Source organism: Papaver somniferum, chromosome 5 (assembly GCF_003573695.1).
Source record: "Papaver somniferum cultivar HN1 chromosome 5, ASM357369v1, whole genome shotgun sequence".
In the NCBI taxonomy this organism is placed as follows: Eukaryota; Viridiplantae; Streptophyta; class Magnoliopsida; order Ranunculales; family Papaveraceae; genus Papaver; species Papaver somniferum.
Genome location: NC_039362.1, coordinates 147,322,398 through 147,382,071, shown reverse-complemented (window position 1 = coordinate 147,382,071; position 59,674 = coordinate 147,322,398). Strand labels below are relative to the sequence as shown.

The window sequence follows — 59,674 nt, the reverse complement described above, 5'->3', positions numbered from 1 at the left end:
GGAGAAACCATCCTAATATTTCTTGGTCTAAGGGTCAGAATCAAGGACAGTCTAGTAATTCTCAGCCTCCCCCAGGTTTTGGTTATGCTAAGAACTCTTCAGGTCAACCCAGTTTCAGAATGAGAAAAAGATCTCCACCTTAGAAGAAACCCTTACTATGTTAGCAAAGAACCATGAGATGTTATCAAAGAACCACTGTGGTTTTCAAGAAGAAACCAGGCAGAATTTTAAGAATAATTCCCAGTATCTTGCTAACTTAGAACTTCAAGTCGGCCAAATAGCTAAGTTTCTTAGTGAAAGAGAAGATAGAAGATACCCTAGTCAAATTGATCCTAACCCTAAAGGAGAGAAATCGTACAATCATGCGAATTCTATAACAACCCTTAGGAGTGGAAAGAAAGTTGACAATAAGGTTGCCATGCCTGATAGTGAACATGTTGTAGTTCACCCTTCTGAAACAGAAATTGAGGAGACTGATATAGTCTCCAAAGAGACCAATGAGGGTCATGCTGATCCCGGATTTGTTCCCAGAGCCCCGTTCCCTCAGCTACTAGTTCCAACTAAGAGGGAGTCCAACTTTAATGATATATTGGAGGTTTTTAAGCAGGTTACTATCAACCTCCCCTTGTTAGATGCGATTAAGCAGATTCCCGCTTATGCCAAGTTTCTTAAGGATATGTGTACGCGAAAGCGAAAACTTAGTGTCCAGAGGAAAGCCTTCCTAGCTAGTCATGTGAGTTCTATTATTCAGAATACCACTACTCCAAAGTATAAAAACCCAGGGTCCCATACTATTTCTTGCATAATAGGTAAACACCGTGTCGAGAAAGCTTTGCTTGACTTAGGAGCCAGTGTGAACTTACTGCCATACCATGTGTACCTTAAGCTAGAACTTGGTGAGATGAAACCTGCCCAGATGACACTTCAGTTAGATGATAGGTCTGTTAAAATTCCTCGTGGTGTGATCGAGGACGTTCTTATTGAGGTCGACAAGTTTATGTATCCAGTGGATTTTGTTATCCTAGATATCCAACCTGTCCCTGACCCAGAGAACCAAATACCAGTGATTTTAGGTCGCCCGTTTTTATCTACATCCAATGCGATCATTAAATGTCGAAATGGTATTATGAATTTGTCTTTTGGTAATATGACTATTGAGCTGAACATTTTTAATATTAGTAAACTACCCTCTGAACTAGATGACTCGAACATAGAAGAGGTGAACATGATATGAACATTAGTCGAGGAGTCATTACCAAACACTTTGTTAGAAGATCCATTAGAGAAATCCCTAGCCCACTTTGGGATTGATTTTGATGATGAAGATGTGATTAATGTGGTGAATGCTTTGTTAGATTCAACCCCTTTGATAGACACTAGTAATGGCTGGAAACCTAAGTTCGAACCTCTACCCGTTTCTGAGTCTACCCTAGTTCCTTCGTTAGAAAAGCCTCCTAAGTTGGACCTTAAATCATTACCAGATTCCCCGAAGTATGTGTTTTTAGGCCCATCTGAAACTTTACCTACGATTATAGCATACGAATTGTATACTAATCAGGAAAGTAGGCTAGTGAGTGTCCTTCAGAATAACAAGGAAGCTTTAGGGTGGACCATAGCAGACATTAAGGGTATAAGTCCTACTGATTGTATGCATCATATCTATTTAGAGAGTGACACCAAACCTTCTAGGGAGATGCAACATCGACTGAACCCTAATATGAAAGAAGTAGTTCAAACCGAGGTCCTTAAGTTGTTAGATGCAGGCATTATCTACCCCATTTCAGATAGTAAGTGGGTCAGCCCCGTTCAGGTTGTTCCCAAGAAATCCGGTATTACTGTAGTCCAGAATGATAACAATGAGTTAATCCCAACCCGGGTGACCACGGGTTGGCGTGTCTGTATTGACTATAGGAAATTGAACAAGGTCACTAGGAACGACCACTTTCCCCTTCCCTTCATCGACCAAATGCTACAGAGATTAGCTGGACGTAGCCATTATTGCTTTTTAGATGGATACCGCGGTTATAATATTGCCCCAGAAGACCAAGAGAAAACCACTTTCACCTATCCCTTTGATACCTTTGCGTATAGACGCATGTCATTCGGTCTATGTAATGCCCCTGCGACCTTTCGGCGTTGTATGTTGAGCATATTTCCTGACATGGTAGAACGGTTCTTAGAGGTCTTTATGGATGATTTTTCAGTGTTTGGTTCGTCTTTCGATGAGTGCTTGCATCATTTGTCATTAGTTTTCACTAGGTGTAAGGAAAAGAATTTAGTGCTTAATTGGGAGAAATGTCACTTCATGGTTCGTTCAGGAATTGTTCTAGGGCATATCGTATCTTCGAAGGGTATAGAGGTAGATAGAGCCAAAGTTGACCCTATTAAAACTTTACAGGTCCCAAAAACCATAAGAGATATTAGGTCATTCTTAGGGCATGCAGGTTTTTATCGTCGATTCATTAAGGATTTTAGCTTAATTTCTAGACCTCTTTGCAATTTGCTTGCAAAATACGTTAAGTTTGTCTTTGATGATGCTTGTTTAGAGGCTTTTGAGAAGCTTAAGAATGTACTCACTACCGCCCCCATAGTCCATGCACCCAACTGGAACCTACCCTTTGAGATCATGTGTGATGCTTCAGATTATGCTATTGGTGTTGTGCTAAGTCAGCGAGAAAATAAGTTACTTCATATGATTTACTATGCTAGCAAAACTCTGAATGATGCCTAGTTGAACTATACCACTACGGAGAAGGAACTAATAGCTATTGTGTTTGCCTTAGGCAAGTTTAGATCCTACCTCTTAGGTTCTAAGGTCATAATCTTTACTGATCATGCTACTTTGAAGTATCTTCTTTCTAATAAGGATACTAAACCTAGAATGATTAGATGGATCCTATTGTTGCAGGAATTTTCCTTAGACATTAGAGATAAAAAAGGTGCAGAAAATGTAGTAGCAGACCACTTGTCTAGGCTTGTTGTGGATACCCTTAATGATTCTCCTCCTGTTAGGGATAGTTTTCCTGATGAACAACTGTTCTTTGTTACCCAAGCACCTTGGTATGAGAATATAATGAATTATCTTGTTACTGGTCGAATGCCCCAACATTGGGGTAAACAAGATCGTTCTAGGTTTTTAGCCGAGGTGAAGCACTTCTTTTAGGATGATCCTTATTTGTTTAAGTATTGTCCAGATCAGATTATTAGGAGATGTATACCTGAGAGTGAGCAGTCCAGTATTATTTCCTTTTGTCATGATCATGCTTGTGGGGGTCACTTTAGTGCTAAGAAGACTGTTGCTAAGATATTGCAGTATGGATTCTATTGGCCTTCGTTGTTTAAAGACTCCGACAGTTACTGTGTTACTTGTGAACGTTGCCAGAAATTAGGAACCATTTCCCGTAGGAACATGATGCCCTTGAACCCTATTTTAGTTTTTGAGGTCTTTGATGTGTGGGATATTGACTTTATGGGTCCGTTTCCTAATTCTTTTGGTAACCTTTACATCCTTGTCGCTGTAGACTATGTCTCTAAGTGGATTAAGTCGGTTGCGTGTAAAACTAATGACCAGAGGGTTGTGATTGAGTTCTTGAAAAATAATATACTTACACGTTTCGGTACACCGCGAGCTATAATTAATGATGGAGGGTCGCACTTTTGTAATGGACCTTTTAGGCTTTTGATGAAGAAATATGGTATTACACATAAGATAGCTACCCCATATTATCCACAAACTAGTGGTCATGTAGAGGTTTCCAATAGGGAGATAAAGCGCATATTAGAGAAAACAGTTAATCCTAATCGGAAAGACTGGTCGTCTAGGCTTACTGATGCCTTATGGGCTTACCGTACTGCGTTTAAACCCCCAATGGAATGTCTCCTTATCGGCTTGTGTATGGAAAGGCATGTCATTTACCTGTTGAGTTAGAACATAGAGCTTATTGGGCTGTTAAGCAGCTAAATTTTTCACTTGACAAGGCAGGAGCCCATAGGAAACTCCATCTCAATGAGTTGGAAGAAATTCGTATAGATGCTTACGATAGTGCGAAGGAGTATAAGAACAAAATGAAACTTGTGCATGATAGAAATATTTTAAGGAAGTCATTTTCTCCAAGTCAAAAAGTTCTTCTCTATGATACCCGCTTGCATCTTTTCCCTGAGAAGTTACGTTCTTGGTGGACGGGTCCTTTTATTGTTCGCATTGTCTTTCCTCATGGAGCTGTTGAGATTGAGACACCGGATGGTAGTAGTTCTTCGAAGGTTAACAATCAGAGATTGAAACCCTTTTTAGAGCCCTTTCCTACAGGTGATATTGAGGAGGTCTCTATGGAGGACCCTGTTTACCCTTGATTGACCATCAAGGCGATTTTATGTTGTATATTAGTTTTTGATTTCTCTCTTCACCCAGGTACTATCTTTCCGACTTCTCTCTTTACTGATTCCTCATGTTACTTTGCTTTTTGGTATTGCTCTTTCATTAGAAACATTTAGGACAATGTTAGATTTAAGTTTGGGGGTGGGGAAGAAACTTTTTGTTAGTTTTTAGTTGCAATAAATAAACTCCAGAGCCTAGAAATTTATGCTTATTAAGGTTGTCACTAACCAATCTAAGTGGATGGGAACATGTTGGTTGTAGGAGTTGAGGAACTAATCTGATTAGATGGAACATCTAAAGAGTCTATTCATAAAAGCACAGAGCTCAGGTGTTAAAATTAAAAAAAAAAAACATGGTAGTTTCGCCATAACTCGTTGAATCCTAATCCCTTCTGTTTTTATTTTCTTAAGTGATTTGGTGGGGCACACGACTCAAGTTGTTACCATTGCTGGGTGAAATAGAGTGATTGAGATACCAAAAAATAAAAAAAAATAAAAAGAAGAAGAAAAGTTTGAGACCAGACCATCAGACCAACCAGAATAAAATCAATAAAGTCGACCACTGGTGCACTTGTATATGCCAGTTGTGTTGACCTAGAGTTAGGTTTATCGACCAGTAGTCCCCTTGTATATGCCAGTTGTGTTGATATTAGTCAGACCGGTATCTCAGTCCATTAGGATAGGTTCATCTTGGCAGAGGCCTTCAGACAGATATGGGAAACACCGTTCACTTTGAACCATCTATTTTTCTCTTTATCCATCTTCTTAATCTTTCCATGTGATTGGTTGACTCTGGTTATGATGTCTAGAAACTATCTGAGTAGAGCTCTGTCACTTATATATGAATTATGCTGAGTGCAAACTCGTGTACATCAATTGGAATTTCGCATCAGGGTACTTCCTCCTATAGTCAATGATTGTATGCCAACCAAGGAGATTCTTTAGTGCCTTCCAAGGTTCTGCGTAGATAGTTAGGGTCTGGAGTAAAGGTTTTGTGGGTACACCTATGGTAAACCCTCCGGAGACAACACTCCGCTGCTAGGGCCACCTAGCGGTTTAACGGCTTGCTGCACATGCTAAGTGTAGTCATTTTATATTAGATTTGCTCGAGGACTGGCAAATAATAAGTTTGGGGGTATTTGATAGACACATTTTTGTGTCTGAATTGTCCTCAGTGTCTCTATTGCTAGTGCTTGATTTTGTACTTATTATGGTGTTTTTATGTTTGTGTAGGTGTTTTTGGAGAAATACACTTGTGTGGAAAAAGTGGCTCAAAAAGTGCTATTTGGACCCCTGAAGGACATTTGCTATATGGACCCCATATTTGGCTAAGGGGCACCCAAGGTTATGCGTAGACCAAATTCATCCTCAGCACCCAAATTTGTCCTCAGCACCCATCGCGCTAAAGGCACCCCGGGAAGTTATAAGGGCACCCCTATCTTCCTCGTTTAAACATTTGATTTGGCGGGAAAATTATACTCCACCTGCATATTCTGCTGGATTGGTTTTGAAAGAGACTTAGGCGGATTTCTCTCATGGTTTGGATAGATACAAACCTGTTTCACCTAAACACGGAAGGTATGCAAGTCGGATTCGATAAAATAGGAAGGTTACATGGAACAGACGGAAGTGAATATTTCCGGCAGGTGATGCTTTATGTGGAAGTTACGTGAGTTTAACTCTGTTTTGCTCGTGTCTGCACGAGTTTGACTTTCCTGGATCGTGTAAGCAACGCATTTGGAGTATATCACCACCAGAAGACGCACAGGAAGAGAAAAGGGGAATAATACCTCCGAAAAATGGCAGGATATTATTCTCGGGTAAAGAGGAGAATTATTTGCATTTATTCGAGATAATTTGGAGGAGACGTGGGTATATAAACAAGTCTTGGGAGTCACAGAGGAGGGGGGAGTGATCGGGGGAGAGACCAGAGCAAAGAAACGCGAGTTTGAGAGAATTGTTGTTGCTGCCATTGAAGAAGATACGAATAACATAAGACCACAAGGAGCAGTCGTAATTGCTACAGTGATTACGACACATATTTGACAGTCGTATAAGCTACAGTGACAACGATAATTTCCTTTTATCGTTCTCTGTAACAGTGTTTTGCAACAATTAAAAACGTTGCAAACACCCGATTTTCATTATTTTCTCTCCATTTCATCTTTGTAAACAATTTTTGAAGAAATGAACAAATATTTTGAGCGTGTTTACACAATGATGAGCTAAACCCATCCTCTGTGGCAAAGGAGGAAGCTATTTCACCAATGAAAAGTGGTAATCTCTAATTTATGCAATTATTATATGATTATTTGCCTAGATAAATAAATTGATAAAATGGTTTTTGTTAAAAAATTGTCATTTCAATTGATGGAGCATGCTAGCCTAGGGTTTTGATGTCCCATACTTTCGATCTACAATTGTTATTTCTAAAAAATCAACTATTGCAATATTAAGAATCAATTTGAATGCATGATTTGCATGATTATAATTAGAGAATATAAATCACTTTGATATTGGTAAACAATGGATTCCATAGCCCCTGTCTTCTCCATATTTTTCATATCACTTTTATTTAAGTTTGCTATATTTTTAGTCTTAAAAATTAAATCTAAAATCTATTGCTTTCACAAGTCTCAACGAACTTCTTACTACAACAACAACTTGAAATCAGATCATATTCCGCAGTTGATCATCCCTGATCCATATTTTTATGTATTACTATGAGGCTTCGTAATGCATCTTATGCTGAGCACTAAACAACCAAGTTGATTTATCAGTTTAGTTGGTGTTCCGTGAGATATGTTATGTCGAGCATATTGAACTAGATTAATCATCTTGTTTGGTTATTTAGTTATTTCTCCGTAAGTTTTCGTATGTCGAGCAAAACAAATGACAATTAAATTGATTACTTTTGTGATTAGTTTGGTTGTGTATTCCAATTAGATTAATTATGGGTTCTCTTGTAATTAATCTAGTTGAGTATTTTCATTTCTCCATAAGTTCTCTTATGTTGAGCATAATCAATTGAATTGATCACCTCTTGTGTTTAATTTGATTGCGTATTCCGATTAAATTAATCGTAGGTTTACTTGTGATTAATTTGATTGAGTTTTTTGGATATAGAAAATCATTCTCATGGTTTTTGGTGTCCAATAAAATCATTCTTTTCTTTTGAAATTAGCTATTGTTGTCCTTTCGGGAATGACATCAAATGGGGGATAATTCTTTTGAACTTGTGCTTAATGGTAATATCTTGAGGGGAGTGCGGCTCTGGAATATTAGAGGGGTTATCTTGTATCTTTAAACTCCTTGATGAATGCTATTAGCTTCGGCTATATGATTGCATCTAAATTAGATGGTATGTATTTTCTTTTAGTCATGAAATGTCTCTTACGGAAATTTCATTATGATCCCGTTCTTGTACCTTTGACAATTTTACTGACATAAGGGGGGAAATTAATATGTAGTTCACACTACAAATACATATGGTTTTCGGATCATTGTGTAAGGAGGAGTGGTTTCCATGTGAGATGGAGTATTGACTAAGAGGGAGTGATACATATCACCACAGTATTATTGTTGAAATTGTGATACAATTGAACTTTGACACTGTGTAATAATACTATGACACTGTATAACAATGATCGAGACCGATGCTTTCTCATTGTTATAGCTACGGATCTTCAACAACGGTGATACTAAACTTACAACCTTTGGGATCATTGGAGTACTTGGAAGTGACGAAGATTTCGAGGAATGTTGAAGATTAGACATGTGGAATAGGAGCTACTAAAGTTTCTTTATCTTTTTTGTATTCCATATGTATGATAGTTTTGTCACTAAAATTGACAAAGGGGGAGATTGTTAGAGCATTGCTCGGTCGAACTCGCATGCGTTGCTATCTCAAGCATGTTTGTCAATGTTAGTGATCAAAACTATAATCTTGATTTCTAGTCTATTATAGCTAAGTCTCGGACTAGAATAGAAAGCGTAGTTGAGCTCAAGGACTTCATGGCGATTCATCATACAAGAAGAAGAACACTCAAGGAACCGGTGGAACTTCTCGATAAAAAGGTATGTGAAGACTTGAACTTATCTGTCACTCAAAAGTCTATCTACTTTATCTCCTACTCTTTGAGACAAGAAGTCGTATGCTATATATATAGACTTGGATAATACAAATTTGGTATTTCGAGCCGAGTATACCCCGCCTATCTATATCTCGAAATATGTGTTTGTAATCTTTTCGCTTCGATCAAGTTTATCTTTACCTAGTGACGAAAGTCATGATATGTTTCAATCACTTTGAAAATTGTTGCACTTGTTCCACTTCTCTTGGACTTGGGCACTTGGATTCTTGGAGTACTACTATTCTAAGCTCATTTGTAGCTTTTACAAGAATGTTGTTGGTAAATCAGAAAGAAGAAATTTAAAGAATGGGCAGTAGCACGCATTACTATGAGATTCTTGAATGTTTACAATCTTTTTTTTGTGACTATGGTGCATGGTCGTTAATGACTTTTTATGTTCTTCTTTGTTAAGAAAATATTTTTATACGCCTTTGGTAGCTATTCTTGGTGTAAATCCGGGAGAAAAAGATTGATTCTACCTCTAAGGACAAATCATCTTATATGTGCATTACGAGTTTGTCTTGGTTCCTAGGAAACTTCTTATGAGAATTTATTCTTGTTTTTGAGAAGGATTACTAAAGTTTGGAATATTAATCTTCCTGTTATTGTGTTCACACATAACTATGTCCAACGTTTTCATCTTCCTGTTTTAGATTTATTTGTTTAAATTCTAAAAAATTGTTTGAAGATGATTTTTGCAATATTAATCTTTATGGTTTTAGATATTGCAATTTTTTTATGGGATATTTGTGTTTACGTCCGTGAATTATGTTTATCCAATACTCTGTCAAAAGTAAAGTCATTTGTGAACGGTATTCACGTACTGGTAAAAGAATGAATAGACTTTTGACAAATACAAAAGTTAAGCCTATATTGTCAAACATTTGATGGAAGATAGGTTAAAATCTTTTGTATTCAAGGATTATGTCTATTAATTGTCGTTATGCAAATAGTGATTGAAGATAGAATGAATCCTTGTGTATTCCGCAGTTGATCATCCCCGATCCATATTTTTATGTATTACTGTGGGGCTCCGTAATGCATCTTATGTTGAGAACTAAACAACCAAGTTGATTTATTAGCTTAGTTGGTGTTCCGTGAGATATGTTATGTCGAGCATATTGAACTAAATTAATCATCTTGTTTGGTTATTTAGTTATTGCTCCGTAAGTTTTCGTATGTCGAGCAAAACAAATGACAATTAAATTGATTACTTTTGTGATTAGTTTGGTTGTGTATTCCAATTAGATTAATTATGGGTTCTCTTGTAATTAATCTGGTTGAGTATTTTCATTTCTCCATAAGTTCTCTTATGTTGAGCATAATCAATTGAATTGATCACCTCTTGTGTTTAATTCGATTGCGTATTCTGATTAAATTAATCGTAGGTTTATTGTGATTAATTTGGTTGAGTTTTTTGGATATAGAAAATCATTCTCATGGTTTTTGATGTCCAATAAAATCCTTCTTTTCTTTTGAAATTCGCTCTTGTTGTCCTTTTGGGAATGACATCAAATGGGGGAGAATTCTTTTGAACTTGTGCTTAATGGTAATATCTTGAGAGGAGTGCGGTTGTGGAATATTAGAGGGGTTATCTTGTATCTTTAAACTCCTTGATGAATGTTATTAGCTTCGGCTATATGATTGCATCTAAATTAGATGGTATGTATTTTCTTTAATCATGAAATGTCTCTTACGGAAATTTCATTATGATCCCGTTCTTGTACCTTTGACGATTTTATTGACAAAAAGGGGGAGAATTAATATGTCGTTCACACTACAAATACATATGGTTTTCGGATCATTGTGTAAGGGGGAGTGGTTTCCATGTGAGATGGAGTATTGACTAAGGGGGAGTGATACATATCACCATAGTATTATTGTTGAAGTTGTGATACAATTGAACTTTGACACTGTGTAATAATACTATGACACTGTATAACAATGATCGAGACCGATGCTTTCTCATTGTTATAGCTACGGATCTTCAACAATGGTGATACTAAACTTACAACCTTTGGGATCATTGGAGTACTTGGAAGTGACGAAGATTTCGAGGAATGTTGAAGATTAGACATGTGGAATAGGAGCTACTAAAGTTTCTTTATCTTTTTTGTATTCCATATGTATTGATAGTTTTGTCACTAAAATTGACAAAGGGGGAGATTGTTAGAGAATTGCTCGGTCGAACTCGCATGCGTTGCTATCTCAAGCATGTTTGTCAATGTTAGTGATCAAAACTATAATCTTGATTTCTAGTCTATTATAGCTAAGTCTCGGACTAGAATAGAAAGCATAGTTGAGCTCAAGGACTTCATGGCGATTCATCATATAAGAAGAAGAACTACTCAAGGAACCGGTGGAACTTCTCGACAAAAAGGTATGTGAAGACTTGAACTTATCTGTCACTCAAAAGTCTATCTACTTTATCTCCTACTCTTTGAGACAAGAAGTCGTATGCTATATATATAGACTTGGATTATACAAATTTGGTATTTCGAGCAGAGTATACCTCGCCTATCTATATCTCGATATATGTGTTTGTAAGATTTTCGCTTCGATCAAGTTTATCTTTACCTAGTGACGAAAGTCATGATATGTTTCAATCACTTAGAAAATTGCTTTGACGAGAAATGGTGTAACAACTATATAACGTCCTCTAAGAATGTTTCAATGATTGAAATGAGAGTTTAGATTACATAACCAATGATGGACATAAACATTGTTGTGGAAACACATTTATGTATAAGTCTTATTCCTTGAACCAAAGTTTAAGAACTTTATTGATCAAGAAAAACCGGAAGAACGGCTATGCCAAGTCCGCGAACTCAGTCCCCGAACTTCCGAACTTCTCATCCTGAGAAATTCTGCTGGAGTTGACGAACTAGCTGCGTCCGCGAACCCATTCCGCGAACCGGCGGAAGGTCTTTGCCGAGATTTTTTGTTGGAGTTTGTAAACTCTACCGATTGCTTAAGTCCGCGAACCTAGTCTGCGAACTTGAGAAGCTTATATATCTGAAGATGATTTTTGAACTTAAACTTAAAAATACTAGGGAATGCAGTTTGCAAACCGTGGCTATAAAAGTTCATGAATCGATTCAAGTGAATCAAATCATCTTTGCTTCAATTGTGTCTTGTGTAGTACATAAGATTTCCTTGCAATTGAACAACTCTACAACTAGTTCATTTGAAGTCATTTGAACTAGTTATGGTGAAGAAGAACACGGTTGATATGAAATGCTCATATGGCTAACCTTTTGGTTAACTATTGTTGAACCAACAAGTGCATACGTTTGGGTACGGTAAAAAAAACCTAGAAGCGTGCATTGTCAAGTGTGTGTAACAAGCTAAGTTTTCGATCTAACGGTTGAGAAATATTAACTTGAATTTAAATCAGGTTTTCATCTAACGGTGAATATTGAATGCTTTGTTACTAAGCTAACATTGATTACAAATACTGATTTGAAAGACTATATAAAGGAGACATATAGTATTGTGCAAAAATAATCCCCACACCTTACGTGTGATACTAGTTTGCGTGCTAGAGTCGATTCTCTTTTAACCTTTGGTTTTCTTCTTCTAAAACCAGGTTAACGACTTAAAGACTTCATTGGGATTGTGAAGCCAGACCGATACTACTTTTATCGTAGTTGTGTGATATGATCTTGCATCTTCTATCGTACGAGTACAATCAGATTGATTGGCTTGAGATTGATATCTCCGATAGGAAAGATATAAAAAGTAATCACAAACATCTTCGTCTCATTGTTTGTGATTCCGCAACATCTTGTTTCGCTACCATACGATTAAGATTGTTGTGAGGTGATTGATAACTCTAGGCCGTTCTTCGGGAATATAAGACCGGATTATCAATTGGTTCCTATTCACCTTGATTATTATCAAAACACAGAACAAAACCTTTAGAGTTTATCTGTGGGAGATAGATTGATCCTTTGATATACTTGTCTATGTGAGACAGATTTGTTTATTGTCAAAGCCTGCGATTTTGGGTCGTAGCAACTCTTAGTTGTGGGTGAGATATGCTAAGGTAATCAAGTGCGCAGTATCTTGCTGGGATCAGATGCGTAGGAGCATAATTGTACGTTGGATCAGTGGGAGATTGATTGGGGTTCAACTACAATCCAGTCCGAAGTTATCTTGGAGTAGGCTAGTATCTGAGCGGCTTTATACAGCGTGTGTTCAATCTGGACTAGGTCCCGGGGTTTTTATGCATTTGTGGTTTCCTTGTTAACAAAATCCTGGTGTCTGTGTTATTTCTATTCCGCATTATATTTTGTTATGTAATTGAAATATCACAGGTTGTGCATTGTTCAATCAATTAGAATATCCGACCTTTTGAGTTGTTGATTTAAATTGATTGACACTTGGATATTGGTCTTTGGTACCATCCAAGTTATCTCTGTTTGATAAAGACTCCCAGATTTCTATTTGCTCGAGTATAGATCAAATCGAGAGATTGAGATATAAACTCTTTGATATACTTTTATCTAGATTGAGTCTGACTGTCTAGTTGATTTTCTAGAAAGTATATTGGAGTTTGTCCATACAGATTGCTAAGCAAAATATTGGGTGTGGTTGTTAGACCCCCGTTTTTTCAAGACCAATATCCAAGTGTCAATCAATGTAAATCAACAACCAAAGGTTGGATATTCTAATTGATTGATCTAACGCACAACCTGTGATATTTCAATTATATAACAAAATATAATGAGGAAAAGAAATAACACAGACACCAGAATTTTGTTAACGAGGAAACCGCAAATGCAGAAAAATCGTGGGACCTAGTCCAGTTTGAACACCACACTGTATTAAGCCGCTACAGACACTATCCTACTACCAATTAACTTCGGACTGGACTGTAGTTGAACCCTAATCAATCTCACACTGATTCAAGGTAAAGTTGCGCTCCTTACGTCTCTGATCCCAGCAGGATACTGCGCACTTGATTCCCTTAGCTGATCTCACCCACAACTAAGAGTTGCTACGACCCAAAGTCGAAGATTTGATAAACAAATCTGTCTCACACAGAAAATTCTATAGGAATGAATAAATCTTTCTCCCACAGAAATACCCAAGAGTTTTTGTTCCGTCTTTTGATAAATCAAGGTGAACATGAACCAATGGATAAACCAGACTTATATTCCCGAAGAACAGCCTAGTGTTATCAATCACCTCACAATAATCTAAATCGTATGATGACGAAACTAGATATTGTGGAATCACAAACGATGAGACGAAGTTTGTTTGTGACTACTTTTCTATCTTTCCTATCGGAGAAATAAATCTCAAGCCAATTTTACAATTGTACTCGTACGATATAAACGGCAAGATCAGATCACACAACTACAAGAGAAGTAGTATCGGTCTGGCTTCACAATCCCAATGAAGTCTTCAAGTCGTTAACCTACGGGGTCTCGAGAAGAAACCTAAGGTTAAAGGAGAATCAACTCTAGCTATACAACCAGTATCACATAGGAGGTGCGGGGGTTAGGTTTCCCAGTTGTTAGAGTTCTCCTTTATATAGTTTCCAAATCAGGGTTTGAAATCCAAGTTACCTCGGTAACATAGCATTCAATAATCACTGTTAGATGAAAAACCTTATTCAACCAAGCTAATATCTTTCAACCTTTAGATCGAACTTAGATTGTTACACACAAATGAAATGTACCCTCATTTAGATTTATGAACCGTACCCGAACGTGTACACTCATGTTGGCTCATCAAATAGTTAACCGAGGTTAGCCACATGGTTACTCTCTTATTAACCTTATTCATCTTATCCATAACTAGTTCAAATGACTCAAATGAAACTAGTTAAAGAGTTGGTCAATTTCATAGAAGATACAATCGAAATCAAATCGGTTTGATTCACTTGAATCAATCATGAACTTTGGTTTGTAAAGATTGCATTTCTTTAAGATTGAAATGTTTAAGTTCATGAACTGACCGATTTAACAAATAACCAGCTTAAGTATGCGTACGGGTATACGTACTTAAGCAACCGGATTTGAGTTTGTTAAGTTTTCAAACTCAGCAAAAATTTTCGGTTGGAAAATTTCCGCTTGTATGCGTATGGGTATGCACACTTAAGGTGACCAGTTTAGGAGTTTGTAATTCCCAAACTCAGCAGATATTTTGGGTTCAAAAACTCCCTCTAGTATCCATACGGGTATGCATACTTAAGGTGACTAGTTTAGGAGTTTGTAATTCCTAAACCCAACAGTTATTTTCGGTTCGAAAAATTTTACCGTACGCGTACTTATCTTGTACCCTTCGCCAATTTTGTATACACACATATGCATACATTTGGTTCCCGATTTATGGATTTATACACTAATGTGCGAACACACTATATATGCTTATGTCCAAGGATGGTTATCTCATCAACTCTTAGTTTCAATCATTGTAACTTTATTATAGGACGTTATATAGTTGTTGTTCACAAACTATTTTTCGTCAAAGCGATTTTCAAGTTATTGAAATTATCATAATGAAACATTCCAAGGCAACATCAAATGATTGTATCACACAAACCATGTTAGATGTAACTCGGCAATTTTCATCTGATCTTATTCGGACTTTCGTCACAAATGTAAGATGAACATGGCTAAAGTGAAAGCTTTACAATACATATTCGAGAAATATATAAGCGAGATAAACTCAGCTCGAAATATCAAATGTGTATGATAGAAAACTATATCGTAACACGACTTATGTCTCAGTATAGGAGATAGAGAAGAAATAGACTTTCCAAGTGATAGATGAGTTTAAGTCTCCACATACCTTGTTGATGAAGTTCTACAAGATCCCCTTAGTAGTTCTTCGTCTTCAAATGATGAACGCCGAGAGATCTAAGCTCAACTACACTATCTATGTCCTAGTCCGAGACATCTATAAATAGGCTAGAAATCAAGACTTATAGTTTTGATCACTAACATTGACAAACATTATTGAGATAGCAACGCACACGAGTTCGACCGAGCAATGCTCTAACACTTTTTTCCTTGGAAATTAGGTTAGAGGTCTTCCGACATGATTTCCTATTTTTGGTTCATTCAAGTCACGTGTCCATGAGTGAGTAATTAATCTTAGTTGGCTCAACAAAATATGTCGGGTTGCCGAGTTTCCACGTGAGTAAGAGTTGAAAAATTCTATTTCTTCATTTTTTCCCCATGGAGATTTCCATTGATTCATTTGTTTCCCATGGCGATTCTCCGGCAACTTTCATAAGAGGAGGTGTAAAAGATAGTTGTTTCCAAAACGGATCGATATCCTCGAGAGTTATCATATCTTTATACTTTATAAGCATATGCCGGCACGGAAGTCCCAAAGACATCATCGAAGGACATATGCACACATCACCCGGACGACCTTTTTCAATCTTATAATATAGTTCTTTCATCATATGTTCTATTGCCCAATGTGACACATTATATTCTATTCCCGGAGCAACTTTTCACGTCTCAAATATGACATTATCCTCTGCATTGATATTTTCTGAAAGGCTTTGTTAATTTTATCAATATCACTAAAATATTGCATTATTGCTTCTGTCACCGTAACAATATTTCCTTGATTAGAATCAAGAAGTCTCTTCAAGCGAAAGCGAACAGTCTCCGCAATACTAGTGGACTCATTACCATATATAGTGTCTATATTGGTTCGTCCATGCTCGCAAAAATTTGTGTTTGTACTGATCCAAACAATTTTTCCTACAATAAGAGACCACGCTTTGGTACCTTTCATTCCACCGATCAATAAACTTTTTCAAATTTTCTTCATATCTAGTCTCGGTGATGGACCAAACCAAGGAATTTTTCGTGATTAGATTTGTGTTCTTCATCCACTTTCTCTTGAATTTTCTCCCTCTCCTCTTATTGTTCTTCCGGTGATAGTTTGGTTAATGCGAACTTCTTCCTCAAGTGATTTTTTTTTGACTTCTTAATATCCAGTTTTGGTGGTTCAATAACCGCATGACAATTTTTCTTCACGTTGTCTACAATGTGGAATGTGCAAAGAAAATTTTGAGCATGCGGGAAAACTTCGGAAATCGGGGACATTAATCCATTATCATTATTGGATATTATGACCCTTGGAAGATCATTTCCTCGGAAGAATAACTTCAATTGGTTTAATTCCCAAATGTAATTATAATCCTTCTCGCTTTTCATAAAACACCAAGCTAACGTGAATATTACCATATCCAATGTATGACCCACAATGTTGAACGGCGACATATGGTATTTGTTTGTCTTGTAGGTACAATCCATCATAAGAACCGGGAAGAATGACTGAGCCAATTGCGCCATCAACGGATGAGCAAGGAATATTTGAAGAACCTCCTTACCGTCCAGACCAATTTTTCCTTGTGTGCATAGTTACGACGGTTGCTAACTTTAGAAATTCTTGCATAACCTTCCTACCTTGCCAACGTTCCCTTCTTATAGTGGCTTGCCCACTATTAAATGTACTTAAGGAAGACAAGTTTGTTGGACCCTTGGCCTTGGTGCCGATGAGCATTTGACTTGGTGTGATGTCTGTTTTATACAATCTCTATACTTTATCGAACTCGTGACGTTTAAGCTTTGCAACTAAGGAGTGCCCAATAAAAGAGTTCGGTCCGGATGGTTATAGAGATCGTTCCACACTTTACTTTTCCGTACATTTCTCTTGAAACTGAACACAAGCTTGAAGGGGCATCCACACCTTATTAGTCTTATTTTCATATACATAATCCTTTTTCTCGTGGTTGTTCTTAGTGTACGCCCCATTATCTCGCAAGTCATCTCAAACCGAATATATTTACCTTGAGTCTTTCTTACTAACACACACTTATTCTTGAGAGCCGTTGCTTTAGCCCAATTAATTGCCTCTTCTTTACTCGCAAATTCCAAATCAGTCGCATACTTATCGGAAGTATCTGGACCCAACTGTCCCACAGGCCAAGGGTATGATACCATCTAACCAAAAAAAAAGAGGCCACTATATGATTAGAATCGGTATTGGAAAGTCAAATATATGCAATACCGACACAACTGTCGGTATTGTCGAAAAAAGAATATCTTTGCCGACTGAACAATCGACATATCGGGTGAACAAAAAGGAGTTTTTGCCGAATTAACAATGACGACGAGAAGTTTAACAAAAAAGAGTTTTTGTCCAGTATCCTACATCAGTCGGCATTGTTATTGTAGATTCAAACAATGTCGATTATAGAGTTGTCGGTCGACATTGGATTTCACATCCTCGACAATGCCGACTTTCGATGATTAGTGTGAATAAAACTAACTGTCGGCATTGAATCCAATGCCGATTCAAATACACAAAAATCACATCAATCATCTCAAATACACAAATACTTGATTATTTGGAGAACTTGTTTCATTAGTTTCTTCGTTTATCTTGCATGACTCTACACTTGTTCCCTCATTTGAAATTTGACTTAGAGTTTGATTTAGGGTTCGATTTAGGAGTTTTTCATGGATGAAAGTTTCACTCTCTACAAAAGGTTGCAATTAAGAGTCATCAAAATCAATGTAAGCACCTTCTTGTTGGTGACATGAGGATTCCCCTACATCAAAATCCTCACTAGAATTTCTCATATCACTCAAATTTCTCAAATTCTTTCTTCCTCTTCTACTCTCCCTATTCTATTAAAGTTTAATCTTAAAACACTTAGAGGATACTCAAGGGTGATCTAGTCACAACCAAATTTCTTTTAGATAAGGGGTTTTTTCAAATTACTTCGCAATGTTTTTTTTTTTTTTTTTTTTTTTTTTTTTTTTTTGAGTACCCCTAATTTGTGGTGTATCCCTGATTATGGGTTCTTAATTAACACTAATAAATCAAGAATAAGTTAGTCATTCGCGAAAATAGCTCCTCGACTCTTTTTTATCTTCTGGTGACCGACTCCAAATAAAAAGCATGCCCCAAACTTAGCCAGGATATTATAGCCGCCTGGACTGGATATTTACCCGATTTGGTCCTCCAATAAATCTTTACCAAGTCGTGTAAAAGATAAATAGGAATTACCAATAGGTACTATTATAGTGTTCTTAGTTAGTGACAGGTCCATCCATTAAATCCCAGTAACCGGAGGTCCATAATTAAAAGAAAACATAAAAATGGACCAAATTTTTTAAGCCCAGGTCCTACACACGTGTGTAACCTATTACGTGCATTTTAATAATTCCCAAAATGGCCTTCACTATAAATATAACAGAAATAAAAGCCACATTTTCTCAATTTTCTTCTCAGTTCCGTTTTCTCTCTCTCGCTCGCTCTCCTCTTCTCTGCTGCAGCCGCTTATGAAGTTTAGACCTAGGGTTTGTGAAGATGTTTCGTGGTTTTACAGGTATGTTATGTAATCTTTTCTCCAGTTCTTCTTTGTTTTTGATTAATTCTCAACTGAATCATGAAGATCTGATTGATTTCATGATGTTTTCACTTTCTTTTTCCAGTTTTGGTAGTTCGATTTCATGATGTTCTCTAGTTTTTCACGTGCTGCTGATTTTTAGACTATGAATCAACAGTACATATTTGGTGTACTGAAATATACTGCTCTAATTTTTTTTTTTTATAGTTTTGGAGATTTTTCTTGTTTGATCCAGAAGTACATATACGGAATACTCAAATTAAAGTGTTTCGATTCTATTTTTTCATAGATTCGCTACTTGTTTTTCACATGCAGCTAAATTTTAGATTATGAATCAGCAGTACATATATGGTGTACTGAAAAATTATGCTTTAATTTTGTTATTTTTGTAGTTTTGGATATTCTTCTTCTTCGATCTAGAAGTATATATATGGAATACTGGGAAAAAAAGTGTTTCGATTCAGTTTTTTATAGATTCATTACTTGGTTTTCACATGCAGCTGATTTTAGTTCCATTTTGTTTTTTTTTTATATGCTTTTGAGTTGCTTTTGTGTATTAATCATCGATACGTATATGATATATTGGTGGATTTTAATGAAACAAGTTCAAATCTAAATAAAAAAATCATGTTTTATGTTTATTTCATTAGTAGATCTGATATTTTTATGGTTTTTGGTTTGATTTTCAGTTTTCTTTTGTGTATTAACCATCAATACATATCTGACGTACTGTTTTCTTTTTTTGTTTACTATGAATCTATAGGTTTTCTCTTATATTTTTGATTTGATCCAGGAGTACATATATGTTGTACTGGTTGAAACTTCTTCTGATTCTGTTTTTTGGACGCTAAAGGAGGAGTATTTACCGCCTAGTTGGCTCTGTATGGTACTTTTGTTTGCAGAACTATCCCCTTGATCTGTTTTAGGCAGGCAAATATTTTTCCGGACTTGAATTATAGAAGAATAATAATCTATTCTAAATCAGGTATGTGGTGCATCTGACAATCAAGAACTTCCTCCAAATTTTATAAAGCTCAAAAGAGATGTATACACACCAGATGTGATGGCATCATGTGACTATATGATCGGTATTGGATTAAGTTTCGTTGAAAATTTAAGTTTTTCGTTTCTGTTAGTCTGATAATAAAATCATATACTTAGTTATATTCTGTTTCAGGAAAGATTGGGTATGGAACAGTAAGTGAGGCTCTGTCATACAAGTTGCCTTTCGTATTTGTACGGAGAGACTTCTTTAATGAAGAACCGTTCGTTAGAAATATGCTTGAGGTATACAAGTCACTAGCTGATACTTTAGCTCTTTACCCATTTATCACTATAATAGTTGGGATATGTGAGTTTGTGTGGTTGACCTGATCTTTTTTTTCTTTTTTCTTTTTTAAAATAGTATTACCAAAACGGCGTTGAAATGATTAGGAGGGATTTGCTCACAGGACGCTGGGCACCTTACCTTCAGCGTGCAATTAGTTTGAAACCCTGCTATGAAGGAGGGGTTGATGGTGGCAAGGTAATCCTTGCTATTCTGGATAAACTATTTAAGAAATACACGACACCTTTGTGCATTTGCAGTTCTTCACTTATGGAACTTGTTAAGAGTCAATTTGTCTCTGTTCATACAGCCTTTTGATAAAATCCGTGTTTAGAAATTAACTTGCAATTTGCTCGATCATCGTTTTCCAGTTGATGTATCTCGGACTCCAAGTTGTCACCAATGTATTCTCATCTGAATGATATTTAGTATTTACCTAAATTTTTTAGTTGTTATAGCTGATAGTGGCCTTGTTGATAATTCAGGTGACTGCCCGCATACTACAAGATATGGCTTTTGGAAAGAATAATACTCCGCAAAAGGTAAATCTAGTTTGTCTGTCTTAATTTAAATTTGTAATTTGTAACAGAATCATGCATTTACAGTTTTGAATATTTGTAATCTCGTCTATTTCTGGAAAAAGACTTGTTCGAGATCAGTTACACCCACCAATGTGATCAATCATTAAATTACATCTGTACCATCTTTCCTTACCTAAGAAGATGTGATCTTAATATCCTTTTTTCGTTTGTGCAAAATGTAGTTTAGCGGGGCCAGCAGACTGAGTGATGCCATAGTCCTCATGTAACATATACGTACTGTTTTCTTTTTTTTGTTTACTATGAATCTATATGTTTTCTCTTATTTTTTGGTTTGATCCAGGAGTACATATATGTTGTATTGGTTGAAACTTCTTCTCATTTTTTTTTTCAGAGTTTTGCCACTTTTTTTGGTTTGATCCATGAGTTCGTATGTGAAATACTGAAGTATGTGCTTCGATTCGGTTATATTCATGGATTCATCACTTCTTGACATGTAATTGAGTTTTTAGTTTATGAATCCGCGGTACGTATATGTTGTACTGATAAAAACTTCTTTTAATTATGTTTTATTCATAGTTTTGCCACTTTATTTTGGTTTGATCCATGAGTACGTATGCGAAATACTGAAATAGATGGTAGTTTTGTTGCTGTGTTTTAATATTGTTATATTCTGGTCACATTTAAAGGTTCAATATGTTCAACGGATACATACTCTATATGTAAGCAGTGAGGCAGATACATACTTAGATTTGTACGTAGTGTAGCAGATATGTACTCAGATTTGTAAGCAGTGTACCATATATGTACTCAAATTTTTAAGCAATGTAGACACACACGTTTGGTAGTAATGGGTATTATGGACATTTCCATGTTTTAATTAATTTTGGACCTCCGGATAAAAAAAAGATCCGGTTGGACCCTACTATAAATAACTATATGGGCCTAGGACCAAACAAGAAATTTTCCAAAAGATAATCACGGTGGGGAAAGTGGCTGCGCCCGTAAACCCTTCTTGTGTTCCCTCTCTCATCAAGGGGTTCTTCCCCTCTTCTTCTTCTTCTTCTTCTTCTTCTTCTTCTTCTTCTTTTTTCTGTTTCTGCTACTCACAACTCAGCTTAATAAATCTACGGCATGTCTCAAATAAGTTGATAATAATGGCTCATTTTCATTCCACTATGCAAGCGATCGAACAAGCTTGTACTTCCATCCAGGTTCCCTTTTCCCGATTTTCTTTTATCTTCAATATTTTTAAGGTTTTCAACCTAATTTGCTTTGATTTGAAACTCTATTACTGTGATTAGATGATGATTAGGTTTAATTAGTTTGCTCTGTTAGTAAAAGAGATTTCTAGTGCTTTTACGGGGTTACTGATTGAATGACTGAATGTATGAGAAACAGAAGAATTTCTTGAATTAAAATATAATTTAGGGACGGAAGTAATATCTGATCATTGCCAAATTTACTATGAATTAATACTCCTACGTAAGGATATGAAAGTGATTAGCATCTGTTGATACCAGTATATTGATACTTCTAACAGCCTTGACTGAGAAACTTTAGGTATTGACATCCAGAAATGGAGGAAAAAAAGAAAAGAAAGAGAACTGGTAAGGCGGGGACTATTTGATTGATTATGAATATTGGAATTAGCTGAGGAGCATTCTAGAAGCCAGAGAGCCACTTGGTTGATCAATTACTAAATTGTCGTTTAATTGATATCTAGCTTCCAGCAACTATGTTGGTATTTAATAACCATTGTTTGGGTTGGTGGGAAAGGGGGGAATATGCAGACCTCTTGAGTGATTCTGTACTTGTCTAGGATTTTTGTAAGTGATGATATAAACAGACAGAAATTGGTGGGAGTGTAGTATAATGTGAAAAAAATAAATAATCTAGGGTTCTTTTGATATAAAGAAGAAAACTAGTATCACCAAGTATTGCGTTCTATCATCTTGCGGTACCTTACTACTTAGATTGTACTTAGGTGTTAGGGAGTGGTTGTATGGGAACCCATAGGTATAAGTTTAAGTATCTCAACGACATCAATTGGCTGTATAGATAATTTTTGTACATGAGAGTATGAAATAAATTCAGCGGTGTCCCTGACTTTTCTTTTATATTTTTATGATTACACATATTACCTGTGATCTACATAGGTTATCTATTGATATTTGAGTATTCTTTATTGGCTTCAAATATTTCCTCGACTGAATTTGTAGTACTAAATTATTATATCCTGTGCTCCTATGCAGATGCATATCAATCCAGCACTTGCTGAGGCAACTATTTTATCTCTACGTCAAGCTCCTCAGCCATATCAAACTTGCCAATATATTCTTGGTAAGCAATGAAGAAACTGAAAACTTTATCCGGCTATTACTTCCAACTTATAATCATGGACTTATAGTTGTAGGAAATCAACTCTTTGAAGCCAGAAACGGGAACATGAAATTGAAAATTTAAACAAGTCCAAAGTTAGGAGCGCCATGGGATTTGTGTGTTAGTTAGGTTCTATAGTCCTAATAAATCTTAATAGTTGGTGAACTAGTTGAGTTGAAGTTAGTAGCATCATGGGAGAGTTTTATGTTTCTATATTATTTTGCCCGTATATCATATTAATCTAGGTCCCCAAATAGGGTCCTACTGTCCTAGTTGTATATGATGACCACCATATAACATTGACCCAGGAAAAAAAATCCATCCGGACTTTGGTCAATCTCCTACTAACCTTAATAATTAGATTGTGGTCTTTAGTTGTTTTTGAGTCCTTACTAATTCCCCTCTCAACTTTTGTTTAGTTCGTACAACTTCCTTCGTAACTACTTTTCCATCATTACAATTTAGTTGTATAATGTAGGGCATCCTTCTTCCAAAGTCATGCACTTCCCTTTCAGTTGACCTTAATTCATTAAGATAATGTTTAAATTTGTTCAGAGAATTCTCAGGTGGCAAATGCGAGGTTCCAGGCTGCCGGAGCGATTAGAGATGTAGGTATAAGGGAATGGGGATTTCTTCCAGATGATGACAAGAGAAGCTTGATAAGGTATACTTATAGCCATGTTTGATCTTTACATTGTCATCCACACCTTTTTTTTTTAAGTATTTCGGTTGAAGCTATAGATAGTGTCATTAGTCTTTAGTTTGCCCAACTGTAGAGTATTAGATTTCTAGTTTACTTTTTGATTTGTTGAATAAGGAACTTGACATATAAGTTTATAGCCATGTTTGATCTTTACATTGTCATCCACACCTTTTTTTTTTTAAGTATTTCGGTTGAAGCTATAGATAGTGTCATTAGTCTTTAGTTTGCCCAACTGTAGGGTATTAGATTTCTAGTTTACTTTTTGATTTGTTGAATAAGGAACTTGACATATAAGTTTCATCATTCTGTATGTTTTTTTGGCAGTTTTTGCTTGCGATTTGTTATGCAACATGCGAATTCATGTGAGGGTTACGTTCTAGCAAAGGTTTCGGCAGTGACAGCTCAGTTTTTGAAAAGAGGCTGGTAAGTTACTATTTTTTTAATATAGCCAACTGAGTGACATGCAGACACTAAATTATCTCTCCCCCCGATCTCATTAGAAAGTCGGTTTTTCTTTTTCCGCAATGTTGCTATGTTCATGCAGCGATCAAGGTTCGAAGTGTTGTTTAGTTTGTCAGTCTTGGTTAACGGATCAGTTAATGGAAACTATGTAGTGAATGGCAGCTCCTTGACCCCTGTTAAGTCATTCTGTAGATGAAATATGGATGAGATGTGTTGATGAAAATGGATTGAGACATTCAAATTGGCGATACACCTATAAATGAAATTAGACTCTTTTAGTGCTTGACTAAGGTGTTGGTTGTTAAACTCCAATTATGTTTGGAATCAGTTAAGTACCCAACACATAAGTGGAATGAAAGAATGTTGCTAAGTTAAAGTTTGTTTCATCCTCATTTAGATGACTGCCAATTTGTTAATTTAGATGACTGCCAATTTGTTAATTGGATAACTTAGGTTCGTTTGTGTTTCTCGTCTTTTGTTAGACCTGTTCCTGTTGTACAATGTCTTGTGGTCTAGATCATCTTAACAGAAGAGGGAAAAAAAGGCAAAAATGATCATCTTAGCTTCGGTTGGTTTGTGTTTCTCGTCTTTTGTTAGACCTGTTCCTGTTGTACAATGCCTTGTGGTCTAGATCATCTTAATAGAAGAGGGAAAAAAAGGAAAAAAATGATTGGAAACCAGTTTATTCTTACTAGAACCCGTTCTCTTTCATGTATTTCTTGCTTTATATTCTTCTCCCACTTACCTCTGTTATTTATCGTGTTGTTACCGCTTTAAAAAGAATAGAAGAAAGGAAAACGAATCAATCAAAGTAGAAAAGGCTTCATAATTAATCGTGCATCTCAACTATCCACTTTCACAAGGTAAGTTGCAAATGATGGTTTCTAATACTTTTTTGTCCTTCATGTAGGTTAGATTTCCTGGTTGCTGAGAAAGAGGCCTTTCTTTTCGAGGTATCGGTTTGCCGCATCCCTAGGATTTTAATGTTTCCTTCTTCATATTTTCATGTTTGCATGCCATATCTTTTGCCCGCGAATAACCAAATCCATACTAATATTAAGGGTTGTTAACTACTTCATGAGTACGTCTGTTTTCACGTCTTTGGCGAATGATCTGATTTTTGAAGGATTTGGGCAAAAAAATCTGATTTCCATTTTCTTCGCGTACTTTTATACATCCATGGAATTTAATTATAAATTAGCCTTTTTTCCTTCGAAGATCTTGCATCTGCTCTTTAGGAGCAGAACAATTTTGTATTACACTTGTCATTATTCATTAATACAAGGTGTTAAGGGAAACAATTCCAAATGGTAGTGCTAGTTTCATGCGTATGATATAATAGTTCTTTGGAGAAGACTAGTGCTTGTTGCTTGGCATTAGATAATCTTACAAAAATGTTTGTAATGTTCCAAAACAATACCGCAAGTGACCTCATTTTATTTGAGATGGTTTTGTTCTAGTAGCTTCTAATTCTAGAATCAAACAATAAAAACATGAAAACATGGTTTTGCTTGTGTTTACAGATTTTTTTTGCAGCTTTCTTTGCATTATTCGTGAGAATTGTTAATATGCATACCTTTTCTCATATCTGTCTTTTCAAGTATGAGTTGGCTGTGGGTTAATTGTAGTGGTTGTGGGCATTAAACGAGTTACGGACCATATTCCATTACAAGTAGAAGCAGCCTTTAAATCTTAGGCTTGAAAATGGATGATTATGAACTTAAACTTGGTTTTACGCGGATAAATTTGCATTGGCCATTGGCGATTAGCAGTGATGCTTAGCTATACTCAAGAGATCTTTTAGCCCTTGGAATATCGAGATCTTAGCAACATCATGACAGAATATAAAGGACACTTTATGTTTTTTTTTTCAGGATGTTGTAGCATAGGCAGGTATCCAGATCTGTGGAAACTATTAGGAGAAACACATAGTCCATAGCTGCTGAAAGGTTGAGTACCGCAACTAAGTTCTGAATACAATATTAATTTATCACGTCTCTTAGTTGTTCTGTATATGTGTTTTCTTAAGAGTTTGATTGTGTGGTCACTTTACTGCGAACCTGTAATTTTTGTTGCGAGAAGGCCGCTGTTACTATTCCTCAGAACCTCATTCAGCTTGAAACAAAGAATATAAAAGTGCATCATCCTTTCTTGTGAATCGAAAAAACCTAACATTAGGTTCCATAAGTTATTTCTGCCTGCTACACAAATCCTAACCTGTGATTGGGCTAGATCAGGTTTGATGTATAGTTAGCAAGATGGAGTGAGGTGTGGTTATCTAACAGCTAGCTAGGATACGCATTATAAAGAACTGTTCTCCAACTGGTATTTGTTTGAAAATCTTAAGAAGCATCTGAGAGTTTGAACTACAGGTGAACCAGTCTGTTCTTGGCATTCATGGTGTGGCTGCACAATTCACTGGGATCAATTTTCTAGAATCTATGGTATTTCTTAGGTCTCAACATTATTTATATACTTCTACTTATTGCTGTTGCTGTTATTTTTATTTTGTCTGCTTGTGGTTATGTTTTGGTAGTCATAATTTGGTTGCAGTTTGGGATTAACTTTCTTGTTTCAGGTGTCAGAATTTTCTCCCTCTACATCATCTGCTATGGGCCTCCCAAGGGAATTCCATGAGCAGTGCAGGGCTTCATTGGAGCATGACTATTTAAAGGTCAACTTACTGTTGCTATCCTTGAGCATATCCATGAACAGTTTTACCTTGGCTACTTTAGTTCGTTTTTAAGTATAGGCTATTTCCTTTTCATGAGTGTGTATTCTTAAGGTGGTTTTATGCCAAGGCAGAAATTCTACTGCTGGGCACGAGATGCTGCTCTAAGTGTCACGAACAAAGTAGTAGAAGGTGATTCCAGTGTACCCGAAATTAGAGTTTGCTCTGCTGCACTGCACCTAATGTATCAGGTTCTGAATTGGGATTTTCAATGTGACACAAATACGGCTGCTGCTGTGAAGGATAGAATAAACATCTTCTCTAGTAGACATGAGGCGACAATGCTTAAGAAATCTGAATGTGTCTTTGTCAAGGTAACAATACAAGGAAGCTTGTCCTTCATCACTCAGGTCCCTCTTTTTCTTGTAAAAAAGATATTAAGAAATGGGCCTACAGGAAGCTCCATTTGTCCCGTAATAAACCTCACTGCAGGTTACCAAATTAAATTGTGGGGGATTAGTTTGTACCCTCGAAACAATTTTTTAACTTCCTATTTTTCCCACTTTCCTTTGCAACTTGTAGCCTGGGCCAGCATGGGGAGATACGTTGTTATCAGGTGGTCATGCTAGTTGGCTCCTGTGTTTGTATGGGACACTGCGGCAAAAATTTTCAAGCTATAGACAGTGGCTTGACTCCCCACTGGCTGTTTCGGCTAGAAAGCTCATAATCCAGTTGTGCTCCTTGACAGGGACGATATTTCAATCTGGTAAGTTTCAAGTGTCTACTCTCTTGATAGTTTCAAGTGTCTCCATTAGTAAATAGTGATCGAGAAACTGATGGGTTGAAGTACCAAAATGTTAAATTAAATATATTCCTTTAGCTGCATGGTTCTGATATATGAAGTATCAGTCTGGTATATAATTTTAAACAGTTACTGAAGAATTATCAGCTATTAGTATGTCATGCTGTTGTCAGTCAGTCCAGTTTATTTACTGGATTTGTTTGTATTTCTAGATAATGGTCAAATGCAAGAGCATCACTTGCTGCAGATGATTTCGGGGATTCTGGAATGGATAGAACCTCCTGATGCTGTATCATTGGCTATTGAACGTGGAAAATCTGAAAGGTCGTGCCTTGGCAACACATTTTATGTTCACATTTGATTTGATGTGAGCGAGTACCCTCAACTATCTCTTTATTTGATTCAGTGAAATGCTTGATGGATGCCGTGCATTGCTTTCCGTTGCATCTCTGACTACCCCTATGGTGTTCGATAAGCTATTGAAATGTGTAAGGTCAGACTACTGAGTTGAAGTGTTTTACTATCTATTATAAAGGACATGGTTTTATACTTGATTGCTGAAGTGCTTGTAACAGTCCTTTTCTTCCATAAATTTTCAGGCCTTATGGAACTCTTAGCTTGTTATCTTCCTTGACATGTGAAGTTTTCAAAGCTCGTATAACTAGTGATACTGATGACGAGACATGGAGTTGGGTGGCAAGGGATATTTTGTTGGATACATGGACTGCACTGCTTGAGGTGATTCTTAGAGCCATTTTTTCTTCCTGTTGTGGCTTTGGCTGTGTTTGATATGTTAACATTTGGTTGTAACGTGGTTTAGATTGGCTTATAGACACCTCATGTCTATTATTATTCCATAATCTTGAATACATATAAGCTCATTCTTAGTGTGTGGGAAACACTTCAAGCAAATAAACACTTACTGTTGGTTGACAAGGAACGATATGGGGCTTTCGTAGTGTTCCTTATTTTTTGTTAGCTATTTAGCTCTAAATTGTATTGTTAGATGTGTTAAAAACTTGATTATATTCTGAACAGCCAAAGAATATATCTAGTGATACCGCTGTTCCTCCAGAGGGGATAAGTGCTGCATCTGCTGTGTTCAAGTTGATTGTAGAATCTGAACTGAAAGGTACCTCCAGAATTCTTCATGGTTCTCAAGCTCTAGTGATATAGTCTATTTGTGTTTATCTCCAATATTTGTGCCTACCACTTTAATATTTCCCTTCTATGCAGTTAATGTTTCCTTTTCCTAACCAACAATTACATATTTTACTAGTTTAAAATGTCAATAAATTTGTAACATTTCTGATTTATGAAATAGTTGCAGCGACATCGGCCTTCGATGATGAGGATGTCTGTGACTACCTCCGTGCTTCTATATCTGGTATATTAGCCTTTCAGAGCTCTGGCTGAATACTTGGTGAAACCTTTTTCCATTATGTTCTGTTTATGCTTCTTATGGTTTGTGTGTTTGTTGGCTTTAATATAGCTATGGATGAAAGATTGAGTTCTTACGCTCTTATAGCACGAGTAGCACTCAAAGATACAGTTCCACTGCTCACACTGCTGTTCTCTGAGCGCATAACACAGATCCATCAGGTGCTTTTGGTTTCTTGAATTCCTCCCCTTCCAATTTGTCTTTTATTATGTTAGTGTTTTTCCTTTCTTGCAACAAAACTATGCCCAAATGTAGAAAATAATGTGGTAAACTACTTCATAAGGACTATAGGGATTGAAAGAAAATCAAATGACCCATTTGGGAGCGGAATAGGCCCTCTCTCAGTCTGTCGGTTCTGCTTACCTAGGAGTTAACATGTGTTTTTGCAATAAAATAGGATATATTGGTAAATTACCTATAAACATTTACAAGCACAACTTGCACTTTGTTTTTGCTACCCACTTTTTAATTTATGAGTACTCTCTTCTGATCGTCTGAGTTATTATTTAGTTGAAAAAGGTAGTTCAATGATATACAACATGTTATCTTACTCGTTCATATTTTAACTCAGCTACAGCATTGTGTAGGGAAGAGGCACAACTGATCCAACTGCTACACTCGAAGCGCTTTATTCACTCTTACTGATAGCGGGTCATGTTTTGGCGGATTCTGGGGAGGGAGAGACACTCTTGGTAAATGATCTGCTATACTTCTCCTTTAAAAAGGCATATTATTTATAAGTCATAGTTAAAATACATTGATAAAGTGCTGCAGGGCAAATAAATCTCATGCTCAAATACATGGATAATTTGGGCCTGGCACAATGCAATGCACATACTGTTGTCATTTTCCGTTCTCTAGTTTTTCAAGAGTAAGAGTAATACTCTTACTATTATTATTCACTGGGTAGATGTTCCATTCTTCAAAAATATCGGCTAGCATCCACGACCCTGTAAATATTTGCTTATAATCCGGGACAGAGTTTCTTTATATCTGCATGTGCATGTAACCCGCATTTGCAAATTTTAGAAATTACATCTTATGGTAAGAGTGCTCGCCTAATTTATAATTCACGCATGAACCAGGATTTTAGTAACGGCTGTTTATGTGATATACAGGTCCCAGATGCGCTACAAACCTGTTTTATGGATGTTCGTGAAACGGAACACCATCCCGTAGTTGTACTTTCTGGGTAAGTTTTGAAGTTTTAGTCAAAAGGAAATTTTATGAAGTAGACACAAGTAAGAAACCAGATGCACAATTAGTTGTATACTTGTATAGGACAAACTATCTCAGAATGAAGTATTACTGTTACATATTTTTGCTAGTAAGGCCAATAGAGTGATAATCTTAGAAATAAACGGCACTGTAGTTAGTTTTATTTGATATTGAGAACTAAACTACAATGGCATTCACTTAATAGTAATACTAATAGTTTTTCTTTGGAATCCAAAACTTCGATACTTGAATTTGGAAATGAAAATCTAAACCACATACCTAATTGTATGATTCAATCTGATAGTGCAAAAGTACGCTATAATTCGTAATTCTAGAAAAAATTACCATCTGTAATTGTTTCTGGTGATGATATAGCAACTAGTATAAAGTGAGCAAGGAGATCCTTAACCAGAGAGAATAGAAGATTATGTTATCTTATAAAATAAATTAAAAAAGAGATTTAAGAATTATAGACTAAACATAGCAATGGGAAAATTTAAAAGAGACCAAAATATTCCCACTATGCCAAACTAATGATACCAGGTCTAATTTTTTCAGTAAAAGAAAATAAATAATAACATCAGGCAGTGAGTAAACTAAAAATTGCTTAATCTCCCTCTATGATGCATTTTCAAAAGATATTTGTAAGACTTAACTCAGTATTTGTGATACCTTCTGTAAGTGTATTAGACTCAAAAGCAACATGCCTTTTCTTTCATTCCCTCATTATATCAAACCCATTCTTTGTGATTCTTGCAGCTCCATCATAAAGTTTTCCCAACTGAGTTTAGATCCTGAATTAAGAGCGGCCTTTTTTAGCCCTAGACTCATGGAGGTAATTTAATCGTTTCATATTTTATCTTTCAATGTAGGTTATAGAGTATAATCTGCTATATGTTGCATCTATGTTCTGCCTTTTTTGTTTTTTTTTGAATATTTGAACAATGGTTGCTATAGGCGGTTATATGGTTTCTTGCAAGATGGTCCGACACATATTTAATGCCACTCGAAAGCGGAAGAGGAAATAACTGCAATCCAGCTGACAATGAATACCAGAATGGATCGCAAATCTCGAGAATGGCTTTGTTAAATTTTTGTGGAGAGCACGATCAAGGAAGAGCCATTCTTGATATTATTGTTCATATTTCCATGATAACACTTACTTCGTATCCTGGAGAAAATGATCTGCAGGTAACAAAATGCATCCTTTATTCTTTTTCTTTTTTGGTTTTTGGCGTGGATGTAGTTGATTGAGGGATAAAGCAAAAGTATGCATCTACTTAAATGTCTTGAATTTTGATAAGAATTTGGCTCAAATATTGTTGTTATCACTGTTGGAGAAGTCTTAAGAATATTTGGTGCCTACGTCATTGACCTTAATTTTTGGGGTACTAGCGTGTTTACATAAATACTGAATATTTCTCACGTTTAATCATGTGCCTATTGTAGAACGTGTGATGACTTGGTATTTTATCTAGGCACTTGCCTGTTGATCACCTATAGCACTGCATATAAAATAGGTGCACAATTCAAATTAGTTGGATTCTGTTGTGCATGCTGCTGGATTCTGTTGAAATCAGCAAAGAATGGCCATTTAGGTCAAAACAGTTGGGTAATACATAACAAGAAACTTTATTGTTTTTTTAACTTTTTGAAGAAAATTTCTTAGTTGGAGTATTTCTTTTTGGAACTTACTAGGAACAACAAACATAGAAGAGAGTTTTTATCTCTGCAGAGCATGTCAGAATATTATTCTGGATGCCAATTGAATTTGTGATTGTGACTAACACATGAAACATCAAATATGTATCTTGGACCTTTGAGTTACTAACTGTCGACGAAGTTTATTGATAAGTATGTTGATTAAGAGCTGAGGTTTCAGGTTCCTCCTTTTATCTTGGCAGGCACTTACTTGCTATTATCTACTTCCTGCACTTGTTCGGCGGAAAAATGTCTGTGTACACCTTGTTACACTGGTGAGATTTGAATTATTAATCAACTTCAGAAACCGTAAAATCCTTTCATAACCTCTATCATGCATCTTCGTCAAACTTCCGTTGAACTTCTGATGCATTTACATGCAGGATTCATGGCGTAACTTAGCAAAAGCATTTGCAAATGAGGAGAGTTTGCTTTCGTTAAGTGGCCGTAATCAAGTAAGAACATGATATGTTTCAACAAGTTTCAACAATTGTTTCACCTGTTATCTAAATTGACTAACCAAAACTGTTTATATTAGCGTTCACTTGCTGAAACTCTTATCAGCTCTGCTTCTGGCATGAGGAATTCAGAGGAATCCAATCAGTGAGTTATCAACCTCAGATTCTTCACTTTTTTTTTGCTTATTTAATCTCCTTTATTCATGTGTTGAACCATCAAATGATATCGTTAAAGGTATGTGAGGGATCTCATGGGACAGATGATAGCACGCTTACTAGATTTATCTTGTAAGAACGACCTCAAATCAATTGCTCAGCAGCCAGATGTTATTCTTTTGGTAAGAGAGTGATAGCTTATAACGTTAGTCCTCAATAAATGAAAAAAATTCTTTGTTCCATGTATATAGTTGTTGTCTCACAATTGCTTCGATGGAATATTTCAGGTCAGTTGTTTGTTGGATCGGCTAAGAGGAGCAGCAATGGCCACTCAACCTCGATCTCGGAAGGCAATATATGAGATGGGTCTCTCTGTGATGGGCCCTGTTCTTACGCTTCTGGAAAGCTATAAACATGAGGTATTAAACTCTTTTTTTTTTGCTATCCTATTCTTGAATGTTAAGACTTGTCACTGCATTTTGTATTCCAAAATTTTCCTTGAAAAAACTGTTTCCACCTATGCAAAGGATTTACCCATGTACTACTCTAATCCCGAACCTGCTTTTTAGTCTGCAGTTGTTTACTTGCTACTGAAATTTGTTGTTAGCTGGGTGGATGGACAAGTTGTTTTCCTGGAACCAAAAGAGACCGTAGTAGTTGTAGAATTCTGCATGCGGTTGCTTCAACTTTACTCTTCCCACAACATTGGCAAGGCAAGTTTTCTCAGCATTTTATTTTAGGTGCTTTTGAATTCGACTTCTGAGTTCGACCATGTAGGAAGAAGGCTTTATTTTTCGCTCAAACTTTGACTGTTGTCACAAATATTATATGGGTAAGGCAGGGTACTGGAATGTCAAAATGATGAAATAGAAGGGTTGTAACCACTTATGAAGTGGCACGCCTTAATTCTTCGCCTCAAAGATAATACACAAGCACATTAGTGGAGAAACAAAGGTTTCACTGTGAACCTTAGTTCGTAACAAACTCTCTTTTTGCACAAGCTCTTGCATGATTGTCTATTTGTAGCAATCCTTTTCCAAATTGAAGTACTAAGTTCGGTCTTATAATTATCCAAGGTTTAAAGTCCTCAAGTAAGATATATTAAAGCTTAGCAAACAAAAGATTAATTTAGAGAACGAAATATCAGATTACTCAAATTAGAGGAGAATGAAAGGAAACAGGCTTGTCGTTGTGTCCTACACATTAGCAAACAGGTTTGTCAAGTCTGAAATAAAGTAAAATTGTTTTTGGATAATGGGTACACACTCCCACAGATTTAGACGTCTGTGGACCAAGACTCCAAGGATGTGTAAAATCTCCTTTTAAAGGTCTGGTTATATTTGGGTTCTCCTTAGGTTCCTACTATTTGATTGAAATGACGGCCCCTTAAAGCGATGAACCTAAGGATATCCCTAGTAGTGATTAGAAGGTTGAAAAGTAATAATTAATTATCAAATCTACATTTGTTTTTTAATGACTTAGAATAGCTCTTTTATAAAATAGGTGCCTTAAATTCCCCTCAATTATGATTACTCATAATCCCATGTTATGTCCCGATGCTGGTGTTCTTTCCTGACATCGTAGTCCTACCGTCTTCTCAGATCTCTCTGAGTGTCTCTAGCAGCTTGCTAAGTGAAGCACAAACTGAAAAGTATAAGGATTTACGTGCTCTACTTCAGCTCATCACAAGGCTATCTTCTAAGGATATGGTAATTAATGTTCTGAATTTCCATTTCTACATTTTACGAAATTAATGATGACCTAACAATGTGCAGTAATAAATGCAGATAGATTTCTCTTCAGAACCAAATGAAGTAGACAGTCCCGACATTGGTCAGGTAACGTGTAAAGTAATGTTTTTCTTTAAAAGAATATTTCACAGAAGTATCTCTAACCAGAGGTAGCTATATGCAGGTCATCTACTTGGGTTTGCACATTGTAACTCCTCTAATATCGTTGGACTTGTTGAAATATTCTAAACTTTGCCATGATGTAAGTTACCTATCCATCGTGGTAAAACCATTTTGTCAATTCTGCTGAAAAAGATCCTTAATGTGGTGTTTCCTTTCCAGTACTTTGCATTGCTATCGCATATGTTGGAGGTGTATCCTGAGAAGGTAGCGCAACTAAATGCTTCAGCCTTTGCTCATATTGCTGGAACACTCGATTTTGGTCTTCGTCAACAGGCACGTCTTTTTTCTCTTTCTCCATTTTGCATTCACTAGTGCTTACGTTAACGGTAAACAATTATTCACTGCAAAATTAGCATGCGATCCATTCTTAATTGTGTTAGGAGGCTCTCCATAATGAAGGAATTAGCCACTATGCGAATCAGTCTTCAAGCTAGTCTAAGTGAACCTTACAGTTACTTATTATGTTTGAATTTAGCATGTTTGTTTGGAGTTGATACAATCTTACTGATTGTAATCTATCCGTCCACGAAACTCTAATCCCATGGCTCGTTCCTATGATCAGAAAAAAATGCTTATAATCTGAGAATGGAGTGAAGCCATCTGAGGGTACTTGTTATTAGAGATACCATTGACACACATGCCTTTGTAGTTCTTGTGGAAGCAAATCCTTTCCGAAACATAATTCTGAAGGAGGTTAGCACCAGCATATTCTTTGTTATGCTATAACATAGTAGGGAATAGTTGCAAAAGAAACTCAGCATCCAATCTAGTAAGGAACTCTGTAGGTTGTGTGGTTCATTATGCTAGACCCTTGATATCACTGTATTTATGACCCTTGATTCTGACAAAGGCTAGGAATTTGCTGTGATAGAAATTTCTTGTAATAGGAATCTTGTTCGATTAAGTATTTTTCTCCTAATAATAAGAAGAGATGTCTTTTATTTTCTTTGTTTTCGTCTCGGGGTGTAGGCTGATCATCTGGTTGTATTTGGGGTCTGGGCATCATGTAGTTGTATTTTAAACAGTTTTGCTGATATGGCATTCCTTGACTGGTTATTTAACTTATTTTATGATGCGCACCTTTCGGTGTTGGTTCTGCATATTGTGGTCACCCTTGACTTCAAGTGGGGATAGGTAGAGGTCGGAGTTACTTTCACACTAACTTGTTCACATGCGTCATGCTTGTTTGAGGAGACTTGTAAAAAAACACATGGAACCCACCCATTTAATGTTAACTCCCTATGATGTCATTATAGGGTGAGGATACATCTAATTCTCAGTCTGTCTGCTTTGGAAAAACCCTTACCCTGTTAAATTGCTTAGCTCCTCCTATCATAATACAATCTGAGGGATGCGTGTTCATAGCACTATACATTGTTTGCTTTGTGGCTTTGGTTTTTGGGATGTACTGATTTTTGTCTTTCTATATTTGGTTTTGATTTTTCACAGGACACTGAAGTTGTCAACATGTGCTTGGGTGCTCTAAATGCCCTAGCTTCTTTCCATTACAAGGAGATAAATACTGGTAAAGAGGGATTGGGCCTACATGCTGCAGGTCACACTGACCCAAGTCGTAATTCTCAGGAAGGTGTTTTAAGTCGATTTCTTCAGTCACTGCTGCAGTTATTGCTCTTTGAGGATTACAGGTGATAAAATCTTCTATATTGAATCTTAAGGTGTTCTTTTTTTTTCTTTCTTTTTTTCGACTGAAATGGGTCAGCTGCGTAATCTAATGAAACTTTTGTTCAAAACGAGACGATTAACCTTTATTTTAGTATAGATGCACTTTTTCTTCATATATCTGATGCTGACTTTGTTGTTAAATTCAGCACTGAACTTGTCAGCGCAGCAGCAGATGCTCTTCTGCCTCTTATTCTTTGTGAACAAGGTGTATACCAGGTAACCTGTTTGGACCTTTTAGTCTTGTATGACTGCATGCTTACCGACGAAGTTCTGGTGCTACATTGTCATGTATGCACCCTAGAATGGGGCCCACGGTTTTTTTATTTAGCAGGATCTGGCGTTATTTTTGTTGCAGAAAATATGAAAGGAATGTTGTTAGATAGCTTATTAACGCTCTGTTTTGGTTTTACATTTTTGCAGAGATTAGGGAATGAGCTCATAGAGAGACAGTCAAATCGAGCATTAATATCTAGGCTGAGTAATGCGCTACAGGCTCTTACAAGCTCAAACCAACTATCATCTTCTCTCGACAGAATAAATTACCAAAAATTCAGAAAGAATGTTTACAACTTCCTGATTGAAGTCCGTGGATTTCTACGGACAATGTGATGGTATAAAAATAACCCATTCTGTAAACTGGTTTGATCATGTTTTTTTCGTGTTAAAGAAAATAGTTGTCGAGCGGCCACCTAATTATGAGACAGTTACATTTTGTATCGTGCATATCTAATGTCCATATACACACACTAAAATCAACCCCACTGGAAAAACGACAACCAAGTTCTTAGCATATACATAAAATTGTATGAAGTTGTACAAATTACAACTAACCAAAGAGACTTAGGTGGAAAATCCCTGACAACACCAACAACTAGGACTTTGGACTTCGTGATGGAAAATTTTAACCCATAGGTTGGTAAAGTCATCTTTAATTTTACTTTGTATAAGATCCACAAAGTAGACAATGATATTCGAACCATATGAAATCCGATTGAAAAATGTAAAAGAAAAAATTAGTCTTATTTTGTTTTAATTAAGAACTCACTTCCATTAATAATGTGTTAGAAAAAATGATTAACTAAGAAGCTACTAAGAAAACTAATATGCTTCACACAAGAAAGAAAAGAACTGACAAATCAAAAAAAAAGAATCCATTTTGAAATTCTTGTAGTAGTTTAATGCAGAAGAGACTGGTAAACCAAAGTTTTACCATTTTGGACCGCTCCACAAAGAGATCGTATAGTATCTCTTGGAACCTGCAAAAATAGAAACAATTCAATCAAACTTAGCAGATTATACATATAGGGAGAAAATAAGAGAGCTTGGATTAGCAAGAATAAATGAAAAATATACAAGAACTTAATAATCTATGAGATAATTGTGTTTTTTTTTAAGGTAACCATGAGTTTATTTATTTAATTTGTTTGATCATTGGTTACAATTCGAGGGAACGTGGTCCCAATTCCAATTCTGTCATGGAATACAATTTGTTGTAGGAAGTTTGGGCAAGTGTATTCCCAATTGGTTGTTGTTGCCGGTGTTGCCTGCTGTAGTTGGTCTTCCACCGCCCTGTTTGCTAAAGCATCCGCCGCCTGGTTCGCCTCCCTGTAGGTATGTGTGATCTTGTATTTTGGAACCATTGCGAGTAGTTGTTGTATTTCTTGTACGAGTCTGGTGAGATGCCAGCGGTTGTGATTGTTGCGTCTTAAGAAGAGACACCAGTGCTTGTGAGTCTACTTCAAACCATAGCCGTGGCCATTGGTGTTGAGTCGCCATTCGTATCGCTATCAGTAATCCCCATGTCTCTGCTAACATTGATGCGGTGATCCCCAAAGATGTCGCTATCGCTCTAAGTACATTTCCATTACCGTCCCTACATATGATTCCTGCTCCTGCCGGTCCCTGATTTCCCTTTGATGCTCCATCTGTATTTATTTTTATCCAGTGTAGTGTAGGTGATTTCCATCCTATGTAGATAGTTGTTGTTGTAGTAATTGGTCGCTGATGACGAGTTGAAGTTGGTCCATTATCCATGATCGGTGCCGACTGCCGTTGTGCCCATTGATATTCCTCAAACATGACCATAATGACCTGATATGTCTGCCAAGGCGTTTATTGTTGTCTCTTGTAGACCTTTGAATTCCTTGCTAGCCAAATGTGCCACATTGTGAAGCTATACAGTGCCCTGATTGACGGTATGTTTGTATTTGTTAATACCTCCTGAATGTTGGTGGGATGTGAAAACTGATTTGCTGAATGTTGTTGGTGTTGCCGCCGGTGCTGATTTTGTATTCCATTGCTGCTGCTTTGCTGATGCTGATGTATGAGTTGTTGGTTTGGACTTCTAGCCAGATGTGTGATTACAAGTTGCCATATTGTTCTAGAGTTGCCGCAGTCGAAGAACAAATGTTGTTTTGTTTCCTCTTGCATGCTGCAAATAGGACATGTGCTTATGGTTGTGGTCTGAAATCGGTGGAGTTTTTTGAAGGTCGGTAGACCTTGGTTGATGACTTTCCACAAGAAAAGTCTGATCTTTGGTGGACATTGTAGTTTCCAGATTGATTTGTAATCCACAGGATTTGGGATTTGGGTTTGGTTTTGTTGGGGGTTAATTGGTTGGTATTGAATTTGGAATAGCCAGATTTGGATGTGTAGTTGCCATCTTTGGAGAAGGGCCATATTGTTTTGTCCTTTTGACGGGTTCTTGGTAGGTAGATGATAACGATGTGTTGAGCTACTTGGTTTGGAAAGGTATTGAAGATGAGGCTATGGTTCCAGGTGTTGGTATGTTGGTCAATGAGATGGGCTACTTTTGTGAATGAAGGTAGTTGGTGGTCGATGGTTTGAGTGGAGGTTGCTGATAGGTGTGGAATCCAATTTTGGGTGATCATGGTATCATTTCCATCTCCTATTTGTGAGAAACAGTGTTCCTGCAAAACAACAGACAAGTTAGCTAAATTTTTCCAAAGAAGGCTGGCTGATGATTGAGGCTTTGGGATACAAATTGATGGGGTTGTTGCTTCCAGGTATTTTGGGTTGCATATCGAGGACCAGACTGAATTTGGTTGTTGTTATAGATGCCACACTCTTTTAGTTAGGAGCGCTTCATTGTGAACTCTACTTTTCCTTATCTCTAACCCTCCTAACGAGATTGGTTGTGTGATTGTGTCCCATCCAATGGGATGCATTTTCCTTGTATGGACATCATGGCCCAAAAAAAAAAATCTTGTGATTTTGTCAATATTGTCATGGGCTTCCACTGGTAGTTGTTGCACCTGCATGACATGGTTTGTTGTTGGAGTTAGAGCCGTTTTGATGAAGACCAGTCTGCCAGCTTGGTTTACACATTTGGCTATCCAACTTGTTGCCTTTCTCTCAATTCTGTTGAGCAATTCCCTATATAAGTGCGCCGAACTTCGACCTCTTCTAAACTGAATACCTAGGTAAGTTAGTGGTTCAGAGGTTATATCGATGTTGAATGTTGCTTTGAGTCTCTGAATTTCCTGCAGATGCAGTTTAGGGTGATGTATCAGTGTTGACTTGTCTGTGTTGATCGATTTTCCTGCTGATGATGAATACGACTTTAAAAGATGTTGTAAAGCCGAGCACAAGTTACTATCTGCGGAGCAGGTGACGAGCAAATCATCCGCGTACATTAGATGTAAAATTGAAGATGCCATTTTCGAGATTTTCAGGCCTTGTAGCGCTCCTTGTTATTCAAGTACTCCCAAATTCGTCGACAATACTTCTGCACACAAAATAAATATGTATGGTGACAGGGGGTCACCTTGGCAAAGCCCTCTCGTTGGTTTGATCCATCCTTGTGCCGAACCATTAATGGTTATAGAGTATGAAACAGAGGAGATGCAGTTCATGATATATTCTATAAAGACAGCCGGAAAGCCCATTTTTTCGAGAGTGATTCGAATGAATCCCCAATCTAGGCTGTCATAGGCTTTCCTAATATCCAATTTCAGTGCAATTTTCGGTTTTTTTGATGGTGGTGTTACGCTGATGTGATGGAATATCTCAGTGGCTATAACTATGTTATCATGAATTGCACGGTTAGGGACAAACGCACTTTGGTAGGGGCTAATCATGAATTGCGGTAAAGATCGAATTCTATCCACTAGAATTTTGGCAATGATCTTATAGGTCACACCGTCCGATGGGTCTAAAGTCACTTGGTTTAGTCGGGTTATGGTTTTTTGGGATCAAGGTTATATTTGTATGATTAAATGGGTGTTCAAGGGTAGTATGCTGAAATAAATGTTGAATCATGGACATGACTGGGTTTTGATCGAAGGCCAATAGGTGGTGAAGAACTTACTTGTAAACCCGTCCGGATCCGGTGCTTTTTCCGAACCAATTGATTTGAGCGCTTTTTCGATTTCCATTGTCGTAACAGGTTGAGTCAGATTTTGGCATTGTGCTGGAGATAACCTGTTAGAAACACAATGAAATAATGTATGGTCAATGGTTGTTGGTGGAGCCACATATTGTTTGGTGTAGGAATATAAGATGAGTCTCCTAATTATCCTCGGTTCCATTTTCCACACTCCTTGTTCATCTTGTAGCTGCGAGACATGTTTGACTCGTCGATGAATTGTCGCCTTAGTATGGAAGAAGGTGGTGTTTAGGTCACTTTCCTGAAGCCAAAGGATTCTTGATCTCTGTTTTCAATAACTCTCATAACATTTTGAAAGCATCGATTGAGTGTGTCGTAGGTCTTATTCATGTTGCAACCAAAAATGTTGATATGGGCCGGATAAGGTAGCACAATTTGATTGGGCCTGCTGAATTTCTTTTTCTGCTTGTTTGATAAGAGTCGTTAGATGCCCAAACGTATCTTTGCTCCATCTCAACAAGGTAGTTGCCGTATCATCCATCTTTTGTAGTATATTGGTCGACAAAGATACCGAAAACGATCGGTTCCAAGATTGAAGAGCAACTTCTTGCATCTGTGGATGTAAGAACCAGAGATGTTCTATTCTAAATTGTTTTGATCGTGGTTGTTTGATGTGTTGCTCTCTCATCAGAAGAGGGCATGATCCGATGTTATTCTTGGGAGGTGTTAGATAGTCATCTGAGGGTGCAGGTCGAGCCATTGTTGGTTGCTTAGTCCACGGTCTAGTCTTTACACGATGTTTTATTCACCCAATTGGTTGTTGGTCCAAGTATATGGATCTCCCTGAAAACCTAATTCAATAAGCCCATTTGTACCAATTACATCTTTGAATGATTGTGCTTGGTTGGTTCCTACAGGTCTTCCTACTTTGTTCTCCATTTGGTTTAACACTTCATTAAAGTCACCCATCAGTGGTCGTGGTAGTTGATGTTGAGGGATGATTGAGATAAAGTCCTTCCAAAAATCCCACCTTGCTTGTGGTTGAGGTGGGCCGTAGATACCCGTGAAAAGCCAATGTTGTGATGAGCTTGTTGGAACAATATAACCATGAATTAAACTTTGATTAGCTACCAGGATTGTTACAGTAAGGTTGGATTTCCATAGCAAACATAATCCACCTTTACTGCCATTACAAGAAATAGTGAAACTCTTATCATAACCTAACAAGTTTTCCATAAAACTAATATGAGATGCAGATGATAAGGTTTCTGACAGAAATATGAGACTCGGAGTAAACTTGCGGACATACTCCCGCTGTTTGTGAATTGTCAAGGTGTTGTTGGCACCTCGAAAATTCCATGGTAAGTAATTCATAATGATGGCGAGTGTTGGTCCGGGCCAACAACTCGCAGAGGAGTAACATTATCAATGATTTCAGTCTCGTCATCAAGAGAGAGATGCCATGCTGGTATAGTAGTTGAACTTGGTGCTGGTGATGGTGTAGTCTCCTGTGGGATATCAGTTAGAGGTGCAGATGTTGCAGTTGTGTGATGTGTAGCTCTGCCCACGTACATGGAGGACCTTGGTTTCCTGTTCCGTTGTGTTGGTATCTCGAACTGTGGTGTTGGTGGCCCGTGAGACTCATTCTTTTGATCTGAGAGAGACTTGAATTTTTAGATTTTTGGTGGTGCTGCAAAATCTGGAGTTGGAGCAATTTGGAGATGCAAAGGTGTGTTTGGTCTCTCCTTCTGTGCTTTTCTTTTGTATGTCCTAAGTGGTTGAGCGGTCTCAGGTCCCACCGCAGGTGCCGAACTGGGTGTAGCACAAGATGTACCCTTCTTAGCCAAAGGTTCACTCGGTGGTTGTGTAGAAGGCTCACATGGCTGTTCGACAATACTGGTAGTCACTCTCACACGTGGTTATCCATTCACTTTTGTAACCCTAATGTCTATTTGGGCCCCATCCTCCTGCAAGAAGCTTGTCAATAAACATGCATAATTAACATTAAAGAAACTGGTGAGAAGCATTGCTTGGTTTGGTGTCGGCCCACTTGGTGGCTGAACAAGTAGCTGCTCCACGTTGTGGAAATGGTAATTTGGGTTTGGGTGGTAGTATGGTTTAGTGCCCATATCCGTAGTTGGTCGACCCATTTTTGCAACCTCAGTGGCACTGTCGAATACGGGTACTCCATACTTGACCGGACCTCCAAAATGGATTTGGGTTGGCGGGTGTTGGGTTGTTTGTCCTCTCAGGGCTTTGGTGATGAGAATGTTAGTAAGGACATTCTTTTGGCCTGCAGTCTCCTCCGAGCGTGCTGCATGGATAGAATGTTCTTGTCTCCGTGTTTCAACAACTTTCCCTTTGTCAGAGCTGGCCACTGTGTTTGGTGTCGGAGATGCAGTAGTTTTAGACGCCGGATTTTGTGGAACTGGGGTCCAGTTGAGGCCTTGTTGAGTCATTTCCTTTGCTAACCGACTCGAAATCGGATTTGCAGACGGTTCAGGTACATATTTTGGTTGAGGTGGTGGTGGTTGTAGAGGTTGCTGGATTGGGTGTTGGAAGTGAAGAGAAGTTGTTGGAGTTATTGGTAGTGGTGGTGGTGGGTGGCGATCTTGAAGCAGGTTTCGTGATTCTCCAGGGTTTGTTGAGAAAGATTGTTGTGTTGATGAGGAGGCTTTGGGTTGAGGGGATGATGAGGAGGTGGTGTGGGTATTAGGGTTTTTTGGGTGGGTGTTTTGGGCCCTCATTCTGCTGTTGAGGGGTGATAAGGAAAATCAGGAAACTCATCGTCTTGGAGCGCGCGATCCGTGCTCAAGAACTTGGTGCATTCTTTAGATATATGGCCAACAAAGCCGCATCTGTAGCAAATTAGGGGTAGGAATTCATAGGCATATTGTACCCATATTGGACCTCTAACATCAAGTAGCACTCCAGGATGAAAAGGTTTCTTCAAGTCCATCTTCAGCTTAGCTCGTGGAGGGGTTGAGTTTATATCAACTTCTAGTACAGTTCCTATGTTTCTTAGGAGTTTTTCAACAGTTATTTTATCCAATCGAAAAGAAGGAAAATTGAGGACCTGTAGCCAAAAACCTGTTGCAAGGAAACAATCATTAGGTTTAGCTAAGAACTTACTGTATTCTTCAAATAATATCACCTGGTCAGAAATAATCCATGGTTCATGTGCTATGATGGTTTCTTTGTCACTTTCATGAGTCAAGGTAACTTTGAATTCTTCTGAGTTGGGAGCCGTATCTGAAAAGGGGGGGGGTCTAACAACATCACCTAATATTTCTCTTAGCAATCCGTATGGACAAACTCGAATATACTTTTAATAGAATCAACAAGACTCAATCAATTAAAAGTATATCAACGAGTTTATATCTCTCTCTTGATTTGATTTACTCAAGCAAGAACTGCGAGTTCTAATTAAATACAAGGAATAACTTGGATGGTACCAAAGACCAATTTCCAAGGATCAATCAATGACAATCAACAACCAAAGGTTGGATTACTCTAATTGATGATCTAACACACAACCTGTATTATTTCAATTATAAATATAAACAATATAATGCGAAAAATGAAATAACACAGACACCAGAAATTTTGTTAACGAGGAAACCGCAAATGCATAAAAACCCCGGGACCTAGTCCAGATTGAACACACACTGTATTAAGCCGCTACAGACACTAGCCTACTCCAAGATAACTTCGGACTGGATTGTAGTTAAACCCCAATCAATCTCCCACTGATCCAAGGTACAATTATGCTCCTACGCCTATGATCCCAGCAGGATATTGCGCACTTGATTCCCTTAGCTGATCTCACCCACAACTAAGAGTTGCTACGATCCAAAATCGCAAGCTTTGACAATAAAAAAATCTGTCTCACACATACAAGTCTATCAAAGGATCAATCTGTCTCCCACAGATAAAACCTAAAGGTTTTGTTCCGTCTTTTGATAATAATCAAGGTGAACAGGAACCAATTGATAATCCGGTCTTATATTCCCGAAAAACAGCCTAGAGTTATCAATCACCTCACAACAATCTTATTCTTATGGTAGCGAAACAAGATGTTGTGGAATCACAAACGATGAGACGAAGATGTTGTGGAATCACAAACGATGAGATGAAGATGTTTGTGATTACTTTTTATATCTTGCCTATCGGAGATATCAATCTCAAGACAATCAATCTGATTGTACTCGTGCGATAGAAGATGCAAGATCAGATCACACAACTACGATAAAAGTAGTATCGGTCTGGATTCACAATCCCAATAAATTCTTTAAGTCGTTAACCTGGTTTTAGAATAAGAAAACAAAAGGTTAAATGAGAATCGACTCTAGTATGCAAACTAGTATCACACGTAAGGTGTGGGGATTAGTTTTTCACAATACTAGATGTCTCCTTTATATAGTCTTTCAAACCTAGTAACAAAGCATTCAATATTCACCGTTAGATGAAAACCTGATTTAGATGAAAACCTGATTTAGATTCAAGCTAATATTTCTCAACCGTTAGATCGAAAACTTAGCTTGTTACACACACTTGACAATGCACGCTTCTAGGTTTGTTGACCATACCCAAACGTATGCATTTGTTGGTTCAATAATGGTTAATCAAAAGGTTAGCTATATGAGCATTTCATATCAACCATGTTCTTCTTCACCATAACTAGTTCAAATGACTTCAAATGAACTAGTTAGAAAGTTGTTCAACTGCAAGGAAATCTTATGTACTACACAAGACACAATTGAAGCAAAGATGGTTTTATTCACTTGAATCGGTTCATGAAATTTTATAGCCACGGTTTGAAAACTACATTCCTTAGTCTTTTTAAATTTAAGTTCAGAAATCATCTTCAGATATATAACCTTCTTAAGTTCGCATTCTAGGTTCGCGGACTTAAGTTACCGGGCAGAGTTTACAAACTCCAGCAGAAATTCTCGGGCATGAGAACTTCGCCGGTTCGCGGACTGGGTTCGCGGACTTAGCTTCACGCAAGTAGTTTGTCAACTCCAGCAGAAATTCTCAGGTTTGAGAACTTCGGCAAGTTCGCGGACTTGGCTCACGCCATATTTCCGGTTCTCTTGATCAACAAAGTTCGCAAAATTTGGTTGAAGGAATAGGACTTATACATAAATGTGTTTCCACAACAATAATTATGTACACCATTGGTTATGTAATCTAAACTCTCATTTCAATCATTGAAACATTCTTAGAGGATGTTATATAGCTGTTACACCATTTCTCGTCAAAGCAATTTTCAAGATAGAGTAGATAGACTTTTGAGTATAATCCAAGTCTATATATATATAACATACGACTTCTTGTCTCAAAGAGTAGGAGATAGAGTAGATAGACTTTTGAGTAATAGATAAGTTCAAGTCTTCACATACCTTTTTGTCGAGAAGTTCCACCGGTTCCTTGAGTAGTTCTTCTACTTGTATGATGAATCTCCATGAAGTCCTTGAGCTCAACTACACTTTCTATCCTAGTCCGATACTTATCTATAATAGACTAGAAATCAAGACTTATAGTGTTGATCACTAACATTGACAAACATGCTTGAGATACCAACACATGCGAGTTCGACCGAGCAATGCTCTAACAATCTCCCCCTTTGTCAATTTTAGCGACAAAACTATCAATACATATGGAATACAAAAATGATAAAGAAATTTTAGTAGTTCCTATTCCACATGTCTAATCTTCAACATTCCTCGAAATCTTCGTCACTTCCAAGTACTCCAATGATCCCAAAGTTTGTAAGTTTAGCATCACCGTTGTTGAAGATCCGTAGCTATAACAATGAGAAAACATAGTTCTCGATCATTGCTATACAGTGTCATAGTATTATTACACAATGTCAAAGTTCAATTGTATCACAACTTCAATGGTAATACTATGGTGATATATATCACTCCCCTTTAGTCAATACTCCATCTCACATGGAAACCACTCCCCCTTACATAATGATCCGAAAACCATATGTATTTGTAGTACGAACTACATATTAATTCTCCCCCTTTTTGTCAATAAAATTGGCAAAGGTACAAGAACGGGATCATAATGAAATTTCCGAAAGAGACATTTCATGACACAAGGAAAAAAAATACATACCAACTAATTTAGATACAATCATAAAGCCGAAGCTAAATGCATTCATCAAGGAGTTTAAAGATACAAGATAACCCCTCCAATATTCCACAGCCGCACACCCCTCAAGATATGACCATTAAACACAAGTTCAAAAGAACTCTCCCCCATTTGATGTCATTTCCGAAAGAACAACAAGAGCGACCTTAATTTCAAAGAAAATAAAGATTTAATTGGACACCAAAAACCATGAGAATGATTTTCTATATCCAAAAAGCTCAATCAAATTAATCACAACTAAACCTATGATTAATTTAATCGGAATACACAATCGAATTAAACACAAGAGGTGATCAATTCATTGATTATGCTCAACATAAGAGAACTTGTGGAGACATGAAAATACTCAACTAGATTAATTACAAGAGAACCCATAATTAATCTAATTGGAATACACAACCAAACTAATCACAAAAATAATCAATTTAATTGTCATTTTTTTTGCTCGACATAAGAAAACTTATGAAGCAATAACTAAATGACCAAACAAGATGATTAGTTTAGTTCAATATGCTCGACATAACATATCTCACAGAACACCAACTAAGATAATAAATCAACTTGGTTGTTTAGTGCTCAACATAAGATGCATTACGAAGCCTCACAGTAATACATAAAAATATGGATCAGGGATGATCAATACTACGGAATACACAAGGATTCATTCTATCTTCAATCACTATTTTCATAATGAAAATTAATAGACATAATCCTTGAAAACAAAACATTTTAAGCTATCTTCCATAAAATGTTTTACAATATAGGATTAACGTTTGTATTTGTCAAAAGTCTATTCATTCTTATACCAGTACATGAATACCGATCACAAACGACTTTACTTTTGACAGTGTATGGGACAAACATAGTTCACGGATGTAAACACCAATATCCCATAAAAAATTGCAATATATCAAATCATAAAGATTAATACTGCAAAAACATCATCCTCCAAATATTTTTAGAATTTGAACCAAATAAACCTAAAAAAGAAGATGAAAAATAATAGCTATGTGTAGTCACAATCATTGTTATTCCAGGCACTAGTTATTCTTCCAATTAAACCAAAAAGAAGATATACTAGGCAACTAAAATGTAACAAGCTAAAGAAAAAAAGACTCCAGCGCTATGCCCGAACACGAACTAAGATCATATGGATGGTTCAGGATCCTCACGAGTCATAGGGTCTTTGAGCTTGTGATTTACATCAACCTCTGCATCTTTAGAGAGGATATCCTTGTTTGGAGGATATTTTGCATGATTTTTCATGAGACTAAGGTCAGGAATAACCTTTTTCAACTCAGATTTTACCATATCAAGACACTTCTTTGCATCAACAAGTTGCTGAATGTCAAGAACCATATCAGTTGGAATCTTCTCCCTAATATCTGAGTAGGAATCAGGAGATTGAGGAAAAAATCCTTTGACTTCAACAAAGGTTCCTTTGTTTTTATCAAGCTTGAAATACACCGGATTATCAAGGAAGTCTTCAGGTAAATCCCAAGAACATGAAGAAGAAGCCATTGATAATAGGAAGCCTAGAGTGAGATGTCTCAACTCGATAGGAAGGGTATAAAAACGATTTTCGAAGGACTTAGGGTTTTACAAGATCGGTTTGTGTGGACACCCAGGAACCTTGTGTGTACCCAGAGATAGAAGGGTTCACAAAACCCTAAACAAGAAAGCTAGTTGTGAAAACAGATAGCACAATACTTAGAAGCAAGGCTAAAACCAAATGGTTTAGTTAGCAAAAATACTAATGTAAAGTGATTTGTAACTGACAATCCTTCTAAGGACGATAAGAAATTAGCTAGATAATCAGAGACACTTTACCAAAAGTATACCTATCTAAATCTCACTCACTAGGATTTTTGTAGGTGAGACTTCAACCTTGTGATTAATTAACACAAGTATGAGCCTTCGGCTCATTAAATGAATGTTGATTATTATAATCCCCTTTTTTGCGAGACTTTGGAGGAAAACCATTATGATGTGAAAAATTATCATAGAATCTACTAATATAAACATAATATAAATTCTTACCTGAGGGAATTAGACTGGAGGGAATTGACAACCTGTTGATGATCTCTTCATAATCCCTTATAATCATTCTTAGTATGTCTTCCGAATTTCTTTCGTTTGGTATCTTTTTCACATCAAGACTATCATTATCTCCCTTTTTATCATAAGAAGATTCATGAGTTCTTCTTTGATGGAATGTTTTAGAGAGACTATTTCGCTTTTGAACATTTGATGAACATATAGGAAAATTCCTATTTTGTTCAGCATGTCCTTTTGAATCACGAGATGGAATACTTTCTGATCATTGAAATGACTAGAGGGAACAGTCTTAAAACCATCGTTGGGAGGCCTCTTCCTTCCTCGTGATGTAAACACTCCTCGATTAGAGGAAAAAATCACATTTTTTATAACACGAAGAGATTTTGAATATTCTTCTGAACTAGAAAATTTTCCAGTTGAGTCAGAAGTGGTTGGTATATCGAACTCTTTGAAACATTCTTCAACAAGTTATCTTTCATGAGGGTTCCGTGAGGAACAGACAGGGGTGTTTTCCTCATACAAAATTTTTAGAAGAGAGTCACGTTTATTTACTATACCAACAAGAACATTGACTTTGTGTTTTAACCGAATGACATTACCAGCCAGGATTCTAACAACTTTCAGAATCACTTCACTCTCCTTGGATGTATTCCTTTCAACATTGGAGTCAGACTCGTTGTTAAGGTAGTCAGGGTAACACTTGTCAATGTATGTCTGTTTCCTTAGAACACTGGGTTCTTCTATATTCGAGATTGAAAACTTTTTCTCTTTAATAGATCCTATGGAAACAGAATTTTTATTTCTGGTGACGCGTTTATCAAAGATAATACTCTTGTCCATAGAGTCAGATCACTATAAACACAGACTTTTGAGGTCTTGAACGTGTTTGCCTGCTCTGATACCAAATTAAAAAAGCGGGGGTCTAAAAACACCACCCAATATTTCTCTTAGCAATCTGTATGGACAAACTCGACTATACTTTTAAGAGAATCGACAAGACTCAATCAATTAAAAGCATATCAACGAGTTTATATCTCTGTTGATTTGATTTACTCAAGAAAGAACTGCGAGTTCTAATCAATTACAAGAAATAACTTGAATGGTACCAAAGACCAATATCCAAGGATCAATCAATGACAATCAACAACCAGAGTTTGGATTACTCTAATTGATGATCTAACGCACAACCTGTGTTATTTCAATTATAAAGATAAATAATATAATGCAGAAAATGAAATAACACATACACCAAAAAATTTGTTAACGAGGAAACCGCAAATGCATAAAAACCCCGGGACCTAGTTCAGATTGAACACACACTGTATTAAGCCACTACAGACACTAGCCTACTCCAAGCTAACTTCGGACTGGACTGTAGTTGAACCCCAATCAATCTCCCACTGATCCAAGGTACAGTTATGCTCCTACGCCTCTGATCCCAGCAGGATACTGTGCACTTGATTCCCTTAGCTGATCTCACCCATAACTAAGAGTTGCTACGATCCAAAATCACAGGCTTTGACAATAAACAAATCTGTCTCACACAGACAAGTCTATCAAAGGATCAATTTGTCTCCCATAGATAAACCCTAAAGGTTTTGTTCTGTATTTTGATAATAATCAAGGTGAACATGAACAAATTGATAATCCGGTCTTATATTCCCGAAGAACAGCCTAGAGTTATCAATCACCTCACAACAATCTTAATCGTATGGTAGCGAAACAAGATGGTGTGGAATCACAAACGATGAGACGAAGATGTTTGTGATTACTTTATATATCTTGCCTATCGGAGATATCAATCTCAAGCCAATCAATCTGATTGTACTCGTACGATAGAAGATGCAAGATCACATCACACAACTATGATAAAAGTAGTATCGGTCTGGCTTCACAATCCCAATGAAGTCTTTAAGTCGTTAACCTGGTTTTAGAAGAAGAAAACCAAAGGTTAAAGGAGAAACGACTCTAGTATGCAAACTAGTATCACAATACTAGTTTTGTGGGGATTAGTTTTGCACAATACTAGATGTCTCCTTTATATAGTCTTTCAAATCAGGGTTCGCAATCAATGTTAACTTAGTAATAAAGCATTCACTATTCACCGTTAGATGAAAACCTGATTTAAATTCAAGCTAATATTTCTCAATCGTTAGATCAAAAACTTAGCTTGTTACACACACTTGACAATGTACGCTTCTAGGTTTGTTGACCGTACCCAAACATATGCATTTGTTGGTTCAATAATAGTGAACCAAAAGGTTAGCCATATGGGAATTTCATATCAACCATGTTCTTCTTCACCATAACTAGTTCAAATGACTTCAAATGAATTAGTTAGAGAGTTTTTCAATTGCAAGGAAATCTTATGTACTACATAAGACACAATTGAAGCAAAGATGATTTGATTCACTTGAATTGATTCATGAACTTTTATAGCCACGGTTTGGAAACTGCATTCCTTAGTCTTTTTAAATTTAAGTTCAGACATCATCTTCAGATATATAACCTTATCAAATTTGCAGACTAGGTTCGCGGACTTAGGTTACCGGGAAGAGTTTACAAACTCCAGCAGAAATTCTCGGGTATGAGAACTTCGCCGGTTCGCGGACTTAGCTTCATGCAAGTAGTTTGTCAACTCCAGCAGAAATTCTCGGGTTTAAGAACTTCGGCAGTTCGCAGACTGAGTTCGCGTACTTGGCTCAGCCATTCTTCCGGTTCTCTTGATCAACAAAGTTCGCAAACTTTGGTTCAAGGAATAGGACTTATACATAAATGTGTTTCCACAACAATGCTTATTTCCACCATCGGTTATGTAATATAAACTCCCATTTCAATCATTGAAACATTCTTAGAGGACGTTATACAATTGTTACACCATTTCTCGTCAAAGCAATTTTCAAGATGATTGAAACATATCATGACTTTCGTCACTAGGTAAAGATAAACTTGATCGAAGAGAAAAGCTTACCAACACATATTTCGAGATATAGATAGGCGAGGTATACTCGGCTCGAAATGCCAAAATGTGTATAATTGAAGTATATATATATGTATATAGCATACGACTTCTTGTCTCAAAGAGTAGGAGATAGAGTAGATAGATAATTTCAAGTCTTCACATACATTTTTGTCGAGAAGTTCCACCGGTTCCTTGAGTAGTTCTTCTGCTTGTATGATGAATCTCCATGAAGTCCTTGAGCTCAACTACACTTTGTATCCTAGTCCGAGACTTAGATATAATAGACTAGAAATCAAGACTTATAGTTTTGATCACTAACATTGACAAACATGCTTGAGATAGCAACACATGCGAGTTCGATCGAGCAATGCTCTAACAGTATCAACTGGGTCGACGGTGATGGGATGCCAGTGCTGTTTAAGGGCATGGTACAATCCTGATTTGCTAAACTTTCCAGAGAGAACAAAAACTGCTAGACAACGACTATGATGATTCTACATAAGGTCTTGCATCCTTGTAGTGAGTCGAAAAATCACAGTATCTTTATGATGGAGGTGGTGTGGACATTGTAAAGTGGATGATGATGTTGTACGAGTTTGAGGTTGATGCTGTGATGAAGAATCAACTCCTTTTTGGAAATTCTGTTCTAGAAGACTTTGATGATTGGAGCTTTTCTGTAAAAATGGTGTTGATGGGATTAAAGTATCTGTTGGGGAAGAATAGGTCGATGATATCGAAGATGTTGTTGTATATTTTACGGGGGAAGTAAAGGTGGAAGGAGTGAAAATACGAGGGTACCAAAATACACCACAATCTTTTATTTTGATCACGACCCACTGTGTATAAACCTCTCTGATATACAATCACTCAAGGAATATTTCAACACAGTGTCCACTTGATATAGGGTTAGTCCGAACTGGTCTAACTCGTGAATTAAATATCAAATGCAAGTGGAGAAAACCAATACACTTTGTGTGATTCTCTATGGATATGGAATCGATACAATACAACAACAAAGTGATCACTTGATAAAAGGTACGGAAATGACCGAAACCAATGGGATCAATATCAAGTACCCTGTTAACATATAAAGTTCAATTTACTTTAATTATAATAAAACAATTATAATGCGGAATTTAAAAGTAAATGGCACAGCAAGATTTTGTTAACGAGGAAACCGCAAATGCAGAAAAACCCCGGGACCTTGTCCAGAATTGAATACTTTCAGGATTAAGCCGCTATACAAAATCTAAACCAACTTCGTATAGTTGAGACCAGGCAACTAAACTTGTAGTTCACCTAGTTCCATCTGTATCCCTGCGCCTCCAACTTGCAATAAGTGACGCACTTGGAACAATTCCTTTTGTTTGTATTCCAAACATTAAAGGAACAACAAATCTATTCGGTAAAAACTCTTTTCAACTAAGTGATATGAGTTTGACAAAATGCTCTTCCGTTTATCCTAATAAACTCCTTTGTCAGGTCCTTAGATCTATCCAATAACAATTACCAAAGTAATTGTCAAGATTTTGCAATCAATACTTTGAATCACAAAGAATTGTATTGATGTCGATCTACTCAACTAATCAATCAAATTTATCACAAAGATAAACCGATTATAGTTGGATCCTTTCCCAGCCGAAACAAGTATTGTGCACACCAAAGATTATGAACCCAAATATCTTCTTTGTCTTCAAATCTTCTTTGATATTCAATAAACACCTGCACACAATCAACTTGAATCTCTTGTGATCAATAACACACAAAATGGATTCTGTTAACAATGTATTATCACAAGACGTCTTTAGATCTACAAACAGTCTAAAGATCCCCGTCGAAACTTCGATCTAGTTTGAGTGAATCTTATATCAGAAGAGAAGATTCTCAAGCATAAAAAAACTAGGTGCAATCAAATTTGAACCACCGTTAGTAAATCAAATCAATCAAAAACTAGTAATAAACTGCAATTATCTAGTTTCCCACCAACGACACTAATAGAGCTTCTCAATCCCAAAGAAGTCTTTAAACCGAGCGGCCGTAAGAGATTTCGCCTAATTAGGTTACTTTCCTCTCCGAATAGGCGGCTCCACCAGTAACAACACAACTAGGTAGTTTTGCTGGATCTAAGGATTAGTTTGTTAGAAATACAAACTTCAATATTTATAGACCAAGGAAGTTTGTACACCAAGGAATTTCCAAAACCGAATATTCTCAAAGATATGCAATAAAGCCAAATCGGTTTTCATAATTCCTAGAAATGCTCTGTCCAATTAATGACCGAAATCTCGGTAGAAAATCTCCAATTAGTAAATGCACATTACTAATTTTTATTTTCTAAAGATATGCATTTTAGTTGCTGGAAATTAAAGGCATATAAAAAATAAAAACCTTAATTAAAAGATTCTCAATTTATTTCGATCCGGGATTCTCCTTTAGCTATTAAGGAATATCTTTGAACAATAAAAGATAAGAGTTACTGCACATGTTCAAAGTATGTCGACATCTTTACTTTGTAAATCCTTTTTCATATTTACAATCTTGGAACCGATTTGCAACACTTCTAAACAAGTTTAGAATTGGTTCATCTGACTTCCAAGAACTATGTGATTGATTATCCTATCAAATCACCATTAATGGGTTTCACGATTCCACCTCAACATAAAGTTTCGGTTCTACCTCCAAGTGGGTACTTGGATCAGTTACACTAGTTACCATAAAATGGCTAACTAAGTACTAGGATCGGTTATCACTTCTTATGGTAAAACTTGTGATCGGCTGACCAAGTTATAGGATCGGTTACACCAACTTACTAAAACTTGTTAAACCTCTTACAAGATCGATTACACTCTCTCTTGTGATCGGTCACACCTCTTACTAGGACCGGTTACCCAATGGCTAGTATTTAGTCACACCAAATTCAAGATATCGATCTTACCGTCTCAGGTGATTACTTAAGATCAGTTTCACTAATAAAAGTCATACCAATACAAAAGTCAGGCCTTGTGAATAGTTTTACCAAGATACATAAACAAGTCATGAGCGGCTATACTAAACACACATATTGGTAATTCAAAAGATTTGCAATGAATAACAATACCAATAAGCCTAGAGATTTCCCTTTCGATTCACAAAACAAGTTTATGAATTTACTTCCTTTAAACGAATGTAAAACATTGTTTCCTAGGACGAAATCTTCACCCATACCCATACATAATCACAATAGCATTCATACGATTGTGTCGATGTCTTATACATAAAGTTCAAAAGATAGACGTTATACTTCGTATTGTATTCCTTAATACCATGTCTAACTAGAGTATAATCATTCACAGGTTCACAGTTATGTTTTCAATATGCACGACTTGAAAGATACGTTAGGGAATGAACCGTTCAAGTCAAATATTACTAACCTCAAGTGGAAGGATGATATCGTCGTTATAGCTCCTTACTTCTTTACATTCTTCAAGTCTTCACGTAATACTTGTAATGTCTCATATCCTAATACTTTAATCTAACCTATACGAAGTTGACTCTAGTAAATAATTAGGCGACTCTTTAAATGAGTTTCGGTTCACTAGAATATGACAATCAAACTTGACATACCAACTTTTGGTGGGTTCAACCGAGCTATGCTCTAACAAGGAGGGTTAGAAGGAATAGAAGATGTGTGATTATCTTATCTCGGAAGAAGAGAGGAAACTTGGAAGTTGAGCTTATTTTCAGGCGTGGCTTGCATGGATGGCAGAGGTGATGATGGCGGGGGAGGAAGTGGTAGTTGTTGTTGGTTGGTCATTTTTACGGTGGATGGTTCTTCATTGGATGCAGATAAAAAATGAAAAAAAACTAAAGAAGGTGGGGGAATTTAGCTCAGTAATTTGCTTGTAAGATAATAACACAGACTGAATTAGTAGTATTAACGTAGTGTGATTAATAACAATTCTAGATCATATTGTTGTTCTTCAAGAACAAACCAAATGAGTGATGTGCGAATTTTGAATCTTGACTTTAGTCAAACTCCGATAACTATGTGTTAGTTCAATGGAAGTGTGATAAACAACGACAACTGCATTTATAATATAAAAACACCAATCAAACTAGTTTTACTCGATAAGCTAACATCCCCAAACATTGAATTTGTATGAGAAAAAAAAATAAAACAAAAAGACAAAAAAACCTTGTTAACAAATATATTTGTATCATTACCGATATTATCGGCCGATATTGCGCGGATATATCGGTACCATATGACCGATATAGCCGATAAAATCGTAATATTCATGTATCACCGATATTTTGCTTATCATCTTAGTAAAACGCGATACACAGTAAATTCCGGTATTATTCGTCGGTACTACCGATAATAACTAGTTTATAGGACTAGACCAAGGATCAGTTCTGAACGGGATTGGTCTTGAAAGTCCTGAATCCTAGTTTGAGTCTCGAAAATTAATTCGAGTTCAAACTAGCTTCATTAGATGTTTATGAAACTTCTTTCTCACATATTTCAAAATTAGACAAACATATCTAGTTACACAATATTTCAAAACTAATAGATATTAGTATCATATGAAATCACGATGATATAGAAAATTATACTACGCAAATCAATATAATAAGTTGTAGAAACAACTTTAATGTATATTCTTCTTCTTGATACTTTGATCATAATAATGATTTTTTCATCTAAATAATATAGCCATATAAACAAACTTCGCATGTTCTGTTTTCAATGAATACTATTGTAAGAACTTGAGATAAATGGAGTCAATAGTTACTAATCTCAATTTGAAGGATGGTGTCTTCAGTTGCTCTTCAATATGTATCCATATCTTCAATGAATAACTTGAGCATGTCGTAAATTTTTTATGTCTGAAACCTAACGTGACAAAGTTGACTTTAGTAACAATTCAAGGGGTGAGTTTTGGACCTAGATATGACAACCAAACTTGCCATATCTGGTGAGTTCAACAGAGAAGTATTCTGACAAAGAGGATTAAGAAAAGGAAAACCGAAGTAAACAACCTTATTAGTGTTTGAGAAACCCTAGTAAGAATATCAGATAGAAAGATAAATTACCTGCAAGAAAATTAAAAAACAATATAAAAAAATTTGAATCGAACAAGACCTAGTTATTATGTTTGAAGCATCTATAAACCCTAGAACTCACTTCACTTATTTATTTATTTCATAATCATCAAGAAATGAACAAGAATGACATCTTATGAACTTTGACAAGTGAAGTACTATTCAGGCGACCCTTGCAATCTCCAAGGTTTTCAAGAGCAAGTACCATTGCCTAATATTTCCCGATTATTTATCCTTGATTACTAGATTATTTTCAAACATAGTCCTTACTATAACTCTGATATTTGATGTTTGCCAATTAAAGAAAAACTTATGACCAGATTCAAAAACCATAGGTATCTGGCTTCAAATTCTCCACATTATGATAAGCGATGAAGGAATTCCCGACCAAAACCCGATAACATAAAATAACCCCTTTATTCACACATACACTCAAACCAAACAGTCTCATTCAATCCAAAACTCCTAAAATCATAAAATACATTGTTTTTCTTCGTGAAAACCAAATTATAAGAAACATGGTTGCATGATATAATTGGATCCTAAAATCTCCAAAAGAATTTCCACCAAAGTCGACCGAGGTTTGTGGAGTTTCGAAGGATTTGAATGCATTAACGGCTAGAAAAACATGGATAGGAAGCTACAATTGGGTCTCTTTTCGATGAAGAAAATTAAGAAAATTAATTGTATTCCCCGAACATGAGTTTCCTACTTGTTCCAAAAAAGACTCAAACTTCTATTAGGTTTGCCTTGAGATGAGATTTCTATTGTATTTTAAATCCAACTATTTTCTTTATCAAGGTAAATCTTAGATAACATCCAATTTTTATATATTGCTTTCTCATTTGTTTCTTGAGTAGCAATATTGTGAAAAAAAGCCTTGAGAAACTAACAAATTATGTTAACAAAAATGTATATTTACATTTTATCACTTTTAACAAACTCTTTTTACAGCCCAGTTCGGGATCCACTTTGACCTTTAGTAGTATAGAGGGTTCTTATAGGCTAGGAGAATTCTTGAGTTTGACTCTCCCCTATTTATATAATAGCTCAAGAGCAGTGTGTAATCTGTAAAATCAATTAAAAAAACAACAACACATGTTTGCCTTTTGATTTTTTATCCACTGTGTATAATCCAAATTTAGAAAACTCATTTTTCTATCTTCATAACAAGAAGAAAAACATAATATTATTTTTAAAAATTGGATGCTTACCCATTACATGATTTTTTAATTAATGTTTACACACGCATTTTTTTATAATAGATTTTCACCCATTTTTAAAGTTAATATTGTATTTAATACCGAATACAAGATTTTTTTGGATTTTTATTTTATTTGGTCTTTCAATTTTAGCCTTCTTAAAGAAACCTACCTATTTCTTAAGTTTTCGATTATTCTTTCACAATTAATATAGTTGTTGTTTTTTTTGTAGGAAAATGGGTCAAGTAACTTCTGATTATTATGGATTAAAATTATATTAAAATTAATATACCATATGAATTTTAACAAACAAATTTATGTCCATTGAAACTAAATGTCAGTTGTATACTCCTGTTTTAAGCGTGATACCAATTTATTCATTATTTCTTCATATCCTAACTGAAGAAGGAGCAATATCTTAACTTAATATATGTTTGTGCATTTACTCTTCTTTTCTTTCCTTCTTCTCTGTTATTTTCCATGGCTTCCAATTCCCAGAGCTGGATTACCTCTGAAGAAGAAGCTGTATTCTGAAAGCAGTCTTTCAACCTTAAACTGAAGGGGTCAAACTCTAGTATATGTCCTATGATATACCTTAGATATGATAAATATAGTCTTCTTAGGTTGCGTCCAACTGACCATGTAAAAGATTATGTTGAAGTGTATCGTGGCACGATTCCTGATCCAGATGGTAAGCTTATCGTCAAAGGATATTTGATAAGAAACTCTCCTGAGGCAATGGTAAGGATGGAGTTATGGAATCCACTTGACGGTACTGCCAAACACCTTTATCAGGTGGCCCATAAACCTCCAAAAAGGGGCACTTTTTTTTTTGCGACGTGCGATTGTTCGTATAATGAAGATAGGGATAAGGGAGGTTCTGGTATGGTAGTTTAAAACCATGATCTCGAAGTTGAGTTTGCAGAAAAGAGCGAGGCTGAAAAAGAAATTGATGCAGTTTACCACGAGGTTCAAGCAGTCAAACTTTGCATGAAGAGCATCATAAGGAAGAAAAAGATGCATGCTCACTGTTCTGTAAAGCGCGACAAGCTTATGATTGTGAGAATTCTGTAAAGCGGTAAGTGCTTGAATATGATAAGCCAGGGATCGGATCAGAGGAAAGTTTTCAAACGCTAAAAGATATATTTAAGTACATGGATGATTATTTCTGAATAAATTGGATCACCTTTGATTTTCGGTGGATTCCAAGAGAGGTTAATAACCCTGTTGACTGCTTTCCCGTGTTAAAACTACGAAATAGAAAAGGTAGGGATTTAGGAGTTTTGAGGCGGGAATATCACTTTAAGCTACTTTAAGAAACAAGACCATATGATCAGTAGAAAAGGAGGTAAGCCTTACGTTCTTTTCGATACAGTACAAGAAATTCCCAACACACTATTGTTTGGTAGAGCAAGGAAAGGAACTAGACGTTTTTCAAATACAATTCAAAAAAGTTATATGTGCAAATAAAAATTACTAGTTTCATATATGTGTA

At 36.5% G+C, this 59,674-nt stretch overlaps 1 protein-coding gene and 1 long non-coding RNA gene across 6 annotated transcripts; both read left to right on the top strand.

The window, feature by feature from the left end:
• Positions 1-20,079: 20,079 nt before the first annotated feature.
• LOC113277950 lies at positions 20,080-20,739 on the top strand. Its single transcript, XR_003325235.1, has 3 exons — positions 20,080-20,190; positions 20,309-20,428; positions 20,716-20,739. It is a non-coding gene; the product is annotated as an uncharacterized LOC113277950 (long non-coding RNA).
• A 1,001-nt stretch (positions 20,740-21,740) lies between these two features.
• On the top strand, positions 21,741-37,082 carry LOC113283127 (exportin-4-like). Of its 5 annotated transcripts, none has more exons than XM_026532284.1 (32): positions 21,741-21,983; positions 23,025-23,112; positions 23,707-23,815; positions 24,179-24,277; positions 25,227-25,269; positions 26,689-26,760; positions 26,895-26,990; positions 27,122-27,361; positions 27,570-27,753; positions 28,002-28,113; positions 28,196-28,282; positions 28,389-28,527; positions 28,828-28,921; positions 29,120-29,176; positions 29,282-29,391; positions 29,818-29,922; positions 30,349-30,422; positions 31,208-31,283; positions 31,406-31,639; positions 32,353-32,424; positions 32,533-32,604; positions 32,688-32,752; positions 32,843-32,945; positions 33,051-33,182; positions 33,333-33,476; positions 34,365-34,472; positions 34,551-34,601; positions 34,678-34,755; positions 34,836-34,949; positions 36,126-36,322; positions 36,506-36,575; positions 36,780-37,082. In XM_026532284.1, the coding sequence occupies exons 1-32, from the start codon at positions 21,927-21,929 to the stop codon at positions 36,966-36,968; spliced, it is 3,471 nt and encodes a 1,156-aa protein (XP_026388069.1). In that variant the 5' UTR covers positions 21,741-21,926; the 3' UTR covers positions 36,969-37,082. The 5 variants fall into 5 exon arrangements, with proteins under 5 accessions (XP_026388069.1, XP_026388068.1, XP_026388070.1 ...); XM_026532283.1 differs by having other exon boundaries at positions 29,114-29,176; XM_026532285.1 differs by lacking the exons at positions 21,741-21,983; positions 23,025-23,112; positions 23,707-23,815; positions 24,179-24,277; positions 25,227-25,269 and adding an exon at positions 26,213-26,265 and having other exon boundaries at positions 29,114-29,176.
• The last annotated feature ends 22,592 nt before the right edge of the window (positions 37,083-59,674 follow it).

What these genes read in the sequence shown, in the direction of transcription:
- LOC113283127 (XM_026532283.1), top strand. Translation starts at nt 21,927, where the DNA reads ATGGCTCATTTTCATTCCACTATGCAAGCGATCGAACAAGCTTGTACT. An exon ending in AAGAGGCCTTTCTTTTCGAG is followed by an intron (nt 25,270 to 26,688) that starts GTATCGGTTTGC and finishes TTTGAACTACAG; the next exon opens with GTGAACCAGTCTGTTCTTGG. An exon ending in ACAGTCCCGACATTGGTCAG is followed by an intron (nt 34,602 to 34,677) that starts GTAACGTGTAAA and finishes AGCTATATGCAG; the next exon opens with GTCATCTACTTGGGTTTGCA.